The sequence below is a fragment of the Platalea leucorodia genome, assembly GCF_965183815.1.
Source record: "Platalea leucorodia genome assembly, contig: HAP1_HAP1_SCAFFOLD_148, whole genome shotgun sequence".
Taxonomy (NCBI): domain Eukaryota; kingdom Metazoa; phylum Chordata; class Aves; order Pelecaniformes; family Threskiornithidae; genus Platalea; species Platalea leucorodia.
Window position 1 is genome coordinate 36,985 of NW_028121395.1, and position 70,344 is coordinate 107,328.

A 70,344-nucleotide genomic window follows, 5' to 3' on the forward strand; every position below is an offset into this window, starting at 1 on the left:
ATGTTATGGGAATTACTATAGCAGGAACCCCTTGTTGCTAGCCAGGCTAGGAGTAAGGGGAGGAGTTCATTGCAATGTTAAACCTAGCCCAAAGGGGCCAGGGGTGGAGATTGTAATGGAAATACCTTTAAATTGTTGTAACCCATGATCTGAGTTGCATGTTATAGGAACTACCGTAGCAGGAACCACCTGAACCAATGGAGGAGAAGCCTTACAAGAAGCAGTGCAAGTGCAGCAGTGACCTGACCTGAGCTGGCTTTGGTGCCCAATAACTCCACGCAACACACCACCTCACCACCTCTCCTGTCCTGAGTGACCACTATCACAGATGGAGCCCAAAGTCATGGACTAAACGAGTTCAATGGACATTTTTGGGACAACAGGGGTGGTGGTTAAAGAGGATGTACTGGATAATGTGGGACCTAAGCATGATGTAAATGGTATGGAATAAGGGGTGGATACTGTCCTGGTTTCAGCTGGGATAGAGTTAATTTTCGTCTTGGTAGCTGGTATGGGGCTGTGTTTTGGGTTTAGGATGAGAACAATGTCGATGATACACTGATGCTTTGGTTCTTGCTAAGTAGTGCTAAGCTGTTGCTAAATAGGTGCTAAGTGGCGCTCACACTGGTCAAGGACTTTTCAGCTTCCCCTGCTCTGCCGGGTGCACAAGAAGCTGGGAGGGGGCACAGCCAGGGGGAGTGCTGACCCAGACTGGCCCAAGGGCTATTGCATACCATATGACGTCATGCTCAGTATATAAGCTGGGGGAAGAAGAAGGAAGAGGGGACATTTGGTATGATGGTGTTTGTCCTCCCAAGTAACCATTACGCGTGATGGAGCCCTGCTTTCCTGGAGATGGCTGAACACCTGCCTGCTGATGGGAAGTAGTGAATGAATTCCTTGTTTTGCTTGTGTGCACGGTTTTTGCTTTGCCTATTTAAATGTTCTAATTTATTTTACTTCAATTATTAAACTGTTCTTATCTCAACCCACGAGTTTCCTCCCTTTTACCCTTCTGATTCTCTCCCCATCCCACTGGGGGGGAGTGAGCGAGCGGCTGCGTGGTGCTTAGTTGCTGGCTGGGGTTAAACCACGACACAGAAAAATAAAGAAAACTGGAAAAAGAAGAAAAAATGATTTATTCTTCCTTATTATTTAACTCTGCCTTTATTCTTCTCATTCCGTCTTGCTTGACAAGATAGCTGTAACCTAAGAGTATTTAGATTCTGGCATGAAGTGTTTAGAACAGTGCTTTTTCTCTCATTGCTAACCCTTTCTTACCATTTCATGGTAATACCTCTCAGACATTGTTGCCCCTGATTCATTTCTGCTGTCTGTCTTTCATCCTTCTTTCAAGTGTGTGTGTGAGGAGTTTATGGTTTTACCAAAAAATGTCAAGGGGCAGATCCCAAATGGGTGAAAAGCACAAAGCAAGGCAAATTTTTCTGTGGTGGACACTGACACAACACCATTATCTCCATTTTGCATCTCTGAAGACCTAACCCTTCCACAGAGTGCCTGCAACGTCTGGAGTGCCTCCATCTGCCCTGTACGGCAGCACTGAAGGTGAAACTACTCCCGTCAGAGGTGCTGTTTGCATTCCCCTCACAGCCTAAACCACCACATGGGTCAGGAGATATTCCAGGACTTCTCAAGGGCCATCATACTCTTCTGGAGCTAAAAGTGGAATCTCAGGGGTCATGGCATACCAATACTTGTGTTCAGGGACCTGGTCAACTGATCCATCTCCATTTCTGAAACGGTGCTTGAGTTTGCTCAAGGAACCCTTGAGTCAATCCCCATCCACTGCTGGTTGTCGTCCTCCACAGCAGGAGAACACCAGGGGCATCTGCTCAACACAGGGAGCATCCCCAAGACTCATCCTCTCTGCCAGTCTCTCCAGCAGAGCCTGTTTTCCTCCATTGCAGAACCCCACATGAGCAAGCTGTCCCACCACATCTCATTTCATTCCAAACCATCACAGTTGTGTGCCAAGCCACGGGGGTCCAGCTCCTCCTGCCTGCGATCCACCTCCTCCTGACTGTGCACGGTTTGGCCGCAGCAGCTCAGCTGTGGCACCAGGGTGGAGCGCAGACTTCTCACAGGGAAACCTGAGCAGTGATCCTGACCAGAAGACCACAGTACAGCCAGCGGTGCTGTGCTGCAGGTACAGCCTGGCCTTCACGCCTGTGCTGTGCTGCACAGATCCCTTGGCTGCAGGACAACCTCAGCAGCTCTTTGTCCCAAGGGGCCTGCAGGCAGCTTCCACTCAGTACCAGCCCTTACGCCCCCTGCATGGCCTTGCCTGTAACTAACAGTGCAGCAAGGAGTTCTCGTGAGAACATCCTTTCTCTTTGACTGTAGAGATGAGGAAAAGAGGTGGTTTCTTGTAAGCAAAGCTAAGAGCAGCTTGAATGATCAAACCAGGAGACTGTCTTCTATGGGCGGGGTCTGCATGGCATGCTGTGTGGGGGTCAGAGGCCTGTTCAATGCTACACCACCTGGGGTTCCCACCATCTAAAGGCACCTAAGATTATCGGCATGATTCTCTCCTTACAGGGTTAGTGCTAATGAGCAGCATTTTACAAGATCCCTCACAGCGTCCGAGTGCCTTTCTTACTGGAATTAGAATGGACCACTGCCTCCTGGTGAAGGACACACTCTCAGCACCCTTGCGTGCAGCCCCTCTGGTCCCATGGACTGGTAAGGGTGTAGTTTGCTCAAGTAACCCCTGCCTTGATCCTCATCCACTGCTGGTTGTTCTCCTCCAGAGTTCTGCCTCAGAGCACAAAGGTCTGGGAGACCTTGCTGGTGGCAGCTGAGGCAAAGAGTGCGTAGAGTATCTCAGTCTACCTACACCTACTCTTACTACATTTAGCAGTGGTCCCACAGTATTGCTGATTCTTCTGTAGCTGTTCCTGAAGTAGAAACAGCTCATCTCGGTGCCCTTGCATGCCCTTTTCAGTTTCCGTTGAGTTTTGGTAGGACCCATTGCTGTGCTTGGGGGATACTTTCTTTGAAGACAAGATGTATCCAGGCACATGGTGAAAATGGTTTGTCTGTTCCTTGGCTGTATCATCCAGGGTGTGAGTAAAGACCCCAGTGTCATGTGCTTAGTGTTCAGGCAATGCCTGGAGCTCTTGGGAAGAGAAGGGACAGACCTTGCCTCTCTGATGCCATCTGATGACTGATGCCTCTGACTGATGGCATCAGTCAGTGGCACACGGGCACCAAATCGCACTGCTTGCAATGCCTTCTGGGGTGTCTGTCACACACCCACCCTGAATGGGAATTGCTTTCCTGTTGGTAAATAGAACCATCATAGAATCAAAGAATGGTTTGAGTTGGAAATCACTTAAAGATGATCTGGTTCCAACCCCCCTGCCATGGGCAGGGACACCTTCCACTAGACCAGGTTGCTCAAAGCCCCATCCAAGCTGCCCTTGAACACTTCCAGGGAGGGGGCATCCACAACTTCCCTGGGCAACCTCTTCCAGTGCCTCAGCACCCTCATAGAGAAGAATTTCTTCCTTGTATCTAATCTAAACCTACCCTCTCACTTTAAAACCATTACCCCTTGTCCTAGCACGATATACCCTTATAAAAATTCCCTCTCCAGCTTTCTTACAGGCCCCCTTCAGGTACTGGAAAGTCTCCGTGTGGCCTTCCCTTCTCCAAGCTGAACAACCCCAACTCTCTCAGCCTGTCTTCATAGGAGAGCTGCTCCAGCCCTCTGATCACCCTGATGGCCCTCCTCTGGACTCACTCCAACAGCTCCATGTCCTTCTTCTATTGGGAGCCCCAGACCTGAACACCGCACTCCGGGTGGGGTCTCATGAGAGTGAAGTAGAGGGAGAGAATCACCTCCTTCGCCCCACTGGTCATGCTTCTTTTGATGCAGCCCAGGATACGGTTGGCCTTCTGGGCTGCGAGAGCACATTGCTGGGTCATATCGAGTTTCTGATTAACCAACACCCCCAAGTCCTTCTCCTCAGGCTGCTCTCAATCCATTCTCCGCACAGCCTGTATTTGTGCTTGGGATTGCCCTGACCCATGTGCAGGACCTTGCACTTGGCCTTGTTGAACTTACTGAGGTTCACACAGGCCCACATCTCTGGCCTGTCAAGGTCCCTCTGGATGGCATCCCTTCCCACCAGCATGTTGACCACACCCCACAGCTTGGTGTCATCAGCAAACTTGCTGAGGGTGCACTCAATCCCACTGTCCAAGTCACTGACAAAGATGTTAAACAGCGCCAGTCCCAAGACTGACCCCTGAGGAACACCACTCGTCACTGGTCCTGTGCTGTCTCTGCAAGCCTTGGCATCTCATGGAGCTCTGTGAGACTGGATTTATAAATTAAGTTGAGTAGACACCCGGATCTCTGTAAGGCAATGTGGGGATGAACATGAGGCAACTGCCAGTAGAGTGAGTGGAGACCTGGTAAATACGGCTGATGGAGAAGAGAAAGAGAGAGCCTGAGCTCTCCCTGTGGCACATGGCTCCAGTGGTTCAGATGAATAACTCTCACGGCTGCCATGAACATAATGAGTGGGGGCAGGTTCAGGTGCCCTCATTGGGGCATCAGCTGTCATTTCAGTTGGCCAAAGAAAATTCCCAGCAGCCTCTAAGAGGATTCCCCCAGATGCTGGCCTGTCTCTACGAACGGCTCCATTAGAGCTTGCAGTTGCCTGCACAGAACTTTGACCACTCCTGACACCTTCAATATCACCAGGGGTTGTGTCTGAACAGCCCAGTCCTGCCCTCCATCCCCATTAACAGGCATGGGAACTGTGACAAGGAGCTCCCATGCAGGTGCCTATTTTGTGCCCACCTGAACACCTGATGCGAGAGGAATCCCACCTCCTGTTGGTTTGCGTTGTGCATGGGAGGGAGCTAAGTCCCCTTCTAGCCCCAGGACTGCAAACCCACAAATGAGATGTGTCTATTGACTCATCTGCATCCCTTCCCTCAGCAGGGGTAACGCAGATCCCTCCTTGTCACTGTCTAGGTGTCCTGTCTCATGATGGGACAAGGAAAGGTGATTGTCCTGCGCAAATCTTTTCCTGACAGGAGAAATGACAGCGCTAGGAATAACTGTCTCTCCCGAGCTACAGGGAGGGAACATCAGAGATGCCTTCAGCCTGTCTCACAGCAGGTTCCCCTGCAGCCCCAGGGACACCTGGAGGGAGCCCAGAGGGGCAGAGAAAGTGGTGCCTTGGGCTGGGCCTCTGCTGCTGAGCTGGGCTGGACTCCTGGGATGGAGGGAGCTGATGGCAAGTGGGCAGCACTGCAGAGAGCTCTGCCCAGGAGCAGCTCCTCTGCAAAGGGCAGCAGGGCTGAGGGCACTGCCTGCAGGCATCGATGGGAGAGGAGCGAGGCAGAGAGATGTTAAAGGCAGCTTGGGGTGGGAGGATGCTGAGAGCTCACTGGAGGAGAAATCTTCACAGCCCTTGACACGGTAAGTCCCTAGAAGCAGGGCAGTGAAGCTGCAGTTGCTGGAGGGATCTCCAAAAGCTGCTACATCCCACAGCCTGTGGGATCTTTAAGGTTGATTCTCATAGCTTCTCAAGGGTAGAGGAGAAGACATGTTCCAGAGCAGGTTTTCCCTGCTGCACCATCAGAGAAACAGGACATGATGGCTGCGTTCCTCCAGGGATGACTGCAAGGCTGTTAAGCCAGGTGCACAGCCAGGGATGCCCAGGGCCGTCCTTCAGAGCAGGGTCCCTGTGCTCCATCAGTCGGTATGCCAGGGTCAGTGCTCAGCCTGCCCGGGGAGCTCCCAACGGCGCTGTGGGGAGAATCTGTGGTTGGAAGAAGGGACCCCTGGTAGGGCAGAGTCCTTCTGCTGTTGAGAGAGTGCTGCATGGGTCAGGGCTGCTCACAGCTCCAGTTCCCCCCCAGAATATTTCCTAAGGGATGTTTCAAGGAGAAGGTCCTGGCAGGGAGTGCCATAAAGATAATGAAGATATCCTGAATTTCTGTTTTCAGTTTCCTATTTTGGGTGGGGGTGTAGTGGAAAAAGGATGAATGGAAAAGGATCTGCCAACTTTAAAGAAGTCACGGAGACGCCTGACTGAGTGATCATGAACTCCTGATGGGAGCCTCCTAAAGTGCCCTCAGCCACTGCTCTGCCTATGGACAGCACCAGCATCACCTCTGCTGGACCCATCAGGGTTCTTCTGACCTGCCCTTTTCCACCTGCAAACACGAATATGCACCCAGCTATTGCCCTGCAAACAGACAGGTTTCTGGAGGGCCAAGGTGAGTGCACAGAGGTTGGGATGGGGTCTGTGATTGATGACAGGGAAAAGACATGGGGCAGGGAAACACCTTCCAGCAGGAAAATCTCCAGGCAGCAGGGATATGATCTGCGAATGAGAGGAAACTAAAACGAGAAGTACTGTAAGAGGCAGAACACAGAAACCTCCGTATGATCCCCTCCAGTGCAGACCCCTGCCTCTGAGCAAGCCCCCTTGCCTCCTCTCCCACCCACCAAAGCCTCTGCCCTCAGGGCTGGGGGCTCCAAGGCGTGAACCACCTCCTCTGCAGCCAGAGCTCCAGCAGAGCCGTGGTGCAGCTCTGCAGCCACGGGCCCAGTTCCCTCTGCAGAGCACAGGGGCTGAGAGCAGCTGCCCGGCAATGGTGGTGTCTGGGAGGTGGCGTGCACAGCTGGGGAACGGGAACGCTGTCTGAGTGCCCCAATGCCTCTGCCCTGGCCTCTCTCGGCCACACCCTCACTGTGTTTTCCCTTGTTCCTCCACTGGTCTGTGTTATTGCTATTGTTATCTTGTTCTTGCTGTCAGGCTCTCTGGGGATGGGAGTTTCAGCTGCAGAGTCACACACTGATCTTGTGGGTCCTTTCATGCAGGTGTGTCCATGGGAACAAGTGTCCTGGCTTTCATCTCACCTGTGAGGCTGTGGGCAATATGGTCTATGGGGCTGGAGAATAAGCTGGTTTTTCCTTAATCAGATGGTATCGTTAGGACACTTGGCTGTGTCCTTGAGAAGCTGTGCTTGAGAAGCTTGAGAAGGGGGAGACGTTCTTTGTGATGGTGTTTGTCTTCCCAAGTAACCGCTACGCATGATGGAGCCCTGCTTTCCTGGGGATGGCTGAACACCTGCCTGCCCATGGGAAGGAGTCAATCAATTCCTTGCTTTGCTCGTGCGCGCAGCTTTTGCTTTACCTGTTAAACTGTTCTAATTAAGTTTACTTCAATTATTAAACTGTTCTTATCTCAACCCGTGAGTTTTCTCACTTTTCCTCTTCTGATTCTCTCCCCCATCCCACTGGGGGGGAGCGAGTGTGCTAACTGGGGATAAACCACGACAGTCCTTTTTGGCACCCAACGTGGGGCACGAACCCACGACCCTGGGGTTTAGAGTCCCGTGCTCTACCGACTGAGCTCATGGAGATCACACAAGAGAATCTGTTCCTCACTCCAGATACACCCTTTGCCGTTGATACCACTCCAGGGTCTGGCTATTGCTGAACACTGCTCGCAGAGCATCAAGGCTTTCTCTCTCAGACACCCCCCACAGAAGACAGTAGGTTTGTGGGGCGGGGGGGCAAGAAAATGGGAGCGAAGACAGCCAGGACAGCAGACCTGAACTGACCCAAGGGCTGTTCCATACCAAAGGACGTCGTGCTCAGCGATAAAACCTTGGCAAAAGCAGGAGGAAGGGGTGCTGTTCGTTGTTATGGTGTTTGTCTTCCCAAACCAGTGTTGTGTGTGCTGAGGGTCTGCCCCCCAGCAAGTGCCTAAACATCTGCCTGCCCCCAGGAACTGGTGCATGAATTCCTCTTTTTGCTTTGCTTGCACACATAGCTTTTTCTTTTCTTATTAAGGTGTCATTCTCTTGACCCATGAGACTTTTCTCCTTCCTCTATTTTCTCTCCATCCTCTAGGAGAGGGCAGTGAGTGAAAACCAGGGTGGGTCTGGCTGAGGTCAACCCACCACAACAATCATAACCTACGCTCCAAGCGGGGCCTCACCAGGGTTCCCTGGGGCTGTGCAGCCAGGATGTGGGATGCACTGGGGTCCCTGCATGGGCTCAGGGGAGGGCCTGTGGAGACACCCAACACGCAGCGCAGAGGGACTGAGGTGGTGCCTGTGGGCTGACAGTGGGGCGGAGTGTGACAGATGCGCTCGACCCCTTGACCCGACTGTTTCGGTTTCCCAAGTAACCGTTATGCATGATGGAGCCCTGGTTTCCTGGGAATGGCTGAACACCTGCCTGCTGATGGGAGGTAGTGAATGAATTCCTTGCTTTGCTTTGTTTGTGTGCACGGCTTTGGCTTTACCTATTAAACTGTCTTTATCTCAAGCCACAAGTTTTCTCACTTTTACTCTTCCAATTCTCTCCCCCATCCCACCGGGGGGGAGTGAGTGAGCGGCTGTGTGGTGCTTAGTTGCTGGCTGGGGTTAAACCATGACATCGCCACAGGGTGCTGCAGAGCTCTGGGCACTCACCCCACAGCCCCAGCCCCTCTGAAGGGCACAGCAGCTCCTGTCGGGCAGGGAGGAGTCTCAGCCTCCCCATTACCCCAGGGCTGGAGGCTCACCATGGCATGAGGAAATGGAGGTTAGGGAAACTGCAGGAAGCATGGTCTCTGGTCCAGGAGATGCCCACCACAAACTGACTCTGCCCCATCATTGTCACCCCTCACCTCACGCCAGCACAGGAGTCCTGGCCAGGGGACAGAGCAGCCTGCCCCGAGTGGGTGCCTGCAGAAAGAGGTTTCTCTTTCTCATGGATTCCTCCCTGCAGCCACAGAAATGCTCCCTTGCTCTTCTCCACAGTCATCCCTGCTCTCCAGAGAGCCTTCCCCCAGGTCAGCATGTCTGTGCCAGCCTCGCTGGATATTCCTGGCTCCCTGTCTGTGCTACCTGCAAGGCCCCAAGCTGGAGGTGCTGCTCTGCAGAGGGAGGGGGCTGTGGTGCCCTGGGGCCATGGGGTGACTCTGCACTGGCCATGCTGGTCAGGGTCAGAAGCAGACCCAGCTGGAGCAGGATCACTGCTGCTGAGCCCTTTTCCATCATCCCTGATTGCTCAGGAGCCAAGGACAGGGCTGGGCAGGACCATGGGGTGTCTCTAATGGCACACAGGGCAGGGGATGGCTGCACTGGATCCAGCCCATGGGGTTTCCAAGAGGTTGCCCTGAAACACTCTCCAGTCTTATGGCCCTTTGCCTGCTGTCTCCTCACAGCCTCTCCTGCCATTGCAGGACCCTTGTTAGCCTGTGGGCTCCTCACGTTCACCTTTTCCTCCGGGACACTCCTCCTTGGATGGTTACTCATTTTATGAGGTGCCACTCACTGCCCACCCAGACTCACAGACTGTCCCTGGAGATCCCCTGAGCTCTCCTGGCAGCTCTCAGTTCCTCTTCAGGATGGCATCTGCCATCAGCCCCACTGCAGGTGGGACAGCACCAGGCAGGTAAGTCAAAGACCAGTTGCTCTTTCAGTGGACGTATGCAACCAAGAAGGGAGGTCTTCATCCATGCCTTGGTCCCTAACACATCACCGTGGGACTCTCAGATTGTCACCCTGAATCCATCAGAACCCCAGAAGAGCAAAAATCCTTCTGAGGGAGAACCCTATTGGGTGTATTCCTGACACCAGCTTTGGAAGAGGCGCCCAGCCTTCTGGCCCTGTCCTGAGGAGCCCCTTTGGTTATGATGGTGCTTGCATGGAGACCAGCTCTGATAGAGTGGTTCACGTGGCCTGCTCCTGCCCTCAGCCACAGGGATGCCACCGTACAGATAACAGGACTGTCACAAGTTGCACGAGACCTTAGGGGCAGCACAAATAAAAGGGCACAGCAGAACAGCGTGGAACTGAGGAGAGACCAGCACTGAAAAGGCAATGTCCTGCTGCTGTCCTTGGCCATGGCTCCAGGAAAGCAGCAGCTCCAACGCACAGGCAGTAGAGAGATAGTGCCCACCAGGGCTGCTCCTCCGTCAGGCAGCTGGGCATTTGTCCCCTGAACCCCTCCTGCAGGCTGGGGCTGTTCCCCCAGCTCCAGAGCAGATGTGAAGAGATGGGAGCTGAGACAAATAATTTTCTACTGGTTTCTTTATGGAGTTTATCTAAATGGGGAGCCTGGATCCATAGGTACATGAGGACTTTGGGTCAAGAAAAGGCAGGTAGGAGGCCAAGAATAATATTATCACAGGTATCAACAAAAAACCAACCCCCCAAATATCCCACAAAGGAAAAATAAAGACACATACAAAGAAAAGTCAGTCCAGGCTATTCCTGTGATACTGTGGGAGCCCAAGTGGGACAATGGGCACCCTCTTAATATGAAGTAGCTTGCAATCGAATAGTTTCCACACTGCATCCTTCATTTCCTTGTTCCTCATGCTGTAGATGACAGGGTTCACTGCTGGAGGCACCACCGAGTACAGAACTGCCACCACCAGATCCAGGCGTGGGGAGGAGATGGAAGGGGGCTTCAGGTAGGCAAACATGCCAGTGCTGACAAACAGGGAGACCACGGCCAGGTGAGGGAGGCACGTGGAAAAGGCTTTGTGGCGTCCCTGCTCGGAGGGGATCCTCAGCACGGCCCTGAAGATCTGCACATAGGACAGCACAAGGAAAAGAAAACACCCAAAAGCCAACAGAGAACTTAAAATAAGAAGACCGACTTCCCTGAGGTAGGCATCTGAGCAGGAGAGCTTGAGGATCTGTGGAGGTTCACAGAAGAACCGGTCCACAGCATTGCCTTGGAAGAGGGGGAGTGAAAAGGTATTGGCAGTGTGCAGGAGAGCATTGAGAAAAGCACTGCCCCAGGCAGCTGCTGCCATGTGGACACAAGCTCTGCTGCCCAGGAGGGTCCCGTAGTGCAGGGGTTTGCAGATGGCAGCAAAACAGTCATAGGCCATGATGGTGAGAAGGGCACACTCTGCTCCAAGGAAGAAGAAAAGCAGAAAGACTTGGGCAGCACATCCCGTGTAGGAGATGTCCCTGGTGTCCCAGAGGGAATTGTCCATGGTTTTGGGGAGAGTGGTGGAGATGCAGCCCATGTCAAGGAGGGAGAAGTTGAGGAGGAAGAAGTACATGGGGGTGTGGAGGTGGTGGTTGCAGGCTACAGCGGTGATGATGAGGCCGTTGCCCAGGAGGGCAGCCAGGTAGATGCCCAGGAAGAGCCAGAAGTGCAAGAGCTGCAGCTCCCGTGTGTCCGCGAATGCCAGGAGGAGGAACTGGGTGACAGAGCTGCTGTTGGACATTTGCTGTTTCTTGGCATGGGGGCACTACTCAAAAAATGAAAGGACAGGTTAAAATCAGGATAGAATCCTTTGAGCAAAACCACTCCATTTTTGATCGCAATACCCTCCAAGTGAAGTGCATTTCCTTTCTCTGGTCTGCGCTGGCTGAGTGTGGTGTACCGAGCAGGACCGCTGCTCATGTGCTGCTGAGGAGTCAGCTTTGCTCTGCTGCAGTGGCTACATGGGAGCTGGTTTGTGACAGCTCCATTGCTCTCAAGGGATGTCAGTCGTAATCCACCTTTAATGGAAAAGTTCAATATCTGCACTCGTGACTCCGAAGAGTGTGGGCTGCAGAAAAGAGGCTTAGCAAGTCTTTATAATAATTTTGTTTGTGGTTTTTATTTTCCACCATCACAACCACTGGGTATCCTATTTAGGGATAGAAATCCTCATTTTTATGACTGAAAAGGTAAGAGTCTTGAGACAGGACATATAAAAGGGCTCAGATATTTGTAGCTTAGTGCAGAGTCAGGAGAGCTGCAGTGTTACAGAATCATGGAATCATAGAGTAATTTAAGTTGCAAAAGATCTTTAAGATCATCGAGTCCAACCGTTAATGTAGCACTGCCAAGTCCACCACTAAACCATGTTCCTAAGCACCACGTCCACACGTCGTTTAAATACTTCCAGGGATGGGGACTCAACCACTTCCCTGGGCAGCCTGTGCCACTGCTTGACAACCCTTTTGGTGAAGAAATCTTTCCTAATATCCAATCTAAACCATTTCCTCTTGTCCTACTGCTTGTTACCTGGGAGAAGAGACCAACTCCCACCTCACTACAGCCTCCTTTCAGGTAGTTGTAGAGAGCAATAAGGTCTCCCCTCAGCCTCCTCTTCTCCAAACTAAACAACCCCAGCTCCCTCAGCTGCTCCTCAGCAGCCTTGCGCTCCAGACCCTTCACCAGCTTTGTTGCCCTTCTCTGGACACGCTCCAGCATCTCAATGTCCTTCTTGGAGTGAGGGGCCCAAAACTGAACACAGAATTTGAGGTGCAGCCTCACCAGTGCTGAGTACAGGGGAACCATCATTTCCCTGGTCCTGCTGGCCACACTATTGCTGATATAAGCCAGGATGCCACTGGCCCTCTTGGCCACCTGGGCACACTGCTGGCTCATATTCAGTCAGGTGTCAACCAACACCCCCAGGTCCTTTTCTGCCAGGCAGCTCTCCAGCCACTCCTCCCCAAGCCTGTAGCGTTGCATGGGGTTGTTGTGACCCAAGTGCGGGACCTGGTCCTGAGCCTTGATAAACCTCATACAGTTGGCCTCGGCCCATCGATCCAGCCTGTCCAGATCCCTCTGTAGAGCCTTCCTGCCCTCCAGCAGATCAACCCTCCTGCCCAACTTGGTGTTGTCGGCAAATTTACTGATGGCGCACTCAATCCCCTCATCCAGATTATTGATAAAGGTATTAAGCAGAACTAGGCCCAATACTGAGCCCTGGGGAACACCGCTTGTGACCAGCCACCGACTGGATTGAACTCTGTTCACCACCACTCTTTGGGCCTCATCATCCAGCCAGTTTTTTACACAGCAAAGAGTACGTGGGCCCAAGTCATGAGCAGCCAGTTTCTCCAGGAGAATGCTGTGGGAAAAGGTGTCAAAGGCTTTACTGAAGTCCAAGTAGACAACATCCACAGCCTTTCCCTCATCCACTAAGCAGGTCATCTTGTCATAGAAGGAGATCAGGTTAGTCAAGCAGGACCTGCCTTTCATAAACCCATGCTGACTGGGCCTGATCCCCTGGTTGTCCTGTACGTGCCACGTGATGGCACTCAGGATGATCTGGTCCATGACCTTCCCTGGCACCACAGTCAGGCTGACAGGCCTGTAGTTCCCCAGATCCTCCTTCTGGCCCTTGTAAATGGGCCTCATATTTGCTAACCTCCAGTCGACTGGCACCTCCCCACTTAGCCAGGACTGCTCATAAATGATTGGAAGTGGCTTGGTGAGCACTTCTGCCAGCTCCCTCAGTACCCTCGGGTGGATCCCATCTGGCCCCATAGACTTTGTGTGTGTCTACATGGTGCAGCAGGTCGCTGACCATTTCCCCTTCCATTATGGAGGCTTCATTCTGCTCCCCATCCCTGTCTTCCAGCTCAGGGGGCTGGGTACCCCGAGAACAACTGGTCTGACTATTAAAGACGGAGGCAAAGAAGGCATTAAGTACCTCAGCCTTTTCCTCATCCTTTGTCACTATCCAATAAAGGCCCTCCTTTTGTTGCTAATGTATTTATAGGAACTTTTTTTTACTGCCTTTTACGGCAGTAGCCAGATTAAGTTCTAGTTGGGCTTTGGCTCTTCTAATTTTCTCCCTGTGTAACCTCACAACATCCTTGTAGTCCTCCTGAGTTGCCTGCCCCTTCTTCCACAGATCAGAACTCTCCTTTTATTCCTGAGTCCCAGCCAAATCTCTCCGAGCTCTGAGCTCTCTCTGCCCACCAGTCTTTTTTCCCATCTGTGCTGCCCTTTCGCTTGTGCTGCCTTGAAGATGACTTCACACACGAATTTCTCTTTAAAAACCCCAAACAACTGAACTCGTATGGCAGCAGGGGAGCACTGGTTCAATGGGCAGATCTGCAATCTCTTCGCTCTGCCAGCCCAGAGATGGGGTTGCGATGAAGAGAGTAGGACAGGACTCCTCACAGAGCGAAGGAAAGGACCCTGAGAGGAGAGTGCCAACCCCGAAGGAAAGGCTCAGCACTCCCTAGGATCCTACAGGAGAGCTGTGCCCTTCTGGGAGCAGCTCGCAAGCCCAGCAGGACAGGCAAAGCAGAGAGTCAGGGGTCCCGAAGATGACATGTTGCAAAGAGAGAGCCCGAGCACTGCCCAGCAGACAACGCCCAGAAGACATCTACAGTGAAAGACAACAAGAGAGCTGCCGGAGAGCACCTTCCCCCACTGCTTGTTTGCAGTTTCCCCCCACCCCTTGCCCCTGTCTCTGCTGCCTGGAGCTGTCCCTGCCAGGAGCTGTTTCTCTGGCCCCAAGCCTCCTCCCTGTCAGTGCTCACAGAGCCCATCCCACCCGCTGTGTGCTCAGTTCTGCCCTACAGGCACCTCCCAGCAGCAGGGCACTGCCCAGGGGCATCTCTGTGTGTGCAGGCTCTGATGGGAACCTCAGAGCAAACCTGATGGGGCTGGAAAAGCGATACTGATGCTGTCTGTAAGCCACGGTATGTTGACTTCTGATACTGCCTGGTTTATTCACTTTGAAGAGTAAAAGAGTTGCAATTTCAGTGCCTCCTCCAGAACTGAGACATGAATTTCTGTGTCCCATTGCCCACCCAGATAACCCAGAGCAGAAGACTGAAAGAACAGGATCCTTCCCTTTTGGGTAGCCCCTGTCTTGCTCTGCTTCTTGGAAAGTCTTCTCCTGGGAATGCCCTGTAGTGATCTGCTGCTGTGAGCAGCCCTGACCTATGCAGCACCCACTCGAGAGCAGGACCCTGCCCTGCCAGGGGGTCGCTCCTTCTACCCACAGCTTCTCCCCGCAGCTCAGTGGGGAGCTCCCCGGGCAGACTGAGTGCTGACCCTGGCAGGTGGCATTGTCCCTGCCCCAGCACACAGCCCCCTGCGGTGCAGGGACCCTGCTCGGAAGGACAGCCCTGGGCACCCCTGGCTGCACACCCACCTTCACACCCTGCAGCCATCCCTGGGAGAAGGCAGCCATCACAGCCAGTCCTCTGAGGGTGCAGTGAGGAAATCCTTGCTCTGGAGCATGTCTTTCTCCTCTACACTAGAGAAACTCTGAGGGTCCTCCTGACACATTCCATAAGCTGTGGCATGTGCCAGCTTTAGGAGATCTTTCCAGGAACCGCAGCTGCGCTGCCTTACACCCAGAGACTTCCTGTAGTTAGGGCTGTGAAGATTTCTCCCATAGTGAGCTCTCAGCTCTCCTTCCCCTCCAGATTGCCATCTCTCTCTGCCTTGCTCCTCCCCCTCAGTGCCTGCAGGCAGTGCCCTCAGCCCTGCTGTGCTGTGCACAGGAGCTGCTCCTGGGCAGAGCTGTCTCTCTGCAGTGCTGCCCACTTGCCATGAGCTGCCTCCATCCCAGGAGCCCAGCGCAGCTCAGCAGCAGAGGCCCAGCCCAAGGCACCACTTTCTCTGCCCCCTCTGGACTCCTTTGAGATGTCCCTGGGGCTCCAAGGGCTGACAGCTCCTGCAAGGCAGCTTGGTCCTTCCAGGGGAATGTGTTTTGAAGTAAACTCAAGTAATCATGGACAATCCCTCATTAAACCGTGGAGAGAGACTGATTCCAGCAGCATGGTTTGTCCTAGCAGAGTGTGGCTGACTGCAAGAGGTGTAAATGTTCCCCTCTGGACACCCCGATTCCTGTACCATAGCAAAAAGAGACACAGGCAGGGAAAGGGAGGGGTTGGCTTCCCCTGTGCCAGGCAGGGATTCAGCCGAGGCAACACAGGCATCTCATCCCAAGCTGGAAACCCTTGGGCTGAAGTGGCATCCAGCTCCCCCCATGCACCCCACACGCCAAAGGGAATCCTCTGGTTCAGTTCAGGAGGGCATAAAAGAGTGGCCTGCCTGTGAGCTCCTGCTCTGAGCCCCTTGGCTTCATTCAGTGGGGACTCAGGCGCTCACACTCAGACACTTGGTGATGACTGAGGTGCCAGGGGTGGTCCAAGACGTGGGCAAGTGTTTGCCAGCTCTGATGGAAAATCTCTGAGAACACCCACATTCTTCTGAGCATCAGCTGAGGGCCCGAGGGGGAACGGGGATATCCTTTGCCACCCACACTGACACCAGCCACCTCCGTGCCTTTGTCAAGTATCTCCCTGGAGCATGCAGAGCTATTGAGGTAACCAAATGGAGGACTGCCCCAGACAGAGACCCAGGTCTCTTCTATCCACTGTACTCACTGGAGCTCCAGTCACTGCAAAGCTAAGTCGCATCCACATCCCTGCACTGAATACATCAGGGCTCTCATTTTAATGGCATTAAAAAAAAAGGCTCGAGTGCTATGCCTGGTGCCTGGGGTGCCAAACGCAACTGCACTCAGCAGGCAAACACAGTACAGGACCTCCAGAAAAGCTGTGCCCTCTTGGAGCTGCTGTGGGCTGACAGCCCAGGGCCCCCCAGGTGGGTCTGGTGCCTGTGTGCCACCTGAACACCAACACCACAGCACAGATGCAAGGTCTGTCCCGCCTACACCCAGGGGCACTGCAGGACTGGGAGGCAGATCACACCAGGATGCCCTCTCCTCTCCCTGTGCTCTCAGCCCTTGGCCATTCTTTCTCTCAGTCTCTGAGATTCACCTGCCTGATGCTACAAAGAGAAAAGGTGACAACATTGTTCACAGAGTGGCTGGATCAAAGTCTGTTACCCCCAGAGACTTTCTCTGAAGCTCCCTGTCCTCCCTGCAGTTTGTCTTGCAAGCCCCACAGCTCTGCAGAGTTCATGCAGAAACACCAAAGCCCTCTCTGGGCCAGGTGTCATTGCCCAGCCCTGCTCCTCTGCCCTTGGAGACATCAGGGTTTGCTCTCTTTGTGGGCACCTCATCTCCTCCTTACCTTGCCATCTATCAAACACTCCAGCACGTCTGTGCCCTGAAGCAAAGCCTTTCCATACGTTGGGTCTTGGGCCCTTGCTCCCATGTTTTCCTGGAACAAGTTGGTGCCGCAGCCCAAACGTGCGCAGGCAGGAGGAGCAGGGGAACAGATAGGAGAAACTGGACCCTCACAGCCCTGTGAATTTTGTGGATTAAATTAGATGTGGTGGGACAGCTTGCTCACCTGGGGTGCTGCAATGGAGGGAGACAGGCTCTTCCAGAAAGAGTAGCAGGGCGGATGAGGAGGGGAAGATGCCTCCTTTGAGAAGGAGCAGGTCAGATGTCAGGAGCTCCCCTGTGGGACGGACAATGGGTAGGATTAGCTTTGTCACTGAGGATTAGAAGAGCCAGCAAGGGTGTGTGGTGGGTTGACCTTGGCTGTCCGCCAGGTGCCCACCAAGCCGCTCTGTCACTCCCCCTCCTCACCAGGACAAGGCAGAAAATATGACAAAATGCTCATGAGTTGAGATAAGGACAAGGAGATCACTCCCTAGTTACTGTCATGGGCAAAATAGACTCAACGCGGAGAACTGAAATGAATTGATTGCCAATTAAACAGAACAGAATAATGAGAACTAAGGATAAATCTCAAAACCCCTTACGCCCACCCCTCCCTTCTTCCCAGGCTCAGCCTCACTCCTGACTTCTTTCCCTCCTTCCCCCAAGCAGCACAGGGGGATGGTGAATGCAGGCTGCAATCAGCTGATAATGCTTTGTCTCTGCTGCTCCTTCCTCCTCACACTCTTCCCCTGCTCCACCATGGGGTCCTTCCTGCGGGATCCAGTCCTTCATGAACCTCTCCGGCATGGGTCCCTCCTGTGAGCTGCAGTTCTTCACAAACTGCTCCAGCATGGGTCCTTTCCCCCGGGGTGCACTCCTTCACGAACAGACTTGCTCCAGCACGGGTCCCCCAGGGGGTCACAGGTCTTGCCAGAAAACCTGCTTCTGTGTGGGCTCGTCTCCACAGGCCACAGTTCCTCCCAGGAGCCGGCTCCAGCACGGGCAGTCCATGAGGTTAAACCTCCCTTCAGGGCACTTCCACCTGTTACTTACATGGGGAGTTACTTACTTACAGGGAGTTACTTCCATGCTACCCGCCTTGTATTTATAATGTTGGACACCTAAAGGATAGGTGGTTTTTAGTGTCAGAGTAATCTCCTTAGTTTTCCTTGGGTTTGTCAATGAAGTTCAGGCCACAGTTCAACTTATTGCAGAAATGGATTTCTAAAGGTAGAGGAGAGGAGTCGATTCCTCTTCTGCACTTGCAAGGGGAGCCCTGACTGACCAATTGACACCTGGCCTCTCCATTGCAGACCTCTGGGAGATTTGCAGAGATCATTCATTGCTGCCTAAGGGCCACCTGACTGTCTCCTTCCAGTCCAGAAGGAAGCCGATGTCCTGAGGGTTTGGTGCTAAAACTGGCAACATTGTGAAGGCCTCTCTGCCCATCTTAGTGCATCTGAAATAGGACAAGGCATCTCTCTTTGGGTGGAATTGTTCCTCTCAAGCTAAGAGAGAGGGATCTCATTCTTCAAGGCTTTGGGAGTCTCCTCCTTGATGACACTGAAGAAGACTCCCTGAGTACAGATCACCTCTTAGTTCCCCTTTCTCCACAGCGCTCATGGAAATGGGCTTCTATAGGTACATTAACCAGAAAAGGAAGGTTAAGGAAAGCGGACCCCCTCTGATGAGCAGAAGTGGTGAGCTGGTAACAACAGCCAAGGTGAAGGCTGAGGTACTCAACAACTTCTTTGCCTCAGTCTTCACTGGCAACCTCTCTCCTCACACCTCCTGAGTCAATGGGCCATGCGATGGGGATCGGGAGGGCAGAAGTCCTCCCACTGTAAGAGAAGATCAGGTTCGTGACCACCTGAGGAACCTGAAGGTACATAAGTCTATGGGTCCTGATGAGATGCGTCCCAGAGTCCTGAGGGAATTGGCTGATGTACTTGCTAAGCCACTCTCCATGATATTTGAAAAGTCATGGCAGTCAGGTGAAGTCCCTGGGGACTGGAAAAAGGGAAATATTGCAGCATTTTTTAAAAAGGGTTCAAAGGAGGACCCTGGGAATTACCGACCTGTCAGCCTCCCCTCTGTACCTGGGAAGATCCTGGAACAGATCCCTCTAGAAGCTATGCTAAGGCACATGGAGGACAGGGAGGTGATTCGGGACAGCCGGCATGGCTTCACCAAGGGCAAGTCCTGCCTGACCAACCTAGTGGCCTTCTATGAAGGAGTAACTACATCAGTGGACGAGGGAAGAACTATGGATGTCATCTATCTGGACTTCTTTAAGGCCTTTGACATGGTCCCCCGCAATATCCTCCTCTCTAAATTGGAAGGATATGGATTTGATGGGTGGACTGTTCGGTGGATAAGGAACTGGCTGGATGGTCACATCCAGAGGGTAGTGGTCAATGGCTCGATGTCCAGATGGAGAACAGTGATGAGTGGTGTCCCTCAGGGGTCCATTCTGGGGCCAGTGCTGTTCAATATCTTCATCAATGACATAGACAGCGAGATCAAGTGCACCCTCAGCAAGTTTGCAGTTGACGCCAACCTGAGTGGTGCAGTCGACATGCCTGAGGGACAGGATGCCATCCAAAGGGACCTGGACAAGCTGGAGAGGTGGGCCTGTGTGAACCTCATGGGGTTCAACAAGGCCAAGTGCAAGGTCCTGCACCTGGGTCAGGGCAATCCCTGGTATCAGTACAGGCTGGGGGATGAAGGGATTGAGAGCAGCCCTGCCGAGAAGGCCTTGGGGGTACCGACAGACTAAAAGCCGGACGTGAGCCAGCAATGTGCTCTCACAGCCCAGAAAGCCCACTGTAGCCCGGGCTGCATCAAAAGAAGCGTGGCGAGCAGGGTGAGGGAGGGGATTCTGCCCCTCTGCTCTGCTCTGGGGAGACCCCACTGGAATACTGCGTCCAGCTCTGGGGTCCTCAGCACAGGAAGGACATGGACCTGTTGGAGCGGGTCCAGAGGAGGGCCACAAAAATGATCCAAGGGCTGGAACACCTCTGCTATGAGGGAAGGCTGAAAGAGCTGGGGTTGTTCAGCCTGGAGAAGAGAAGGCTGTGGGGAGACCTTATTGCGGCCTTTCAGAACTTAAAGGGGGCTTAGAAGAAAGATGGGGACAGACTTTTTAGCAGGGCCTGTAGCGACAGGACAAGGGGTAATGGTTTTAAACTAAAGGAGGGTAGATTCAGACTAGATATAAGGAAGAACTTTTTTACAATGTGGGTGGTGAAACACTGGCACAGGTTGCCCAGAGAGGTGGGAGATGCCCCATCCTTGGAAACATTCAAGGCCAGGCTGGATGGGGCTCTGAGCAACCTGATCTAGTTGTAGATGTCCCTGCCAATTGCAGGGGGGATGGACTAGATGACCTTCAAAGGTCCCTTCCATCCCAAAGCATTCTAGGATTCTGTGATTCTTCATAGCAGCCGTATGGTGCCATGCTTTGGATTTGTGACCAAAACAATGTTGATCACACAGGGATGTTTTAGCTATTGCTGAGCAGGGCCTGCACATTGTCAAGGCCTTTTCTGCCTCTCACACCACCCCACCAGCAAATTGGCTGGGGGTGCACAAGAAGCTGGGAGGGGACACAGCTGGGACAGCTGACCCCAACTGACCAAAGGGATATCCCATACCATGTGATGTCATGTTCAGCAAAAAAAAGCTGGGGGAAAGAAGGAGGAAGGGGGAACATTCATGGTAACTTGGGAAGACAAATGCTTCCTAACCTAACCCTGAACTAACCCTTTTACCTTAAACCTTACCCTAACCATTACCGAAACTAGCCCTACCACTACTCCAATCATAAACCTCAACTCTAACTCTAGCCCTTACCTAACCCGAAACGAACATCAGCCACAGCGTGAAGTCTAACTCTAAACCAGGTGTAACCATAACTCTTACCCTAACCCTAACCCTAACTCTAACTCAAACCTGAACCCAAACCCTGACTAACCTAACAGGTATCCTAAAGCATCTTGCAAGGCCAACAGCACCTGTGTAACGACATCTGTAATATCGTCTCAGGCAATGATTACTATGGTAACAGCATTAGAAAGAAAAGATAATTTGGGTAGATGGGATGGACAGGCGAGCATCCTGGTATCATCCTGTCAGTGCTGGTTCAAGGCCTGGCGGCATGAGCAGCTGCCCTCTGCTTCTTCATGAACTGGAGGCTGGAGGCACCATGACTGTGGGCACCGCTGTGTGTCACCCAAATCAGACTCAACTCAGATGAACCATTTTGTATTTCTCATATACCATATCCATTGTTTCTCTGTTGAGCTCTAATCAGAGCTTAGTTATGTAGATAAACAGGCTTTGGGTGGGATATTTCTCCTGGAGTAGCTCTGCTGACCCCGGTCTCTCTCCATATTTACAATCCTACAGCTCTGACAGGAGGAAAGCACCCTGCAGTGCCTGGATTTGTCCAAGCCACAGCACTTCATAGCCTTCCTGACCATTGGGTCCTTTGGTCCTGGTGGGAGATGAGCCTCTTGTCTTAATCCTGACTTTGTTGGGTAACCCGAAAGGACAGACTGGAGGCTGTTGAGTCACATGTCGGGTTTCAGAGCAAGGAATCAGGGACTGCATTTACCTCACACAGTGGTGGGAGATCCTTTCCTCTGGAGGGGTTATTTGTGCTATTGGCTATAAAGCCACCAAGTCTACCTAGGTCAGACTCAGTCAACCATTCTTGAGGCACTGGGGCCAAATTATTCTGTACAGAAACAGAGATCTGCAGCGTAGTGCCATGACACGGTCCTTTTTTCCTTCCCATGCAGATGTCCCAAACCCAAGCTTCCTCTCCAAGCTCTTTCTGGATGTGAACCAGCATGCAGACACCACAAGCAGTCAGAGTTCAACCTCTCAGGGCCACCTCCGTCTTGAGGATAACGTGGGCCACAGGCACGGGTTGGGACCCAGAGAGGTGGAGGTACAGAGAAGCCTTTTCTGTTGCTGCACAGTGAAGTTAAGCACAGACTGAAAAGGCTTATGTTCTGCTTCCCTGCTTGCCTTTTTTGTATTTTTTGTTTTTCCTCCCACAAGTTTGGCACTTGTCCTTTGAGCAGCTAAACCTCATGTCTCAGTTTTTCTCTTTCTAAAGACCGATAGTTATGCTGGAAGTTGCTTGTCAGGCTGGCGCCCGTGATTCTGACGGTCTTTCTAAAATAGTTCCTGGTGCCGTGGGTGTCCAGGGAGGAGCAGTGGCAGCACCAGCATCCCCACCTTCTCTCCTGAGGCTGCTTACTAACTGTCTTATAACCAGGTGAGAGTGACAGAGACGTGTCCGGAGAGCCATAGCCAGGTGGTTTTGAGGGGAATGACGGAGAGAAAAAGAGGTCACGACTGCCTCCTGCAGCACCATGGACTGAGGAGGGTGTTCCTGCCTCTTGGCTCCTGGCAACGGTAAATCCCTGTAAATCCCTGGTTAAGCAAAAACTTGGAGACACTGCTGGTATCCTGGTAATCCTGCTGGTAAATCCAGCACAGACACCACCAGAAGCAGCTGCAGGCATCTGTCCAGCTTGGCTGGGCTCACTGGGATGGGCTTCCTTCAGCTTTGAAAAGTGCCATCTGTGAGATAGTCACCATCTCAGAAGTACTCTGGCACTTTCCCATGAGCAAAGCTAGCCTGAACCATGCTGTGCCCATGACCTTGTGAAGCACTGAGTCATCGGAGAGTTAAAAAGAACAGGCTGTATGTTTGAGGACATTTTGAAACAAGCAGGAAATGCTGGTATGTGGGTAACCTGCAGGTAAATGGTTGCTTTGAGTGAAAGCCTTAATTTAAAATAAACGTGGGTATCAGAGAAGTATTTTATTTTTCTGTACATTTATACGAAAAAGTAGGTAGATTGGAAAACAATCATGGTGACTTTTCACTCATGCAAACCTTAATTTTATCTTGGAAATTTTGAATGGCACTTCTATGAGATGGAAAGAAACAGGAAAAAGGCTGGAATACCTTGGGAAAAGGATCTCACCATTAGGACCGTGTGTTTTTGTGAATTTGGATTTTTCTCTTGAGAAAACCACCCTGTGTTTTTCACTTGGCTAGTCTGAATGCTTTTATCACATGTTTTCTGACCGGCTGTTCTCATCTTTAGTACATCCGAGTTTAAGAAGACTCCTCAAAGGGAGGTAGTGATAGACATGGCCAGCATCCTCAGTCCTCTGCCTGGAAGAGGGTATTCTTTCCCCATGTCAAGCTGAGGTTCTAAAACATCGTTCAGCTGAGTCTCTTTGCAGAAAAAGCAACCAGCTCTTGCAGCGCTGCTTGCTTGTAGCTCCCATCCCTCAAGTGTGCCCAGCACGAAGTCTTTGTGCTCTGGGAAGGTGGGGAATGCAAAGGGAAGGCTCAGTTCCCCAGGCAGCAAGAGCATCGCTCTGCTTCTGCGAGGGCTTGCAGGGGAGTGGGAAGCATTGCAGGGTTGGGGTCAGAGCGAATGGGCCCTCGGCTGGATTTGTAAGCTGTCAGAAATCCAAGCGACAGAGCAGCAAGTTTAGGAATGCTGAATTATTCAGGCCTCATTCAGAAGTTATAAAAGCCTGACCTGCCCCGGAAAATTGGGTATCGTAAGGAGATCACCAAATTTTAATCACTTTCTTCTCTGCATAACTGAAAAGTGCATCAAGCAGTTTGATTGCTTGCATAAAAATGTCTTTTAGCACCCTGAAAACTTGAGATTTATGCATAAACTGCTGCTTATCTGTCTTGTTCAAATGTCCCCTGGATGCATCAGTGTCACTCGATTCGTTGGCAGATAGAAGCCTGTTGTACTTCTGATGGGATTCACCCTTCACCATGTAAAAAGTAATGATTCAGGTCTAAAATAGTCTCCCAGATGTTTGTGTGCAGACACGGCGCCAGGGGATGAGCTCTTACATGTGAGGAGAGCTGGGATGAATCTCTCTCGTTGAGATCTAAGAATCAAGTCAGGCCTTGCCTCGCTTTCTTTTGATTGCCTCTCCTTGCCTGGCCTTGCCTTGCTTTGTCTTCCCCTTTTCATCCCTTTCCTCTTTTTCACCCTATTTCTTCTTCGTGTTCTTACATTCAATGCAGCTCTGACAAGATCTGGACAAGGAACGTAAGCAAGACTGTTCTTAAAAGGGTGAGTATTTATCCTTTTTCTTCCTTTTTTTCTCATCTCTCACCAGGTATTCTGTTTAAGAAAATCAACTCTGAAAAAGAAAGTCAAGTTTCTTTTACCCATATTAAAAAAACCCAGCCATTCAGGCTCAAGGATTCTGTTCTTTCCTCTTTTTAACCCTCCCCCTGCAGCAAGCGAACCATGTTAGATTTCCAAACATTCAGGCAGATCTTGGTCCAGCTCGCCTAATCCTGCAATCACGTGCACGCTGATGTTCGTAGTCTTTCTCTAGGCTTGAAGTGTGTGGGATGGTGGACAGGCCATTAGCATCCTCTAAGAGCCTGATGTTTGGATTGCTCTGTCTAGGGAAAATGCCCCAAAGAAAAGGCTTGGAGAATCACACCATTGGATCCGGATTCGTTCTTCTGGGATTTTCTGACCACTCCGGCCCACAGGGCCTGTGCTTCACAGCATTCCTGGCCATATACCTCATGATCCTCACAGGGAACAGCCTGATTGCACTCATCACAGTGGTGGACTCAAGCCTCCACAGCCCCATGTATTTCTTCCTGAGGAACTTGTCCACCCTGGAGATCTGCTACACATCAGCCACTCTGCCAAAAATGCTGGTGGGTTTCCTGCGGGCGGATGGCAGGATCTCCTTCCTGGGCTGTGCTGCCCAGCTGTATTGCCTGGTTTTGCTGGGCAGCATTGAATGCCTTCTCCTGGCTGCCATAGCCTACGACCGCTGCATAGCCATATGTGACCCCCTGCACTACACCCTCGTCATGAGCAGGGGTCTCTGCATCAGACTGGTGGTGGGGTCCTGGGTGGCTGTCGTACCAGTGCAAGTAGGACAGACCTACCAGGTGTTCACTTTGCCCTTCTGTGCATCCCATGACCTCCATCACTTTTTCTGCGATGTCCCCCCTCTGCTGGGACTGGCCTGTGCAGACACGTTCTGGAACCAAGTGATGCTGTACACCATCATCCTGCTCTTCGCAATCCTTCCCTTCTCCTTAATAGTTACTTCTTACATTCAAATTATTAGGGCAATTCTGAAAATGCCTTCAGGTCTGGGCAGACGCAAAGCCTATTCCACCTGCTCGTCACACCTTGGGGTGGTGATGCTCTTCTATGGCTCGGCCACAGTCGTCTACTTAAAGCGACGGTCAAGGGATTCGGTAGACACCGACAAATACCTTGCCCTGTTTTACACAGTTGTGACCCCCATGTTTAACCCTGTCATCTATAGCCTGAGGAATAAGGAAGTGAGAATTGCCTTGAGGAGACTCCTATGGACAAAGTGATGCTACCGAGGATGTAAAATAGTCCCAAGCAGTACCAAAAGTCCCACTGGGTTACGTGGTTGCCTGAACAAAGCATCCCATATTTGCTAAACAAAACCATGTGTCCAGCCTGGCTTTCATCCTCCTCAAGAAGGGGAGAGGTCTCCTGAGGCATTCCTGTTACGCCATGCCCCACCATGATATCTTTGTACTCTAGAGCACCTTCAGTGCCCCTCAAGAGCGTGATGCCAATAGCTACTTCAAGCTGCGTCTGACCAACGTAACGTTCAGGGGAAAGAGTCAAAGCATGGTCAGTAGTCAGTAGGGCCCAGAGGGTGACACAACCGATGAAGAGATGACTGCCCTCAGGCTTGAGAAATCACTTGCTAGATGCCATGGACTATTACAGTGTCCCTGTGTGGAATCAGCTTAAAAAAGTTAAAAGACATGAAGGTCATCTTCCCCTGCTATGATGTCTTGCACTGAGCTGTGTAATGCTTGACTAACTTGACATAAAGAATAAAAAGAAAAAAAAATCACCAGGGGGCCAGTCCAGCACTGGAACAGTGGCCCAGAGACCTCTAGATTTTCTGTTTGTCGTGGTTTAACCCCAGCCAGCAACTAAGCACCACACAGTCGCTCACTCACTACCCCCCTGGTGGGATGGGGGAGAGAATCAGAAGGGTAAAAGTAGAGAAAATCGTGGGTTGAGATAAAGGCAGTTTAACAGGTAAAGCAAAAACCATGTGTGCAAGCAAAGCAAAGCAAGGAATTGTTCCCATGGGCAGGCAGATGTTCAGCCATCTCCAGGAAAGCAGGGCTCCGTCACACGTAATGCTGACTTGGGAAGACAAACCCCATCGCTCCAAACATCACCCTGTTCCTTTTCTTCATGCAGCTTTTTAAAATCATGAGCACAATTGGGAATGGCTGAAACTGTGGGGGATAAATGTGTTTCCTGAGACAGTATTTGATACGCAGACAATCCAAAAAGGTTGTGAAGGTGAATGGGCAGAAGAAACAGGAAAACTGCCCATCCCATGGAGCCCTGCAGAAAGAGGATGGAGCTGTACCCAGCAGGAGGTGATGATACCAGTGGGATGAGCACGTAGAAAAGGCTTTTGTGGGGAAGGCTTTGCAAAGGAATACCCTGACTTCACCCAGATGTAAAATACAGACTGGGCAGTGAAGTGATCGTGAGAAGCGTCCTTTGATGAGAGAAGGTTGGAGACATTTGGGTCGCAGAGATTTGAGGTAGTCCTTTGACAATCTGAGTAGGTTGAGCTTTGGAAATGAGAAAAATAAAGCAGCTCTCAAGGCTGTTTAAGGAATGAGCGGTACTATCACTATAATAACAGGAACAGCACAGTGCTGTAAAGGAGTTCCTTCTTATTCTTCATTATGATTAATTAAAGCACTTTAATTTCATTCCCAACATTAATTTTTACTTGAGAAAATAGCCATAAGTGCTCAGTAGTTAGCTTCGGGCATGAAGTGCTTTTTCTCTCACTGCTAGGTCTCTGTTATCATTTAAATATTACATTTCTTAGACAGTATTGCCCTTAAATTATCCCTGCTTCCTATCTTTTCTCCCTGTTTTGTGGAGGAGGGGGAGGTGGAAGACGGCAGCTGTTTCTTTTTTAGCCAAAGGCAGCTGAGGGACACATCCCAGATTAGTGCAAAGGCACAAAGGAAGCCAACATTTCCGTGTGCTGTACACTGACACAACACCGTTACCTGCATTTCTGGTCTCTGAAGTCCTAACTGGGCAGCAGAGAGCCTGGAAGCTCTGAGCTCCCTTCATCTGCCCTGCATTTCAGCATGAAAAGCGAACCTAACCTGGTCAAAAAGATTCTTTTGATTCTCTCCACAGCCTAAAGCACCGCATTTGCCAGGAGACTGGCCAGGACACCAAAGGAGGACTCACGCCTCTCTGCACACAAAGCTTAGGTGTCCCTGGGAATCTCAGGAGGCATGGCATACCCATTCCTGGATTCAAGGAGCTGGTCAAATGCCTCATCTCCATTTCCGTAATGGTGGCAGACTTTGTACAGGGGTGCTGACATTTATGGAGCAACCTGCTCAGACCTCAGAGCTGGCCCTGCTTGGAGCCAAAGGCAGAACTAGAGACCTCCTGAGTACAAGACCATTCTACCCTGAATTGTCCCATGGCCCTCTGCTGCAGAGACCCCCAGCTCCAGCTGAATCCTTTCTCCTGGGGCACACTGCAAGGCACAGGCTCATGGAAGGGTTGTTGGGAAAGGGAGGGCTGGGATCTCTGGGCCAGCTTCCCAGCATAGAGTGGGGTATCACCAATCCCAGGTTGACTGAAACCTGAAAACCTCCAAAAATGGAGATCACAGAGAGGCTCTGGGGGTCCTGCTGCAGGGTAACATCACCCCCCTAGTCCGTTTTTCCTGAGACCCAGCCTGAAGCCCCCGGGAAGAAACTTATGGCTGTTTTCTCTGCCAGGATTCAGTTGCTTTTAGACCGCCCTGTGCCTCTCCTTCAGCAGACTAAAGAGACCCAGTTCCTTCCACCACTCCACACAGCTCATGTGCTTTAGGTCCCTAACCCCACCGTGACAGACTTCCTCTGGACTTTCTCCAGTTTCTCCATCCACCTTTCAAAATGGGAAACACACTAGCTCCTACGGCATCCATCGTAACTCCCATGCCCTTCTCCTCAGGACACTCCTCAGCCAGTCACGTCACAGCTGCTCCTCGTGCATGGGGTTTATCCCACTCCGTATGCAGACCTTGCCCCCTTCATCTTGAAAAACTCTAAGAGGTTTCTGTTGGCCAAAGCCACAAGGATGTGAAGGTCCCTCAGGACTGAAACTCCAACATGTCAGTGCTTAAGATTTGTGGGCCAATGCCTCCAGCAAGAAAGCAGCATGGGGAATTGCAGGACACCACAGGTAATGAAAGAATGATGTGTTCAACTGAGTTGCAACCCATGGTCAAAAACACTACAGCAACCACCTCAGACGTACCATGAGAGGGTACAAAACAAGAAATGCAGGGCCAATGGGGAAAGGATGAACGTGGTAGGCTGTTCTTTTGGAGGGTAACAGAGAACAACTTGGGCAGGGGGAAATGAAAACAGAAGGATGGGGTCAGGGCTGTTTGGGGACACCTGTGAAGCAGCCCTGAACCTGATGTGCATGACTTCTGGGGTCAGGGAGAACCTGAGAGCTCTCCCGAATTGGAAAACATGAAGGGGAAGGAAGGACAGCATCATTCCATCTGGAAGGGACCTCGGGAGGTGTCTGGGCAAACCCCCTGCTCAAAGCAGGGTCAGACAGAGTACTCAGGGCTTTATCCAAACACATCTTGATAATGTTCCAGGATCCCAGTGCACGCTCCCTGGGAAACAGCTTCCAGCACTTGACTATCCTCATGCTGGAATAATTTCTCCCTCTCTCTAGCCTGACCCTCTCTTGTTTCAGCCCATTGCCTCTTGCCCTTATGTCTTGTACCATGGCCATGAGCCTGACTCAGTCCTCCTGGGAACAGTGCCATGCTGCTGCATGTTCCCCCAGGATCTTCCCTTCTCCCAGCTGGACAAGCCCAGCTTTTTAAGCTTCGTCTCGCAGTCCAAGTGTTCTAACCCTGACTACCTTGGTGGACCTCCGTGGAACTGGCTCCTGTTTAACTATGTCTCTCAGGCATTGCAGGAGGTCAAAACCTAGGGAAGTATTCTGGATCTGTTCGAAAATGTGCTGATCAGAGGGCAGTGATCACTTCCACTGGCTGTATTCCTGCTCATACTGCCCAGGATGCTTTTGGCCTTTGCTGATGGCTTGTGTTTTGCTAATGAAACCAAAGGACCACCAGAGCCTTTCCTGCAGAGCTGGTACCAACCGAGGCAGTCCCTGCCCTCTGTCACTGCGGGGCCTTAGCCAACATCAGGACAGGACTTTAGATCTGTCCTTGTTGGATAACGTGATGTTACTATTGGCCTATCCTTCCAGCCTGTCTAAATCCTTTGGGACGGCAACCCTGCCGTCCAATGTAGTGTCTGCGCTCCTCAATGTGCTGTCATCTACAAATGTTATGAAAAAGCATTTTCTCGACTCTTTTGGGTAATTAAAACCTCTTGAAACATGACAGGACCCTACCAGCTACAGGCCTCTGGGCAGAATACTACGCATTGACCACGTTCCTCCCAGCCCGACTGTCCAGCTGAATTTTTACCCATCTCCTCATCCACCCATGCAGACCATAACATCCTAACTTGGATGCAAGAATATTGTGGGGAATGATGCTGATAGCCTTTCTGCCTGCCAAGTAAAACACAAGCACTGCTCTGCCCACATCCAGCAATCCTGTCCCTTCATCAGAGAAAGCAAAGAGGAGGGTCAGGCACAACCTACCCTGGGTAAATCCAGTCCCCTTCTCTTTTGGACACCCAGAAATGGAAGCTGAGTGGACACGATCTGGGGCACAGCCTTTCGTTCCCCTGCACATGAGGCATTTTTGCAAAATTTGCATTTTGACAGTCATCAGGGAGTTCCCTCAGTCTCCATGACCTCTCAAAAATGATGGAGAGTGGCTTTGCTGTGCCCTTGGCCTGCTCTCTCAGCTCCCTGGGATGCCGACCCTCCTGTCCTGTACGCTCGGAAGGATTGCGTTCGTCCAAGTGACCCCTGAATTGATCCACATCCACCGCTAGTTCTTCTCCTCCAGAGTCCTGCCTCAAGTAACAGCAGCCTGGGAGAGGTTGCTGGGGAAGACAGAGGACAACATGACATAGAGAATCTGAGATCTGTCTCTCAACTAAATTCAGCACTGGCCACACAGAAGCTTTCTTTTTTCTTTAACTGTTCCTGAAGCAGTAACAGCTCGTTATGATGTCCTTGAATTGCCTTTCAGGTTTAGGCTGAATCTCAATCTGGACTATTGCTGTGCTTAGAGGATGCAGTTCTTGAAGACCAGCTGTCCTGAGCTCTGCCACCACACCTTGGCAGTTTATTTTACCAGTGTCACAGCTCCGCCTCCAACAGTAATGGCTCCAGCTCACCCTGGCTGTGCCCCTGGCTGAGGGCATTGCTGCGCATTTGGGCTGAAGCACCTCAGCGGTGGCACCAGGCAAATTTAGACTTGCCAGAGGGAAACCTGGTACCAAGTGTCCAAGACTTCATGTGTGCAAAGGCTTTGCTTCAAAGCGAAAACATGGTATGGACAAAAGAGAGCTGCATGTCTTTCCAGCCCTAGCGTATTATCTGTGATAATTCTGTTTCTCCAGGAATGTCTGCATGCTCTCCGCTTCTCCAGAAGCATGAACCCAGTCTGTCTGACCCAGAGGTCTTTGCACATGCCTGGCACGATGGTACAGCTGGCCTCCCGTGCCACTTCTCTGTAATAAAATGGATTTCCTCCGTGCCGGTGTCTGGAGGTTGGGCTCTTCTTCCAAAGCTGAGGTCAGCAACAGGCTGAAGAAATCGCCCCCACAAGGCCGTGCTGCTGTGCTTGGGTTCTCCATGGGCTGAGGGCAGCAGGGCATGTGGCGATGTGTTAGGGCATGGGCTTGAGCTGAGCCTTCACCTGTGGGTGCCCAGCGCCCCTGGAGATGGTGAGCGATCCACAGGGATCTGCCTGGGATTGTCTCTCTGTGGCTTTTGGGCACCACAGCCCGCTTGCTCTGCAGAGCAGCGTTGCCAGATCTGGGCCCTGTGAGAAGCACAGGGAAGGGGCAGGAGTGGCCGCATGGACACAGTCCCCTGGGGAAAGGCTCTCTAGGGTCAGGGATGTCCCTGGAGAAGAGCAATGGAGCAACTCTGTGCTTTCCTGGGGGAATAAGTGACCTAAAGAAACCTATGTCTGCACACACCAGCTCAGGGCAGGCTGCTCTTTCACTGGGGCAGCAGGAGCACCCTGGGGAGCCCCTGGGCCAGGAGCCTTGTGCTGGGGAGAGGGGCTGGCTCAGAGGGGCTGTCGGCAGTGGGCAACAGGGATCTCCTGGAGACAGTGGCAGGGGACACAGGCAAACACTGACCTCCATCTCCTAGTGCCATGGATGGCCCCAGCCCAGGGACTGATGGGGAGGCTGACACTCTGTTGTGAGTCCTGGTTTAGGATCCTGCTGCCTACGCCAATTTGTCACAAATGGGTGATTTAGGTCGCTTAAGGAATCACCAACAATGGTATTAGCAAAAGCGGGTTTAATATGATGTTGTAAAAGTGCAACTTAACAAAGTTCGGTGGCAAGGTTCACTCTGTTAATGACTGCATGGAAGAACCGTACAAAGGAAAACTGAGTTAGACTTGCGTTAAAATGATTTACAGAGAGTCCGGGGATGCAAAAGATTAAGGAGGACCCACCCATTGAGTCATGAGGTTCAGAGTAGACCCCCTTGCTTTCTAAATTCCTGATGGAGCTTAGGTGTGGCTAGGTCCAGTCTCAGTCTCAGACTTGGAGAACAGTTTATGTCTAAGGGATTATACATGCAAAGTTTATGTAACGTTTCATTAGCATCAATTCAGCATGCAATCAAAGTCACCAAGACAAAATCAAAGTTACCATACTACAAGGTTATGTGCAGTATCAGTTGCTTACCAAAGATCTGCCGTTGGTAGAGGTCTCTCTGCCTCGAGGAGCAACCTTGAGAGGTGTCCCAGCTCCAGGGGAGATCACCGCCGTGCCGCCACGCTGCCGAGCAGGGAGAGCTCGAAGGCGGCTCACTGAGGCTGCCGTATTTATAGGATAAAATGGTTGGCTTGCAGTCAAATTACAGGCAATGGAAAAGGTCTGCAGGAGGCTCCTTGTACCCACAACTTTCTTTGTCCCTTGATAAATGAGTCTTGGAAAAGCCACCCGCTATTCATGTGTCAACCGCATGGTCGGTGTTCCAAGCTCATATGCATCGACGCTCACTGTGCCACTCTGCTCTTTTGTGGGTTTTCAGAGAACAGATTGAAACATGAGGAGTTCATGGCCCTGCTATGGCTCAGGACTTAACGTCTTCTGGATCCTGCACCAACCCACTGCCAGTCTGGTCAAGGGGCTGAGCGCACCCATCACAGGCCACAGAGGAACCAAGAGGTTCCCCTCCTTATCAGGGTACAGAGCGTCATTTTTAGCATCTAGCCCATCAGTTTTAGTACCCAAATTCTCATTTTGAGGGCCAAAATCCTCATTTCTAGGGTCCCAACCTGTCTTTTATTATCCATAGCCTTTTTGTAGGGCCCACAGTTTAATTTTTAGGGTCTAAGCCCTCATTTTTAGGGCAGAAAGGGTCCTGCACTTGAGTCACGACGACCGCGTGCAAGACTACAGGCTTGGGGAAGAGCGGCTGAGAAGCTCCCAGTGGAAAAGGACCTGGGGATGTTGGTCAACAGCCAGCTGAATACGAGCCAGCAGTGTGCCCAGGTGGCCAAGAAGGCCAATAGCATCCTGGCTTGCATCAGGAATAGTGTGGCCAGCAGGACCAGGGAACTGATCATCCCCCTGTACTGAGCACTGGTGAGGCCACACCTCGAATCTTGTGTTCAGTGTTGGGCCCCTCACTCCAAGAAGGACATTGAGGTGCTGCGGCATGGCCAGAGCAGGGCAGCAAGGCTGGGGAAGGGTCTGGAGCACAAGGCTGGGGAGGAGCAGCTGAGGGAGCTGGGGTTGTTTGGTCTGGAGAAGAGGAGGCTGAGGGGAGACCTTATTGCTCTCTACCATTACCTGAAAGGAGGTTGTAGTGAGGTGGGGGTCGGTCTCTTCTCCCAAGTAACAAGTGACAGGACCAGAGCAAACGGCCTCACATTGCGCCAAGGGAGGTTTAGATTGCATATTAGGAAAAATGTCTTCCCTGAAAGGGCTGTCAGGCACTGGAACAGGCTGCCCAGGGAAGCGGTTGAGTCCCCATCCTTGGCAGTGCTTAAAGACATGTAGATGTAATGCTTAGGGACATGGTTTAGTGGTGGACTTGGCAGTGCTAGGTTAACGGTTGGACTTGATAATCTTAACAGTCTTTTCCAACCTAAATGATTCTATGATTCTATGACTCTATGATTCTATGGTGACAGTTGTTAATTGGGGAGCGGACTGGGGCAGAGAAGGGGTAGATTGGGAAGAAGAAGAATGGGTATGGGGAGAGGAGGGGTATGCAAGGGGCTGGCTGCATGTGGGCAGGGGGCTGACCAGTGCTGGTCTGGCCAAATCTGTGCCTAATCACCATGGCCTTCTTATTAAACTCTGCTTCTGGCTGTTTGATGCGTGAGTGTGCTCACTGTTGGATGTGTGTTTGGGGTGAATTTATGGACATGCTATGCTGGCCAAATCCAAGTGGGGATGGCTTCAGAAAGACGACACCAGCATGTGGAGACACCTAGGGTTCCAGCTGCCAAGTGGGTAATGGCCCCAAGACTGGGCAGGGATCTGAGCAGACCCAAAGCCCAGGCCCACACTGGAGGGATGGCAGGCGTGTGTGCCCATGGGTAAGGGGATGCACAGACCACTTGTGACCTTCACAGCAGATCGGCCCGAGAGGGGGAACGGGCTAGAGATGTTTGTGTCGCTCATGGTTGTGTGAGTGCTGCTGGTGGTGTGGTGACTGTAAAAGTGCTGTTCCCTGTTGGAGCTGGTCTGTGTATGGTTGGGTGTGGCCATCTTTGTTTCTTTGCAGACCCCTGGATTTTGCACCTTCCATTTTGGTGACTCCACCTCGTGCAATCTCCCACTTTGTGGGGCTCCAGCCACTGCCTACCCCAAGCACACGCTCTCCCTGTAGAAACCCCAGGCTCTCCAGGAAGCTCCAGATCCCCTCCTGGAGAGTGTCTTCTTCCCTGTCATATGTGGGGCAACCCTGAGTATGCACCTCAATGAGCATTCACCACCTCCATGGGCACCACACACCAATGGGTGAGTTCAAATTCCAACCCTTGGTCTCCAACAGCTATCAAAGTGACAATGAGCTTTCCTCTTCCAGTTCCAAGGAGAAAAAGGCCCTTTCTGAGTGAAGTTCCTTGGGCCTGTTGTTGACATTAGCTTTGGAAGAAGATCCCAACTTTATGTTAGTGCACTAGGGAGATCCCATTTTACTACAGAGATGCTATGAGAGTGTCAGCTCTGTCCTAGGAAGACACACTTTTATATCAAATCCAGGAGAGACGGAGCAGATTTGTTCCTCAGGAGGAGTAGGATGAATCCGAACATTTATGGAGAAACACAATAAACACTTATAACCATACAGATAACGATAATAAAAAGGCTTAAAGACAAACGAAAAGAAAGGGCTACAATGGGTAACCCTGGGAATCATTTCTGAACAGTGATGGAAAATTTATCATAGTTGAAAAACATTCCTGAAATCACTTTCCTAATGGCCACCTTGAGCTCCTGGTTCCTCATGCTGTAGATGAGGGGGTTCACTGCTGGAGGCACCACTGAGTACAGCACTGTGACCACCAGATCCAGGGATGGGGAGGAGATGGAGGGGGGCTTCAGGTAAGCAAATGTGCCACTACTAACAAACAGGGAGACCACAGCCAAGTGAGGGAGGCATGTGGAAAAGGCTTTGTGCCTTCCTTGCTCAGAGGGGATCCTCAGCACGGCCCTGAAGATCTGCACATAGGACAGAACAATGAAAAGAAAACACCCAAATGCTAATGGGAAAGTAACAATAGTAGAACAAATTCCTTGAAGTAGGAGTGTGAGCAGGAGAGCTTGAGGATCTGAGGGATTTCACAAAAGAACTGCTCCAAAGCATTGCCTTGGCAGAGGGGTAAAGAAAATGTATAGGCCGTGTGCAGCACAGCATCGAGAAACCCAGTGCCCCAGGCAGCTGCTGCCATGTGGACACAAGCTCTGCTGCCCAGGAGGGTCCCGTAGTGCAGGGGTTTGCAGATGGCAACATAGCGGTCATAGGCCATGATGGTGAGAAGACACAATTCTGCTGACATCAAAAAGACAAACAGAAAGAGCTGGGCAGCACATCCTGTGTAGGAGATGGCCCTGGTGTTCCAGAGGGAATTAGCCATGGATTTGGGGAGAGTGGTGGAGATGGAGCCCAGGTCAAGAATGGAGAGATTAAGGAGGAAGAAGTACATGGGGGTGTGGAGGCGGTGGTCGCAGGCTACAGTGGTGATGATGAGGCTGTTGCCCAGGAGGGCAGCCAGGTAGATGCCCAGGAAGAGCCAGAAGTGCAAGAGTTGCAGCTCCCATGTGTCTGCAAATGCCAGGAGAAGGAAGTGGGTGATGGAGCTGCTGTTGGACATCTGCTGCCCGTGGAGATGGGGCATTGTCATCGAAGAAAAAGTCAGTGACCAGTTAGTTAGATAATTTTCTGAGCAATATCAAAGCCATTTTTCCTACAACCCCCCCAAACTGTCTCTCTTCATTCAGGAAGACCATTGGCAGGTCCATTTCACAAACTCTGGTTGGTACTGACTGCGCCCCAATGGGCAGCAGGCTCTGCTGGGGGCTCTGCAGGGGTCAGTCCTGCTCTACACCAGTAGGTAAACAGGAAATCAGGGTGATCTCAGATTAAATCCAATCCTGATATCTAAGAGCTTTTCAGCATTGTCACTCCCAATTCACCTGAGTGCAGAGCAGAGCTGTGGGGAGCTTGGGTTGTGCCTTCTCTTCTAGTTGCCCCAGCACAGCTGAGGAGTGGTTTGAATGCACCAATGCCTGGCATTTCTGCTGCACTGCAAGGGAAACCTTGTCGGTGCAGAGACTGGGCACAGGGACTGTCCCTTAGTGCAGAGTGAGGACAGCCACTCTGTCCATCAGCCTTGCTCTCAGCTGCCCTGTGCTGGCAGCTCTTCCAGCTGGAGGACTATCGCACTCGGGTGTTCCCCCCAAAAGAAAGAGGCCAGTGGTGGGAGCAGAGGAATCCCGTTTCCAAATGCAGATCTCCAACCCCCTGACCCCATCCCATCGTACCTGAGGAGGATCTCAGCTCTGCCCTCCCAACCAGGGACACAGAGGCCTCATTACAGCTGCCCACATGCAGCCACCCAGCAGCATCTCAATGGCCTTAGCACCGAGGTGTCTTCTCCAGGGTGCTCCTGCAAAGCACAGAGATGCCCTGGGAGAGCTGTGCCCCACGGGAGGGCAGCCTGCAGCCCAGCAGGACCTCCCAAGGACAGAGTCAACTGTCCTACATTTGTTACGTCCTAAAGGGAGGGTGAGATCAGTGCCAGCCGCACAGACTGCAGTACCCAGAGCCCCACAGGTGAACAGGGTGCGAGCTGGGTGCTTTTCCTCCATGGCCATATGTGCATGACAGTACACGCAGCGTTGGTGTCTAAGCTGCACTTGAATCCTCACCCCCCCACACCAGTGAGTGTAACAGTGAGAAAAAGGGTGTCAGGGAAAAGAGGAGAACATGCCAAAGGAGCCCTGCCAAGGGAGGCAGGAGAGGGAGACACAGTCAGACATTTGATTTTTTGCCCTCTGTGGTGGTCAAGCTGCTGGAATGGCAACTCATGGCCACATCCCCATGCTATTAAGGGCAGAGGCTGTGCTGTGTGAGTGAGGAGACCAGGGGGTTGCTCCAGGGAAAGCATCGGCACTGCAGGGGATGGCAGGGAGATGCCTGAATCCCCACATCTCCTCCCTCTCCATGCTCACAGAGCCCATCCGTCTTGTTCTGTGTTCAGCTCTGCCCTGCAGGCACCTCCTGGCAGCAGGGCACTGCCCAGGGGCATCTCTGTGTGTGTAGGGGCTAAGCAACAGCTCAGACAAGTCCTAGCGAGAACTGGGGTCTCATTGCCTACTCCAGAGCAGAGAAATAAATTTCCATCTCCCACTTCCCACCCAGCCAGCCAAGAGGAGAAAATCCAAAGCACAGATTTCTATGTTTTCAGGTAATCCCCTACCTTATATCCGTCTTTAAAATGACCCTCTGCAAATGTCTGGGTCATGTAGAAGTCTGAGCAACCCTGACCCACGCTGCACCCTCTGGACAGCAGAAGGATCCTGCCCTGCTAGGGGTCACTGCTTTCACCCACAGCTTCTCCCCACTGCTCTGAAGGACAGCCCTGGGCACCCTTGGCTGCACCCCTATCTTCAAAATCCCGGAGTGGTACCCAGAAGAAGGCAGCCATTCTGCCCTGTCCTGATGGTGCAGCAGGGAAGCCCTGGTCTGTAGCCCATCCCCCTCCTCTACCTTAGAGAAACTGTGAGAGTCCTCCTGAAAGATCCTATGTGCTGTCGGATGTACCAGCTTTAGGAGATCCCTCCAGGAACACCAGCTATATTGTCCTGCAGCCAGAGACTTACCATGTAGAAGGCTGTGAAGATCCCTCCTTGCAGTGAACTTTCAGCATCTTACAGCTCCAGAGTGCCTTTAACCTCTCTCTGCCTCACTCCTCTCCCCTCGCTGCCTGCAGGCAGTGCCCTCAGCCCTGCTGCCCTTTGCAGAGGAGCTGCTCCTGGGCAGAGCTGTCTCTCTGCAGTGCTGCCCACTTGCCAGCAGCTCCCTCCATCCCAGGAGCCCAGCCCAGCTCAGCAGCAGAGGCCCAGCCCACAGCAGCACTTTCTCTGCCCCTCTGGGCTCCCTCCAGGTGTCCCTGGGGCTGCAGGGGAACCTGCTGGGAAACAGGCTGAAGGCATCACTCATGTTCCCTCCCTCAGCTGGGGGGAGAGAGACTTAATCTCCAGCAGAGTCATTACTCCTATTAGAAAAATAGTTGGGCACGAGAATCACTTTTTTGTGCCATCCTTAGACAGGACACCCAGGAAGGTGACAGGGAAGGATCTCTTTTCTCCAAGCTGGGAGGATGTGTTCTGTTGAGTGAATTTAGGCATTTCATCCTGGGTCCTTGGACCTGGGGCTAGAAAGACATGCAGCTCTCTTTTGTCTGTGTCTTGTCTCTGCTCTGAAGCAAAGCCTTTGGACCCACGGGGTCTTGGAGACTTGGTACCAGGGTTCCTTATGGCAAATATGAGTTCCACTGGTTTGACAGCTGTGTTGCTTCAGCCAAAATATGCAGCAGTGCTTTCAGTGAGGGGCATAGACAGGATGAGCGGAATGTTAACGTCGGAGACGGAGCTGTGATGCTGATGGAATAAAATGCCAAGGCGTGGTGGCAGAGCTCAGGACAGCTGCTCTTCAAGGACAGCATCCTCCAAGCTCCGCAAGGGTCCAGATCAAAACTCAGTCTAAACTTGAAAGGCAGTTGAAGGGCACCATAAGGAGTGTTCACTGCTTCAGGAACAGTTAAAGAAGAAACAAAGATCCTGTGTGGCCAGTGCTGAATTTAGGAAGAGCAGGTGTAGACAGATCTGAGAATCTCTGTGTCCTCTTTGCCTCAGACTTCCCCAGCAAGGTCTCCCAGGCCTTTCTGCCTTGAGATAGAACCCTGGAGGAGACCAGGCTGCAGTGGATGGGGACCAAGTCTGGGGTCCCTTGAACAAACCATCTTTTACCAGTCTATGGGACAGGAGGGGCAGCATCCCAGGGTGCTGAGTGAGCAGGCCAATGGCACAGCAAGGCCACTCTCCAGCATCTTTGATAGGTCACGGAGACTCGGAACTCCCTGATCACTGGCAGCACCTCTACAATGCATACACCTTTCCAGAATGCCCAAATGATGAGCAGGGAAATGAAAGGCTGTGCCCCAGCTCGTGTCCACTCGAATCCCATTTCTGGGTGTCTGAAAGAGAAGGGGACTGGGTTTACCCAGGGGAGCTTGTCTCTCACCATCCTCTTTGCTTTCTGTGATGAAAGGACAGGATTGCTGGATGCAGGGAGAGCAGAGATGGTCTTTTACCTCGAAGTCATCAAGGCTTTCAGCATCATCCCTCCAGAAATTTCTGGTGTCCATGTTAGGACAGTATGGGCTGCATGGGTCGATAAGTCGTTGAGTAAAAAACCTGCTGGAGAGTAGTTGGGCTTGGAGGAGTGTGGTACATGCGTGGTGCTCTGCCTGGAGCCATCTAGCTAGTAGGGTCCTGCAGAGATCTAGCTTGCAACCTGCCCTGTTTAACATCTTTTGAGTGACCTGGAGGATAGGAGAGAGTACTTTTTGATAACATTTGTAGAAGACATCCCAGTGAGGAGAGCCGGGCAGGGCTGGAGGGCAGGGCTGCCATCCCAAGGGACATAGAAACCTCATGATATCCAGTAAAGATGCAACCAAAGTCCTGCTCCTGAAGTGGACATGTCCTAGGACAGGGACTGGCTAGGCAGGTAGCAGCTCCACAGGAAAGGGTCTGCTGGTCTTTGGGTTCCTTTAAGCAAAAGATGAGCCATCAGCAAAATGGCCAACAACATCCTGGGCTGTGTGAGCAGGAGCACAGCCAGGGCAAGTGATTGTCTCCCTCTGCTCAGCACTTGTGACACCACATCCAGAATACTTGCTCTGGTTTTAGTTCCCTGCAATGCCAGAGGGACATTGGAGAGCTGGAGGGCCACAAAATTTCAGTGGAGGGCCACAGAGATGGTCAAGGTTGGAGCACTTGTCCTGTTAGGAGAGGCTGAGGGAGCTGGGCTTGTTCACCCTGGAGAATGGAGGCTTTACGGGGAGGATGGAACAGACTATGCCTATGGTGAGGTTCCCAAGAAGACACTGTGGTGCAAGGCAGGAGCACATGAGGCAATGAGCTGGAACACGAAGGGGTCAGGCTCAATATAGGGAGAAACTTTTGCAAGGTGAGGACAGCCAGACATGGGAAGCCGTTTCCCAAAGAGTATGCACTGCCTTGATCCCTGGAAGTTTCTCAAACCCATCTGGATAAAACCATAAGCAACCTGGTGTGACCCTGCTTTGAGCAGGATGTTTTCTACAGATATCTAGCACGGTCCCTTCCAAACTGAATGACACTCTCATTCCTCACCCTTCATGTCCTCAACACTACGGAAAGCACTCAGGGTCCCTCTGACTGTGGAAATAATTCACATCAGGTACAAGGCAGTGGCACAGGCACCCCAGACAGTCCCAATGCCATCCCTGGCCTCATCTTTAATTTACTGCTTCCCTTCTTCCCCCTCTCAAATTCTTCACTGTTCTCATTCTCACACCTTCCAAAAAGGCCAGTGTGCCCTGGCTGGCTGGGGTGGAGTTCATTGTCTTCATAGCAGCCCGTAGGGTTCCATGTTTCAGATTTCTGACCAAAACTATTTTAGCTATTGCTGAACAGTGCTTAAACATTATGAAGGCCTTCTCTGTTTCTCACGCTGCCCTTCTAAGAACTGGGCTGGGGTTTTGGCTAGAAGTTAGGAGGGGAAACAGCCAGGACAGCTGACCCCAACTGACCAAAGGGATGTCCCACACCATTTGACATCATGCTCAGCAATAAAAGCTGGGGGAAGAAGGAGGAAGACATTTGGAGTTTTGGCATTTCTCTTCCCAGGTAATCGTTATTCGTGACAGAGCCCTGCTTTCCCTGAAATGACTAAACACCTGCCTGCCGATGGGAAGGAGCGAATGTATTCCTGATTTTGTTTTGCTTGTGGGCACAGCTTTTGCTTTACCTGTTCAAGTCTCCTCATCTTGAACCATGAGTTCTTCTCACTTTGCCATTCCGATTCTCTCCCAACCCCTCAGGAAAGGAGAGTGAGTGAGTGGCTGGATGGGGGCCTAGTGCCACATTACGGACTTATTTCTGTTTTCATTAAGAGCAGTAACAGTACCATGCTCTAAAATTTCCTCTTCTTCTTCATGATGATAAATTTAATTTCGTTAATTTTATTTTTGTCATTCATTCTGAATTCACAAGATAGCTATACCTTAAGAGTATTTAGATTCTGGCATGAAGTTTTTAGAACAGCGCTTTTTCTCTCATTGCTAACCCTTTCTTACCATTTCAAGGTAATACCTCTCAGACATTGTTGCCCTTAATTCACTTCTGCTGTCTGTCTTTCATAGAATCATAGAATCATAGAATCGTCAAGGTTGAAAAAGACCCTTAAGATCATCGAGTCCAACCGTTAACCTAACACTGCCAAGTCCATCTATACCATGTCTTCAAGCACCGTGTCTATCCGTTCTTTAAATACCTCCAGGGATGGAGACTCAACCACTTCCCTGGGCAGCCTGTTCCAGTGCTTGACCACCCTCTCAGTGAAGAAGTTTTTCCTAATATCTAACCTAAACCTCCCCTGGCGTAGCTTGAGGCCGTTTCCTCTCGTTCTATGACTCGTTACTAGGGAAAAGAGACCGACCCCCACCTCGCTACAACCTCCTTTCAGGTAGTTGTAGAGAGCAATAAGGTCTCCCCTCAGCCTCCTTTTCTCCAGGCTAAACAACCCCAGTTCCCTCAGCCACTCCTCATAAGACTTGTGCTCTAGACACTTCACCAACTTCATTGCCCTTCTCTGGACACTCTCCAGCACCTCGATGTCCCTCTTGTAGTGAGGGGCCCAAAACTGAACACAGGATTCAAGGTGCGGCCTCACCAGTGTCGAGTACAGAGGCACCATCACCTCCCTGCTCCTGCTGGCCACACTATTTTTGATACAGGCCAGGATGCCATTGGCCCTCTTGGCCACCTGAGCACACTGCTGGCTCATGTTCAGGCGGCTGTTGACCAACACCCCCAGGTCCTTTTCTGCCAGGCAGCTCTCCAGCCACTCCTCCCCAAGCCTGTAGCATTGCATGGGGTTGTTGTGACCGAAGTGCAGGACCCAGCACTGAGCCTTGTTGAATCTCATGCAGTTGGCCCTGGCCCATCGATCCAGCCTGTCCAGGTCCCTCTGCAGGGCCTTCCTACCCTCCAGCAGATCGACACTTCCACCCAACTTGGTGTCATCTGCAAACTTACTGAGGGTGCACTCAATCCCCTCATCCAGATCATCAATGAAGATGTTGAACCGGACCGGCCCCAGTACTGAGCCCTTGGGAACACCACTCGTGACCAGCCGCCAACTGGATTTGACACCATTCACCACCACCGCTCTCTGGGCTCGGCCGTCCAGCCAGTTTTTAACCCAGTGTAGAGTGCACCCATCCAAGCCGTGTGCAGCCAGCTTCTCCAGGAGAATGCTGTGGGAGACTGAGTCAAAGGCCTTACTAAAGTCCAAGTAGACAACATCCACAGCCTTCCCCTCATCCACTAAGCGGGTCACCTTGTCATAGAAGGAGACCAGGTTAGTGAAACAGGATCTCCCTTTCATAAACCCATGCTGGCTGGGCCTGGTCCCTCGGTTGTCCTGCACTTGCTGCATAATGGCATTCAAGATGACCTGCTCCATGACCTTCCCCGGCACCGAGGTCAGGCTGCCAGGCCTGTAGTTCCCGGGATCCTCCTTCCGACCCTTCTTGTACAAAGGCATCACATTTGCTAGTTTCCAGTCATCCGGGACCTCCCCGGTTGACCAGGACTGCTGCTAAATAATGGAGACAGGCTTGGCCAGCTCCTCTGCCAGCTCCCTCAGTATCCTCGGGTGGATCCCATCTGGGCCCATGGACTTGTGCACATCCAGGTGGAGGAGCAGGTCAGTGACTGCCACCTCTTCAACAACTGGGACTTCACTCTGCGTCCTATCTCGGTCTCCCAGCTCAGGGGCCTGAAAAACCCAAGGATGACTAGCTTGACTATTAAAGACTGAGGCAAAGAAGGCATTAAGTACCTCTGCCTTCTCCTCATCCTTCGTGGCAAGGTTACCTTCTGCATCCAACAAGGGAGGGAGATTCTCCCTGGCCCTCCTTTTGTCACTAACATATTTATAAAAACTTTTTTTGTTGTCTTTAACGGCGGTGGCCAGTTTAAGTTCCAGCTGCGCCTTCGCCTTTCTGATCTTCTCCCTGCATATCCTCACAACATCCTTGTAGTGCCCCTGAGTCACCTGCCCCTTCATCCAAAGGCGGTAGGCTCTCCTTTTTTTCCTGAGTTCTAGCCAAAGCTCCCTGTTCAGCCAGGCTGGTCTTCTCCCCCGCCTGCTCGACTTGCGGCACACGGGGACTGCCTGCTCCTGCGCCTTTAAGATTTCCTCCTTGAATAACGTCCAGCCTTCCTGGACTCCTTTGCCCTTCAGGACTGCCTCCCAAGGGACTCTGTTAACCAGACTCCCGAACAGCCCAAAGTCCACCCTTCTAAAGTTCAGGGTAGCAGTCTTGCTGACCCCCTTCCTTACCTCTCCTAGAATTGAAAACTCTATCATTTCATGGTCGCTGAGCCCAAGACAGCCTCCAACCACCACATCGCCCACCAGGCCTTCTCTGTTTGTGAACAGCAGGTCAAGAGGGGCACCTCACCTGGTTTGCTCACTTACCAGCTGCATCAGGAAGTTATCTCCCACACACTCCAGGAACCTCCGAGACTGCTTCCTCTCTGCTGTGTTGTATTTCCAGCAGATATCTGGTAAGTTGAAGTCTCCCACGAGAACAAGGGCTAGAGATTGTGAGACTTCAGCCAACCGCTTGTAGAATACTTCATCTGTTTCCTCGTCCTGGTTGGGTCTGTAACAGACTCCCACCACGACCCTTCTTTCAAGTGTATGTGTGTGTGAGGAGTTTATGGTTTTACCAAAAAATGTCAAGGGGCAGATCCCAAATGGGTGAAAAGCACAAAGCAAGGCAAATTTTTCTGTGGTGGACACTGACACAACACCATTATCTCCATTTTGCATCTCTGAAGACCTAACCCTTCCACAGAGTGCCTGCAACGTCTGGAGTGCCTCCATCTGCCCTGTACGGCAGCACTGAAGGTGAAACTACTCCCGTCAGAGGTGCTGTTTGCATTCCCCTCACAGCCTAAACCACCACATGGGTCAGGAGATATTCCAGGACTTCTCAAGGGCCATCATACTCTTCTGGAGCTAAAAGTGGAATCTCAGGGGTCATGGCATACCAATACTTGTGTTCAGGGACCTGGTCAACTGATCCATCTCCATTTCTGAAACGGTGCTTGAGTTTGCTCAAGGAACCCTTGAGTCAATCCCCATCCACTGCTGGTTGTCGTCCTCCACAGCAGGAGAACACCAGGGGCATCTGCTCAACACAGGGAGCATCCCCCAGACTCATCCTCTCTGCCAGTCTCTCCAGCAGAGCCTGTTTTCCTCCACTGCAGAACCTCATGTGAGCAAGCTGTCCCACCACATCTCATTTCATTCCAAACCATCACAGTTGTGTGCCAAGCCACAGGGGTCCAGCTCCTCCTGCCTGCGATCCACCTCCTCTTGGCTGTGCACGGTTTGGCCGCAGCAGCTCAGCTGTGGCACCAGGGTGGAGCACAGACTTCTCAGAGGGAAACCTGAGCAGTGATCCTGACCAGAAGACCACAGTACAGCCAGCGGTGCTGTGCTGCAGGTACAGCCTGGCCTTCACGCCTGTGCTGTGCTGCACAGATCCCTTGGCTGCAGGACAACCTCAGCAGCTCATTGTCCCAAGGGGCCTGCAGGCAGCTCCCACTCAGTACCAGCCCTTACGCCCCCTGCATGGCCTTGCCTGTACCTAACAGTGCAGCAAGGAGTTCTCATGAGAACATCCTTTCTCTTTGACTGTAGAGATGAGGAAAAGAGGTGGTTTCTTGTAAGCAAAGCTAAGAGCAGCTTGAATGATCAAACCAGGAGACAGTCTTCTATGGGCGGGGTCTGCATGGCATGCTGTGTGGGGGTCAGAGGCCTGTTCAATGCTACACCACCTGGGGTTCCCACCATCTAAAGGCACCTAAGATTATCGGCATGATTCTCTCCTTACAAGGTTAGTGCTAATGAGCAGCATTTTACAAGATCCCTCACAGCGTCCGAGTGCCTTTCTTACTGGAATTAGAATGGACCACTGCCTCCTGGTGAAGGACACACTCTCAGCACCCTTGCGTGCAGCCCCTCTGGTCCCATGGACTGATAAGGGTGTAGTTTGCTCAAGTAACCCCTGCCTTGATCCTCATCCACTGCTGGTTGTTCTCCTCCAGAGTTCTGCCTCAGAGCACAAAGGTCTGGGAGACCTTGCTGGTGGCAGCTGAGGCAAAGAGTGCGTAGAGTATCTCAGTCTACCTACACCTACTCTTACTACATTTAGCAGTGGTCCCACAGTATTGCTGATTCTTCTGTAGCTGTTCCTGAAGTAGAAACAGCTCATCTCGGTGCCCTTGCATGCCCTTTTCAGTTTCCGTTGAGTTTTGGTAGGACCCATTGCTGTGCTTGGGGGACACTTTCTTTGGAGACAAGATGTATCCAGGCACATGGTGAAAATGGTTTGTCTGTTCCTTGCCTGTACCATCAAGGGTGTGAGTAAAGACCCCAGTGTGATGTGCTTTGTGTTCAGGCAATGCCTGGAGCTCTTGGGAAGAGAAGGGACAGACCTTGCCTCTCTGATGCCATCTGATGACTGATGCCTCTGACTGATGGCATCAGTCAGTGGCACACGGGCACCAAATCGCACTGCTTGCAATGCCTTCTGGGGTGTCTGTCACACACCAACCCTGAATGGGAATTGCTTTCCTATTGGTCATAGAATCATGATAGATTCATAGAATGGTTTGGGTTGGAAGGGACCTTAAAGATCACTTGGTTCCAACCCCCCTGCCATGGGCAGGGGCACCTTCCACTAGACCAGGTTGCTCAAGGCCCCATCCAAGCTGTCCTTGAACACTTCCAGGGAGGGGGCATCCACAACTTCTCTGGGTGCAAACTTGCTGAGGGTGCACTCAATCCCTCTGTCCATGTCGCCAACAAAAATGTTAAAAAAAATGATGGGACAAAAAACTGATTCTCATGCCCAACTATTTTTCTAATAGGAGTAATGACTCTGCTGGAGATTAAGTCTCTCTGCCCACAGCTGAGGGAGGGAACATGAGTGATGCCTTCAGCCTGTTTCCCAGCAGGTTCCCCTGCAGCCCCAGGGACACCTGGAGGGAGCCCAGAGGGGCAGAGAAAGTGGTGCCTTGGGCTGGGCCTCTGCTGCTGAGCTGGGCTGGGCTCCTGGGATGGAGGGAGCTGCTGGCAAGTGGGCAGCACTGCAGAGAGACAGCTCTGCCCAGGAGCAGCTCCTCTGCAAAGAGCAGCAGGGCTGAGGGCACTGCCTGCAGGCACTGAGGGGAGAGGAGTGAGGTAGAGAGAGGTTAAAGGCAGCTTGGGGTGGGAGGATGCTGAGAGCTCACTGGAGGAGAAATCTTCACAGCCCTTGACACGGTAAGTCCCTGGAAGCAGGACAGTGAAGCTGCAGTTGCTGGAGGGATCTCCAAAAGCTGCTACATCCCACAGCCTGTGGGATCTTTAAGGTTGATTCTCACAGCTTCTCTAGTACAGAGGAGGAAGGCACATTCCAGAGCAGGTTTTCCCTGCTGCACCATCAGAGGAACAGGGCATGATGGCTGCATTCCTCCGGGGATGACTGCAAGGCTGTTAAGCCAGAGGCACAGCCAGGGATGCCCAGGGCCGTCCTTCAGAGCAGAGTCCCTGTGCCCCATCAGTCGGTATGCCAGGGTCAGTGCTCAGCCTGCCCAGGGAGCTCCCAACAGCTCTGTGGGGAGAATCTGTGGGTGGAAGAAGGGACCCCTGGTAGGGCAGGGCCCTGCTGCTGTTGAGAGAGTGCTGCGTGGGTCAGGGCTGCTCACAGCTCCACATCACCCCCAGAATATTTCCTAAGGGTTGTTTCAAGAAGAAGTTCCTGGCAGGGAGTGCCATAAAGATAATGAAGATTTCCCAAGTTTGAGTTTTCAGTTTCCTATTTTGGGTGGGGGTGTAGTGGAAAAAGGATGAATGGAAAAGGACCTGCCAACTTTAAAGAAGTCACGGAGACGCCTGACTGAGTGATCATGAACTCCTGATAGGAGCCTCCTAAAGTGCCCTCAGCCACTGCTCTGCCAAATGACAGCACCAGCATCACCTCTGCTGGACCCATCAGGGTTCTTCTGACCTGCCCTTTTCCACCTGCAAACAGGAACACACACCCAGCCAGTGCCCTGCAAACAGGCAGCTTTCTGTGGGGCCAAGGTGAGTGCACAGAGGTTGGGATGGGGTCTGTGAGCACTGAGAGGGAAAAGACATGGGACAGGGAAACACCTCCCAGCAGGAAAATCTCCAGGCAGCAGGGAGATGATGAGGGAATGAGAGGAAAGTAAAACCAGAAATGTTGTGGGAGGGAGAATTCAGAAACCTCCGTACGATCCCCTCCAATGCAGACCCCTGCCTCTGAGCAAGCCCCCTTGCCTCCTCTCCCACCCACCAAAGCCTCTGCCCTCAGGGCTGGGGGCTCCAAGCCATGAACCACCTCCTCTGCAGCCAGAGCTCCAGCAGAGCCGTGGTGCAGCTCTCCAGCCACAGGCCCAGTTCCCTCTGCAGAGCACAGGGGCTGAGAGCAGCTGCCCGGCAACGGTGGTGTCTGGGAGGTGGCGTGCACAGCTGGGGAAGGGGGACGCTGTCTGAGTGCCCCAATGCCTCTGCCCTGGCCTCTCTCAGCCACACCCTCACTGTGTTTTCCCTTGTTTCTCCACTGGTCTGTGTTATAGCTATTGTTATCTTGTTCTTGCTGACAGGCTGTCTGGGGAGGTGGAGTTTCAGCTGCAGAGTCACACACTGATTCTGTGGGTCCTTACATGCAGGTGTGTGTACATGGGAACAGATGTCCCAGCTTTGATGCTGTGGACATTGAAGCCTGTGGGGCTGGCAAGTGAGATGAATCTCCCTTACTCAAATGCCATCGTTAGCACACTTGGCTATCTCCTTGAAGATTCCTTCCAAGTTGTGAGCTTCCCTCCAGGATGCAAACCTGCCCTTAACAACTTTGTGTTATCTGAAAGCCCCATGGAGAAACTCAGAGATGCTATGACAAGGAAAATGGTGATGGGTTTGTGAAATGAGCCATGTGTTGAGTGTTGAGACCTTGAGAAAGGGTAAGACGTTTAGTGGTCAAAGATGGATCCCTCTGCTCACAGCAGCGCTTGGTGGCTTTTCAGGGTTATATGACAATGTGATCACCCTCCAGCTCAGAAAGGTGCAAGCCCAGGGAAACTGGGAGCCAAGACGGAGGGACAAACCAGCACCCCTCACTCTGCACTAAGCCACAGGCACTCCTCTTGCCTCGCAGGACTCCCTGAGTGCAGCACAAATGCTGAGGCTTTCTGACATCCAAGAACACTCCCCAGGGTGTGAGGGGAGGAGGAGATGTAAAAAACCCCAACCTCTTAACCTGCCTTCTGCCCCCTCAGTTCCTTATCACTGGGAGTGCAGATGCTGACAGCCCCTCCTGCACTAGGAGCAGTTTCATGAGACAAGGTCGAACACCAGGACTGGCCCCTGCCCCCACTCTTCCCATGAACCCACTGCTGCAGAGCAGGGCTGACCTCTCGGCAGCCAGCGGGCAGAGGCCCTGCTCCTCATGGCACATTCAGCCAGCACCAACCAGGGCGGCAGCCACACAGCTGAAGGAAGGTCTCCTTGAAAAGGAAAAGGGTGTCTGTGTGTAGTTGGGGAAGGCTGTATGAGAAATGGCTTTGATTTTGCTTGCAGAAGTCTCCCCTGACTTGTCACTCTCTTTTCCTTCTCTGACAGTGTCCCATGCCCAGCGTTAGCAAATGTCCAACGGCAGCTCCATCACCCAGTTTCTTCTCCTGGCCTTCATGGACACATGGGAGCTGCAGCTCTTGCACTTCTGGCTCTTCCTGGGCATCTACCTGGCTGCCCTCCTGGGCAACGGCCTCATCATCACCGCCGTAGTCTGCAACCACCACCTCCACACCCCCATGTACTTCTTCCTCCTCAACCTCTCTGTTCTCGACCTGGGCTGCATCTCCACCACTGTCCCCAAAGCCATGGCCAATTCCTTCTGGAACACCAGAGACATCTCCTACACAGGATGTGCTGCCCAGGTCTTCTGTGTATTTTTCTTGTTTACTGCAGAGTATTGTCTTCTCACTGTCATGGCCTACGACCGTTACATTGCCATCTGCAAACCCCTACACTACAGGACCCTCCTGGGCAGCAGAGCTTGTGTCCACATGGCAGCAGCTGCCTGGGGCAGTGGGTTTCTTTATGCTCTCCTGCACGCTGCCAATACATTGTCACTACCCCTCTGCCAAGGCAATGCTGTGGACCAGTTCTTCTGTGAAATCCCCCAGATCCTCAAGCTCTCCTGCTCACACTCCTACCTCAGGGAGACTGGGCTTCTTGTGGCTAGTGGTTTTCTTTTTTTGGGATGTTTTGTTTTCATCGTGTTGTCCTATGTGCAGATCTTCAGGGCCGTGCTGAGGATCCCCTCAGAGCAGGGACGGCACAAAGCCTTTTCCATGTGCCTCCCTCACCTGGCCATGGTCTCCCTCTTTCTCAGCACTGGCATATTTGCCTACCTGAAGCCCTCTTCCATCTCCTCCCCACCCCTGGACTTTATGATGGCAGTTCTGTACTCGGTGGTGCCTCCAGCTGTGAACCCCCTCATCTACAGCATGAGGAACCAGGACCTCAAGGGTGCAGTATGGAAACTGATAACTAGATGTTGGTTTGGAGCAATAAACTGCTTCTGCATAGCAGTTATACTGTAGGTCACTACAGGCCCAGCCTGTCTTCTGTATTTTTTGTTGTTGGCGGTGGCTTTTTTGTTGTGATAATGTTTTCATGTCCTTTCTAATTCACTGTCTGCTTTGCTTTTCTGACTAAGTGGCTGTGTAAATGAGGAGCCATGCTCCCTGTGTTTTTAAACAAAATAAAGGACCCTGCCACAACAATTTTTTTCCTGACATCCTTTTTCCAAGGCCTTTTTGGAGCTGCAGGGACAGTTCCTGGGTGCATGGGTGGAGGGGAAAAGAGTCCCAGCATGGCAGAACTGCCAGGGAGCACCAGCGCTTGGTCTTCCAGGGCTGTTCTCTTGCCACTTCCACACTCTCTTTCTGATCCCTTGTGTTGGTGTAAGACCTGAGTGCTCTGGCAGCTTGGACACAGTCATGCTGCATGGCAGTCCTGTGACCGCAGGCAGGGACAGGCAATGGCCACTTCTGTGACAGAGCTGGCTCCCATAAGAGCATTTCCAAAAACAATGGTGATCATCTCAGGGCAGTGCCTGAAGGCTTAGGTGTTTTCCAAAGATTGTCTCAGGAACATGCCCAGGAAAGCAGCCCACAGATGAAAACACCAGTATACAGCTAAAGAATGTGAGTGTGCAGGGTTGAGGACTGCAGCAGCATCCTCGCACAGCCAGGCCTCCTATGAGAGACCTGAAGGACCAGCAGAGCTGGGTCTGGTCTGTGCCTGTGTTTGCTGTGCACCCTGGGGAAGCTGCCCCAGGGCAATCATCCTGGACTAGCCCCTCACAACCACCAGTGCCAGCACTGGACTCTCACCCCAGCCTGAAGAGGTTCTTTGTCCCTCCATGGAAGGTCACCAAAGGAGTAGGTCAGAAGTCCATGTTTGCGCTTTACGGAGGGGATGTAAGCATGCACATCACGTATGTGAGCTGAGATGAACCTGAGTGAGCACAAATGCCATCAGCTATTCCTTGGGGTTCCATGAAGGCCTGTGGGACAGACACTGCTTCGAGGTCACTTCATGTTGCGAGTAACATCCCATGGGAAACCACCTGAATGTAGCAGTAGGATGTTCTTCCTTGAGCCGAGGTCCCCATGTCCACTCCTCATGACAAGGGGCATCTCAGGTGAGTGCAGAGCAGGGCGATATACCACAAAGCTGAGGTGCCTCCCAGCCTCTGGCAGTGGCAGCAGGAGGCCAGAGAGACACCATGACTCCTGCAGTACCTTGCCTCTGTGTGTAAAAGGGAAAGACTGTGTCTCTGACATGCACCCCTAGGTGCATAGGGAGTCCACAAGGCCAGCTCAGATGTGGACGCCTGACAGAACTCTGCCCTTTCTGTGTGTTACTCCAGGAACAAACCCTACTGGCCCAGTGAGATTCATCTCAGCTGCCTGGGACAAGCTCCTTGCAAGGGCTCTGTCTGCCAAGTCACCCTTGCCCATGATTCTGGATTGTGCCCTCAAAAGTGCCAGAGCCATCAGAGAGGTTCTGAGGTCCCTGGAAAAGGCAGACATCAATCCCATCTTGAGGAAGGGCAGGAATGGGAACTGGGAGAATTACAGGCTGCTCAGCCTACCTCTGTCCCTGGGAAGGGGGTGGGACACGTCCTCCTGCAGCCATTTCCAGGCACTTGAAGGACAAGAAAGGGATTGCTGAACCAAAAAGGGCAGGGGAAAGAAAGGCGTGTTATGTACATGGAATTTTGCAAGGCCTTGGTCTCCCGTGGTGTCCTTATAGCCAGATTAGTGCTATCTGGGCTGAAGAAGTGGACACTGGGTGGGAAGCTGGCTGGATGATCAAGCCCAAATGTCACCAGTGGTACAAAGTCCTCTGTGCAGCCAGCTACTGATGGCATCCCTCAGTGACCAGCACTTGGGCCAATGCTGTGGAACATCTTTATTATCGCCCTGGATGATGTGATGGAGCGCACTTTCAGCTCCTTTCTGGATGATGCAAAGCTGGGCGGAGGCCTTGAATAACCTCATCTGATTCACCCTGCCTTGAGCAGGAGAGTGAGGCAAGATGATGTTCAGGGCTCTCTTCAGACACGATTTCTTCTATGACCCACTGAATCTTTCCCTTGGAGAGGTTTTTGAAGACAGAATAGGTGGAGGTCTGTGATGATTGCCCTGGGGCAGCTTGCTCGTGGTGTGCAGGGACTATGGCACAGAGCAGGTCCTGCTCTGCTGGCCCTTCAGGTCTCTGCCAGGCCTGGCTGTGTGAGGACACTGCTGCGTGCCCCCACCCTCCACACTCACACAGCTGAGCTGTACGCTGGTGTTTTCATTTCCTGGGAACTTTCCAGCCCAGCCCCTCCCCAGCTCTCCCCACCTCCTCTGCCCTCTCCCCATCCCATCCCAGGAGAGCAGCCCAGCCTGGGCTGGCCCCATGGCAATGCCAGCCACAGGGTGCTGCAGAGCTCTGGGCACTCACCCCACAGCCCCAGCCCCTCTGAAGGCCACAGCAGGTTTTACAGGGCAGAGAGGTGTCTCAGCCTCCCCAGCAGCCCCAGGCCTGGAGGCTGGCCATGACAGCAGGAAACAGAGGGCTGTGACAGTGTCCCTCCTGCCGTCATGCTCAGGAGATCCCCACCACCAGCAGCCTGCTTCCCCCCTGTGCAGTCCTGCTCCCCAAGACAGTGTGAGGGTCCTGTCCCTGGGGCTCCTCTGGTAGCTCCTGCTGCCCCAGCAGCACAGCAGCCTGCCCCAGCTGGACACACAGGAACGGGGTGCTCTTTTTATTTCTCCCCTCCACAGCCATGGTGCCCTGCTCTTCTCCCTGGACACCACTTCTCCCCAGGGAGCCTTTCCCCAGGTGAGTGTGTCCATACTGGCCTGGCCAGCCGTTCCTGCACCCCTGGCCACGTTCCCCACAGGGCCCTGAGCTGGCGGTGCTGCTCTGCAGAGCGAGGGGATTGTGGTGCCCTGGGGCCATGGGGTGGCCCTGCACTGGCCATGCTGGTCAGGGTGAGAAGCAGACCCAGCCAGACAGGGATCACTGCTGCTGAGCCCCTTTCCCTCTTCCACCTCCCAACTGGCCTGTGACCAAGGAAGGTGCTCAGTAGGACCCTGACACATTTCCATATGCCTCTGCATTTGGCTGCTGCACTAAACCTGACATGGGGTGTTTCAGCTAGGGTGTCATGGATCACTCTCCAGCGTCATGTCACTTGGCCTTCTGCTTGCTAACAGCCCCATCCTGGGACTGCAGAGAAAGAGCGCCCTTGGATGCAGCCCATCCGCTCAGTAGACTCCAAAGGGGTGAGTTTGCTTAAGGAGCCCCTGACCTGATCCTCATCCACTGCTGGTTGTTCTCCTCCTCCTTGAGTCCTGCCTGAGGGCACAAAGACCTGGGAGAGCTTGCTGGTGAAGACAGAGGAAAAGAAGACATCGTGTACTTCAGACCGAGCTGCATCTACTCTTCCTAAATTCAGCAGTGGCCCACTTCACCTTTCTGTGGTTTTGTCATGGTTAAGGAAGATGTAGCAGCTTACCTTGTTGCCCTCTGACATCCCTTGCAAGCTTGACCTTTTGGGGAGCTTTGACTCTCCTAACACAATCCTTATTTCTCCAGACAACGTTTCTAAACTCCTCCTTTGGAGCCTCTCCCTGCTTCCACCTCCTGCATGCTGGCTTTGGCACTGGAGCTCAGCCATGAGGTTCCTGTTCAGCTCAGTGGGTTTCCTGAGGTGAAGGGTTGTTTCCCTGCGTATCAGGACAGACCCTTCCTGTGCCCAGAGGAAGGTGTCCTTAAAGGTCTCTCAGCTTTCGTAGATTTTTCCCTTTCAGAGCTTCCTCTCCATGGGATGTCCTACTACCAGAGCCCTGAGCAGGACAGTGTCTGCTTCTCTGAGATCCCAAACCTGCGCTCTGCTGGTCTCCTGCCTTACATCCCTTGGGAACTGGGACGCAACAATTTCACGGTCACCACAGCCAAGGCTGACACTTCAACACCCCTGACCAGCCCTGACTCACCCTCTTGGCCAGCTTGGCAGCTGGGAAAAGAAGTTGACCCTGAGACTCTCCAGGACCCAATGGGACTGTTTGCACCCAAGCATTTTGCCTGTCCAGTGAGTGCAAATGTCGCTGATCTGGAGACTTCCCTGGGCTGCCTACAGAAGACTTTGTCCACTTCCTCACCCTGACTGAGTGGTTCTAACTCCCACCTTCATGTCACCTTCACTGGTTTCTCCTCTGTTCCTCACCCACAAATGCTCACGTAGCCTGTCTTCTGCCCCACCATACATTCGACCTGCCCCATCCTTCATAGCGGGCATGCCTCAGTCTCATTCTCCCACCTTCACCAACCACCCCCAGTGTCCCCTAAAGAGCTTGTGTCCAGCCATGACAGTACCCAACGCTGTGCAAACTGTCCCACCACGTCACTGCATTGCTTCCCTCATAAGCTCAGTGATGGAATAAGGGGCTCCAGATGCTCCTGCCTGTGACCGAGGCTGAGGGCATTGATGCACACTCAGGTTGCAGCAGCTCAGCAAAGGCTTCTCATGGAGAAAACTGGAACCAAGCACCCAGGACCCCGTATATCCAAAGGCTTTGCTTCAGAGCAAAGATGTGCTGGGAAGGATGGTGTCCCGATCCAATGTCGGGAGAGGTTTCGATACGATCCCAAGGATGAGATTAAGACGCAAACGAGGTCAAATGCTGTACAACCTTTTGACTTTATTTTGGCGAACGAAGGGGTGAGGACCGGGTAGGGAGACGGGGGGGAAAAAAAGAAAGAAAAAGAGAGAAAAAGAGAAAGAGCGTGCTCAGGCGGGTGAGAAAAGAGCCACGTAGGGGAACTAGCTACCGCCACTCCAAGTCCGGCGTTGTCCCGTCGATCAAAGGTCCAGTCGGTTCAGTCTCTGTGTCCGCAGGAGCAGCTTCCGAGGAGGTGCACAGTGTAGGACGAGTAGAGAAAGAGAGGGAGCAGAGGGCGAAGAGAGCCTCAAAAGGCGCATGCAGTCCTTTTATAGGGCCATGCACATGCGCAGAACAGGTCTGCGTACATGCAGTTTGCACTTCTGCTTTTCGCGCCCTGGTCTCTGCGCACGTGTGCGTGCAGTCCATGGCCCCGCCTTTCACGTCCCGGCCTCTGCCTTTCGCACCCTGGTCTCTGCGCAGGTGTGCGTGCAGTTCATGGTCCCGGCCTTTCGTGTCCTGGTCTCTGCATGGGCATCCATCCTGTGGTGGTTTCGTCGGGGGCTGGATGATGAAACCATAAGGTGGCGGTAGAACGGCAATGTCGAGACAATTCTGGTTCCATAACAGTCCTCGACACCACCCCGTGGCTCGACATTGCAGTCTTCACAGTGGTAGGAGACCTGGGAAGGGAGGGAGGGAGAGAGAGAGAGAGAGAGAGGACAGAGCAGAGGTAGAGACAGAAGCAGAGAAAAAGGGGAGGTATGGAGGAGAAAGGTGACATGGGACATGGTAAGAGAGTGCTCAATTGCAAACAAACAAACAGGAACATTGTCCAATGTAAACACTCTTTTTCCTTAATCTTTCTAAAAGTTTAACAATGTTCAACTTTATAGAACAACCCTGAGAAATCCATTGCGCGAGGTAGTTCACCATTATAAGAAGTACAGAACAACTGGTGTCTATGACATGGGTAGGAACATGCAATTTTTTTTTTTTTTATTTTTTTTTTTTAGGTCTTAGCAATGGTTATTGTGGTGGGTTCTACCCAGCAAACGGCACGGATTTGTTTTATGCCATCAGGTGAGGTGGTAGGTACGAACTGCATATTAGATACCACATGTACTGTTAGCTGAACAAAACAGGGTATTATACAGGGTAAAAACATTAAAGTGGCAAACGCACATAGCAAATATAACAGCAACTGTTTCACCCAGGGCGCCCCCGGCAGCCAGGACCATAAATTACCATTCCAACCGTTCCAGGTCTGGACGGGGACGTGGGCTATTTTCCTAATGTCTTTGGTTAATTGGAGGACTACTTCGCCTACATCGTCTATTTCTAAACAACAGTTAGAGACATTTAATTTCCCACAGACCCCTCCTTCTTCAGCCAGTAAATAATCTAAAACCATACGGTGTTGAAGGATTGCCGTGCGCATTTGTTGAGACTGTTGAGTTAAAAGATCTATAGCATTGGCGGTTTTATTGGTAACCATTTCTAAAACCGCTTGTAATCGGATTATACGGTTCAAATTATAGATTGGTTCCCTTGCCCCTGATATCGGTTCATTGGGGTTCCAGGTGGCAGGCCCATAATGTTGGATTATTCTTTCAGGAGGCCACTCATTTTCCCCCCATTTTTGTGTTCCACCTATGTTCACCTCAACAGCTCGCTTGCGGCGGGCAATCTTTCCATCTTCCAGATTATCGTACAATCTTATCCCCAACTGAGAGCCACCCGTTTGTGGAAGAAGGAAGAATAAAGGCCGGATAATTCCTACATAACAGACCCCTGACCAATGCGCTGGCAGTCGTTTATAGGCGGTATGTCCACAAATCCAATAATGGCCCCTTTTAGCTGTGGCCCCATTGGCAAATGGTCCCGCTGCATCCTCGGGGAACTGGAAATACATTGTTTTATCATTGTCCATGGGGCTAAAAAAGACAGTTGGGTTATTATTCATCCGGCCGGTGCAATACCAGGCCCTGGAGTTGTTTTTCCATTTGCAGGTTTCCTTGTAGACATGGTCCCTAGATTGTTGGAGAATTAACATCTTGTTTTTATTTGCCCAGTACCCTTTGAACCCTCGACTGCGTCCAGCATTATCAAGCCATGCCCATACAGAGATACCCCTATTTGCATTTGCCAACTTGTTCGTAAGTGTCCATTGGCACTTGCTTTCTCCCACACAGACCCCTCCCTTTTGAGTACGATTTAAACAATATTGCCCCACGGCAGGAAATTGAACTGGCCATGTTCCACTATCACCCCAAGTGTCATTCGTGGTCTCACTATAACTACTCACAGTTTGGGCTGGGGTGAGGGATGTGGACGTCCACGGCCAACTTGACAGCCCCAGAGGTCCCCCGCAAACCCAGCAATGACTTAAATTAAAAGCTCGGCTTACAGCTTTGGCTAATAATACCGATTCATTGTCCTTAAAGGGATCAAATGGGTCGGGGGAGGGTGAAGGAATTAGTCCTCCACTGCTTTTATAGGTACATTCGCAAACTAGTACAACCATGAATAACACGCGCATCTTGATCTTCGGGTGGTGTGTGTCCGGATCAGCTGCTCCCTCCTGAAAAACAAAAATAGAAGCAAACCCGCTTCTCGGGTCAGAAGGAAGGAACAGTCCATTTAGCGTGAATTTTGCTATGCATTGGTAAATCTTCGCCCCTGCCCTTATGGGAATTGCTTCCAGCTCTCTGGGTCAACGACCATGGGGCTCGGAGATTGCCTGTAGTTAAAAACACACCCGGACCCCAATACCCTTCCGCCTCCTTTTCTGACAGCAAGATCCCATCCCCCCCCAACAAAGACACTCTCCACACGTATTCAATCTCCGATTCCTTTGTATTCCTCGCAAAGTCCTTTCTCAGCTTTGCCAATTCAGTTGCTGTAAACGGGACCTCTTTAGTAATAACTTGGGGATGATTATCACCCTCGTCCTCATACACATACTCCGTTTTAACCAGCGGGTACATGTGGGGGAGGCTCTCCATGGCCTCTTTGGCTTTTTGCAAATCGCCCGGAGGGTAAATCTGCCATACCCCCTTCTCCGCGGGCATTGTTTCTGCCCCTGGCAGTGTATCCGCCTCCATTAAAAGCTGATTTTTCAACTCATTTTTTAGTATCGCATTTTGGCGCCTCTCCTCCTCCAATTGTTCCTGCAGGGTTTTTATTACTGTCTGCAGGGAGTTCACCAACATATCTGTCCGACAGGACCTCTGCTTTTTCTCCTCCACCGTGGCGGCCAAACTCGCTCCCAACACCACATAAATTATAGCCTTTCCTTTGCCCCTCTTAACCTTAGCCTCCTTCTGCAATATAGTTATTCTATCCACCACACTCTGTAACTGAAACCAGTGCTTCCTTGCCCAGTTTTGTCCCTGGGGTGAGGGGCGAGACTGGTGCGCCTCCAAGAGGCCATACAATTTCTTTGTCCCTTCATCCAGCGAAAGCACATGGTCACAAACATCGACTGCCTTGCAGGCGGCCATCACTTACAAAGGGGATATCGTCCTGAGAGGGTCATGCTTCAGTATCCAAGTTCCCCCTATACGCTCCCAGGAGGCCAAACCGTACACTAATATGTAAGTTATGCACAAAGAACCAACATTCACTCCCTCCTCACGCTTCGTTCGTCTCCGGCTGCTTCCCTCGTGGGAGAGCAGAACCGCGGATCAGAACTCCGCACTCGCTTCGTACTTGCTCGTACGTCTCGTTCACCCACAATCACACAGCACACCACAACAAGGTAGTATGGCACTCTCGTCTCAGGGGATCCTGTCCATGACGCCAGTTAAAATGTCCTGATCCAATGTCAGGAGAGGTTTTGATACGATCCCAAGGACGAGATTAAGACGCAAACGAGGTCAAATGCCATACAACCTTTTGACTTTATTTTGGCGAACGAAGGGGTGAGGACCGGGTAGGGAGACGGGGGGGAAAAAAAGAAAGAAAAAGAGAGAAAAAGAGAAAGAGCGTGCTCAGGCGGGTGAGAAAAGAGCCACGTAGGGGAACTAGCTACCGCCACTCCAAGTCCGGCGTTGTCCCGTCGATCAAAGGTCCAGTCGGTTCAGTCTCTGTGTCCGCAGGAGCAGCTTCCAAGGAGGTGCGCGGGGAAGGACGAGAAGAGAAAGAGAGGGAAGAGGGCGAAGAGAGCCTCAAAAGGCGCATGCAGTCCTTTTATAGGGCCATGCACATGCGCAGAACGGGTCTGCGTACATGCAGTTTGCGCTTCTGCTTTTTGCGCCCTGGTCTCTGCGCAGGCATGCGTGCAGTCCATGGCCCTGCCTTTCGTGTCCTGGTCTCTGCATGGGCATCCATCCTGTGGTGGTTTCGTCGGGGGCTGGATGTCGAAACCATAAGATAGCGGTAGAACGGCAATGTCGAGACAATTCTGGTTCCGTAACAGTCCTCGACAGATGGCAGGTGGCAATGTAATGATGAAATGAGGTGCTCATGAAGACAACAAACCCTGCAGTCCCTGAGGCAGAGAAACGCAGGCCTGGGCCATGATGGCCTTGCAAGAGAGAAGTTTGCTGCCTGAGCTGACTTGGCAGCACCTTGTGCCAATCTCCAGGAACACAAGGTACCCCTGAGAAAGTCCCTAGGTGAGGTAAGCCTGCACTCCAGCCCGTTACTGCATCTGCAATGGACATCAGTGGCATGGGGTTTTTTTCAATATCATCAGGTAGGCGGGTAGAGGAGAGGAAAGAAGAGAACTGTCAGGGGTTGAGAGTACAGGGACATGAGTGGAGCCCCTGGTGTGATGTGCCTCCCAATCATGCAGCACATGTGGGTGTAGACGAGATGGACCTTGCCTCCTTGCTGGGGTGTTGGCATTCAGGTGCTGGCACAAAGGCACCAGACTCCTTTGGGAGGCCCTGCTCTGTCTGCCCAGACCCCCCTCCAGTGGGACATGGCTTTCCTGGAGGTCCTGTGCCTTGTTTGCCAGCCACAGGCAGTTTCACTGGGCACCCAGCCTCCCCTGGCATGGCACTAGAGGCCTTTCCGATGCCATTTAAAACAGAGCCTTGAAACAAGGTAGGTGCCTTCACTGAAGGGATGTGCACACGCCTGAATTTTACAGTGAGCTGAGCTCTAGGGAGTGCAGAGGATGGTGCTGCAAGACAGATCTGACCCTCCTTCTCATGCGCTCCTGCTCTTGGTCAGCTGAAAGTCCAGCAGCTGCCATGGCAATGTGGGTCTGACAGACATTCAGATGCCCTAAACATTGGGTATAATCTGAGGTGGCCAAGGGACCCTCCCCACCAGCCCCACAGCTGATGCTCAGGCAGGTGTGGGTGTCCCAGCTATGCTCCATCAGAGCTTGCAGACACATCCACAAGTCTTGGACCACCCCTGGCACCTCAAATGCCACCAGGAGTTTGTGTGAGAGCAGCTGCCACCCCCCATCCCCATGCATCCCAGTGGGTGCTCAGGGCAGGGGCTGGTCTGCAGGCACCTATTTTGTGCACCCTGAACTGAAGCAAGAGGAATCCCAGCGGCTGTGGGTCTGTGGGGTGCATGGGGGAGAGCTGAACCCCACTGCAGTCTCTGGCCTCCTCACCAGAGAGGAGACACCTTATGGGCTCCGCTGAATCCCTGCCCTGCACTGGGGGGGAAATGACTCTGCCTGTCACTGCCGAGGTGTCCCGCCTGGCAATGTGATGGGGAGAGGGGTAAAGGGACGGGAACATTTCCACCTCTTGTAGACCACCATGCCATGTTTGGGAAAATGCCACTTCTGAAATGCATCTCTCCAGCATTCAGAGAGGGACAGTCAGTGATGACATCAGTCTGTGTCAGCCCCCACTCCCCAGGAGAGACCCTGCTGCCTCTCAGGAGCTGTCAGCCCTTAGAGCCCCAGGGACACCTGGAGGGAGCCCAGAGGGGCAGAGAAAGTGGTGCCTTGGGCTGGGCCTCTGCTGCTGAGCTGGGCTGGGCTCCTGGGGTGGAGGGAGCTGCTGGCAAGTGGGCAGCACTGCAGAGAGACAGCTCTGCCCAGGGGCAGCTCCTCTGCCAAGGGCAGCAGGGCTGAGGGCACTGCCTGCAGGCAGTGAGGGGAGAGGAGAGAGGCAGAGAGAGGTTAAAGGCAGTGTGGAGTGGGAGGATGCTGAGAGCTCACTGGAGGAGAAATCTTCACAGCCCTGGACACGGTAAGTCTCTGGCAGCGGGGCAATGCACATCTTTGTCTTGGAGGGATCTCCTAGAGATGGCACATCATCCTTCAGATAGGAATTGGCAGGATGGTTCTCAGGGTTTCTTTACTGTGGAGAAGGACATGCTCTATCCTGCCACACTGTCAGAGGACAGAACATGATGGCTGCCTTCTCCAAAGGATTGCTGCAAGGGTATGCAGCCAGGGGTGCCCAGGGCTGTCCTTCTGAGCAGGGTCCCTGCACCTCAGGGGGCTGTGTGCTGGGGCAGGGACTCTGCCACCTGCCAGGGTCGGCACTCAGCCCTCCCAGGGAGCTCCACACAGCTCTATGAGAAGAAGCTGTGGGTGGAAGGAGGCACCGCTGGCAGGGCAGTGTAGGATCCTTATGATGTTGAGAGGGTGGTACATGGGACATTGCAGCTCACAGATTGAGCTCATGCCCAAGTAATTTCTGAGGGAACTTTTCATGAGTCCATTCAGGGCAGGGCTTTCCTGCTTCAGTCTGTGCTTTCCTCAATTTGTGCTTCCACTTTTCTCTGGCTCGGCTTGGTGGGAATGGAAACACAGTTGTGTTCATTAGAGAAAGGGCTGAGACTCCTAAGCCATCACACTGAGGTTTACTGGGAACTTCACCAACTGCCTTCACCCCCACCAGCCTACAGATAACACCAGCATCACCTTTCCAGGTTCATCAGGGTTTGTGCGACCTGTTCTTTAGCACCTGCACACACAGAGCAGCTGCAGGGTGTGCTGTGCCCTGAGGGTGACTGCCCTGCACTGTCACCGTCCGGGAGGGGGTGTGCAGTGCTGGGTAAGCGAAAGGCTTTCCTGAGTGCCCCTCTGTCTCTCTCCTTGCCTCCCTCATCTGCTCTTGGTCTTGCTGTCAGGCTCTTTGGGAATGGGAGTTTCAGCTGCAGAGTCAGGCACTGGTCTTGTGGGTCCTCCCATTTGGGTGTGTTTATGGCAATGAGGTGTCCCAGCTGTCCTCTAACCTGTGATGCTCTGGGCAATGCAGTCTGTGAGGCTCGGGAATGAGCTGACCCTCCCTTAACCAGATGCCAACATTAGCACAGCTGGCTACCTCCTTGGGGTGTCCTTCCAAGCTGTGAGCTGCCTTCCAGGATGCAAACCTGCCCTATAGCACCTTTATGTTATCTGAAGGCCCTATGGAGAAGTGCAGAGATGCTACAACAGAGAAAATGCTGATGGGTTTGTGAAATGAGCCATGTGTGTCCTCGGCTAAATGTGGGGTGCTGAAACCTTGAGAAAGGGTGAGACATTTAGTGGTCTGCAGTGGATCCCTCTGCTCTCAGCAGTGTCTGGTGGCTTTTCAGGGTAATGTGGGAATGTGATCGCCCTACAGCTCAGAAAGATGTAAGCCCAGGGCAGCTGGGAACAAGACAGAGGGACAGACCAGCTCCCCTCCCTCTGTACTAAGCCACAGGCACTCCTCTTGCCTCGCAGGACTCCCTCTGTTCTCCCTGAGTGCAGCACAAATGCTGAGGGTTTCTGACATCCAAACACACTCCCCAGGGGAGATGGACGGAAGCTGTAAAACTAACCTCTCCAACTGCCTTCTGCCATCCCTGTTCCTTAGCACTGGGAGTGCAGATGCTGACAGGCCCTTCTGGGGTGGGAGCAGTTTCATCTGACAAAGTCAAAAACCAGCACTAGACCCTGTACCCACCATTTTCATGAACTGTTTCCTGCAGAGCAGGGCTGACTCCTCGGCAGCCAGCAGGCAGAGACCCTGCTCCTCATGGCACACTCAGCCAGCGCCAACCAGCGCTCCAGGCACAGAGCTGAAGGAAGCTCTCCTTGAAAAGGAAGAAGGTGGGTGCATGTAGCAGGGAGAGGGTCCAGGGAAAATGGCTTTGATTTTGCTCAGAGAAGTCTCCCCTGACTTCCCATTCCATTTTCTTCCTTGGACAGTGTCCCATGCTCAGAGGAAGGACATGTCCAACAGCAGCTCCATCACCCACTTCCTCCTCCTGGCATTCACAGACACACAGGAGCTGCAGCTCTTGCACTTCTTGATATTCCTGGGCATCTACGTGGCTGCCCTCCTGGGCAACGGACTCATCATCACTTCTATCACCTTTGACCACCGCCTCCACACCCCCATGTACTTCTTCCTCCTCAACCTCTCTGTTCTTGACCTGGGCTCCATCTCCACCACTCTCCCCAAATCCATGGCCAATTCCCTCTGGAACACCAGGGCCATCTCCTACACGGGATGTGCTGCCCAAGTCTTTCTGATTGTATTTTTTGTTCCAGCAGAGTATTCTCTTCTCACCATCATGGCCTACGACCGCTACGCTGCCATCTGCAAACCCCTGCACTATGGGACCCTCCTGGGCAGCAGAGCTTGCGTCCACATGGCAGCAGCTGCCTGGGGCAGTGGCTTTCTCAATGCTCTTCTTCACACTGTGAATATATTTTCACTACTGCTTTGCGAGGGCAATGCTGTGGAGCAGTTCCTCTGTGAAATCCTCCAGATCCTCAAGCTCTCCTCCTCACACTCCTACCTCAGGGAAGATGGGTTTCTTATTTTAAGTTATTTGTTAGCTTTTGGATGTTTTGTTTTCATCATGCTGTCCTAGGCGGAGATCTTCAGGGCTGTGCTGAGGATCCCCTCTGAGCAGGGACGCCACAAAGCCTTTTCCACGTGCCTCCCTCACCTGGCTGTGGTCTCCCTGTTTATCACCACTGGCGTGTTTGCTTAATTGAAGCCCCCCTTCATCTCCTCCCCATCCCTGGATCTGGTGGTGGCAGTGCTGTACTCAGTGGTGCCTCCAGCAGCGAACCCCCTCATCTACAGCATGAGGAACCAGGAGCTCAAAGATGCAGTGTGGAAAATGATGATTGGATGTTTTTCTGAAGCAATAAACTGTCCATTTTCTTATGCATATCACTCATAATGTGTCTCATTACAGGTTCAGCCTGTCTTTTGGAGGTTTGGTGGTTGTGGTCGCTGTCTTTTTCCTCGGTTTTACTTGTGATAATATTATGCACAAAGAAATGACATTATTCATACCATGTCTAATTCACTATCTACCTTTCTAATGTTATGCAGAGCCTTGAAAGGAGAGCCATGTTCTCTATGCATTTAAAAATAAAGGACCTTGCAGCAACTTTGTATCTGAGACTTGTTTTTCTGAGACTTTCTCTGGAGCTGCATGGAACGGCCTGTGTGATGATATGGAGGGGAAAAGAGTCCCAGCACAGCAGCACGGCCAGGCAGCACCAGCTCTTGGTCTTTCCCGAGCTGCTCTCTTTTAAATTCCACACTCTCTTTCTGAGCCCCTCTCTTGGTGTAAGGAAGGATTGCTCTGGCAGCTTGGTCAGAGTCCTTTTGTGTGGCAGTCCTGTGACTGCAGGCAGGGACAGGCAATGGGCACTTCTGTGACAGAGCTGACCTCCAGAACAGAGTTTCTGTCATACAAGGGGATCTCCTGGTGGCAGTGCCTGAAATCATAGGTCTTCTACTTTTTCTCTCAAGAACAAGCCCAAGAAAGTGCCCTCAAGAGGAAAACACAGCTAAACTGTTTGAATATTCAGTGTGGGAGCACGTGGCAGTGTCCTTGCACAGCCAGGCCTCCTGGGGGAGATAGGAAGGACCAGCAGAGCAGGCTCTGGGCTGAGCCCGTGGTCGCTGGACACCCCAGGGAAGCTGCCCCAAGGCAACCGTCACAGAGCAGCCCATAACAATCACCGTTTCCAGCACTGGACTGTCACCCCGCCTTGTACAGGTTGTTTATTCCCCCCACAGTGGCACACCAAATGACTAGGTCAGAAGCCCATGTTTGTGTTGTACAGAGGTAAGATCACAGAGGAGATATTCCTGGAAGATATATCAAAGTGTGATGAAGAGAGGGAGGTGATTACAGAAAGCCAATATGGCTTCACAAAGGACAACTTGTGCCTGACTACTCTAGTGGCCTTCTACCATGGAGTAACTGCATTAATGGACAACGGAAGAGCTACAGACGTCACCTGTCTAGCCTTCTGTAAGTCCTCTGATATGGTCCCCCACAACATTCTTGCTGCTGCTAAGTTGGAGAGATACAGGTGTGACAAATGGACTCTTAGATGGATAAGGAACTGGCTGGATGGGTGCATCCAAAGAGTTATAGGCAATGGCTCCATGTCTGAGTACTAGTACTAGTGCTAGTACTCACCGAGTGGTGTCTCTCAAGGGTGCATACTGGGACCAGTACTGTTTAATATCTTCATCAGTGACATAGTCAGTGGGATTGAGTGCACCCTCAGCTAGTTTGCAGATGACACCAAGCTGAGTGGGGCGGTTGATTCGCTTGAGGGGAGGGACGACATCCCGAGGGACCTTGACAGGCTGAGTTGTAGGTCTGTGCAAATCTTATTAAGTTAACAAAGGCCAAGTGCAAGGTCCTGCACCTGGGTCGGGGCAATCCCCACTGTCAGTAGCAACTGGGAGATGAATGGATTTAGAGCAGCCCTGCAGAAAAATGCTTGGGGATATTGGTGGGCAGAAACTTGGACATGGGCCAGCAATGTGTGCTTGCAGCCCAGAAAGCCAACCATATCCTGGGCTGCCAAAAAAATCATATCCAGCAGGTGGAGGGAGGTGATTCTCCCCTCTACACAAGTAATGAGAAAGGGGAGACAATCACTTCAACTCACTCTTTTGGCAAGGCTCCTCTTTATACGTTCTAGGACACTGCTGGCCACCTTTGCTACCAGGTCTCACTGCTGGGTCATGTTTTGCCTTCTGTCCCCCAGCATCACCAGGGCCTTTTCCGCAGAGCTGCTCCCCAGCCAGGCAGTCCCCAGCCCCTGCAACTGCAGGCTGTTAGGCTGTCCCAGGTGCAAGACCTGGTGTCCTGATTTAACCCCAGCTGGCAACTAATCACCACACAGCCGCTCACTCACTCCCTGCCTCCAGTGGGATGGGGGAAGAATTGGAAGGGTAAAAGTGAGAAAGAAACTCATGGCTTGAGATATAAACAGTTTCATAATTAAAAAGAAATAATAATAATAATAATAACAACAACAACAACAACAAAGAAATGAAAGGAAAAGAGGAGAAAAAAAAAGGAAAGTGAGAGGAAAATAAAACCCAAGAAAAACAAGTGATTCAAATGAAAACAGTTGGTCAAATACAACTGACTGATGTGTAGCCAGTCCTCAGTCAGAGCCCCCCCTGCCAACCTCCCCTCCCCACCCTGTTTTATTGTTGAGCATGACATCATACGGTCTGGAAGATCCCTTTGGTCAGTTGGGGTCAGCTGTCCCAGCCGTGTCCCCTCCCAACTTCTTGTGCACCTCCACCGTACTCACTGGTGGGGTGGAGTGAGGAGCAGAAAAGGCCTTGACACTGTGTAAGCACTGCTCAGCAGTAACTAAAACATCTGTTTGTTTTCAACACTATTTACATCACAAATCCAAAACATAGCCCCATACAAGCTACTATGAAGAAGTTAAACTCTATCCCAGCCAAAACCAGTACATCTGGCCTTTGTCCTTCATCTATCTCGTGAAGTTCCTGACAGCACAGTCCTCCCACCTGTCATGTTTCCCCTGAATGGCATCCCTAGGGCACAGGAATGGTCCTCCCAATTTAGAGCCATCAACAAATGTGGTGACAGTTGCCTCCTCTGCGTCATGGATACAGGTGTTAAACTGCACAGGGCTCAGGAGAGTCCCCTGTGCTGCCCCACAATGCCCCAGTATGTCCCACTGCCCTCCAGGTAGGGCATGAACCCTTCTCCACTGCTCTCTCAACCTCATCCTCCAACTGGTGTTTCACCCGTCTCTTTGTCGACCCATCCAGACTGTAATGGCTTAACGTGGATACAAGGCTACCGAGGGAGACCATGCCAAAAGCCTTGCTGAAGTGGAGGTAAAGGACATCCACTGTTCTCCCCTCGTGCATAAAAGCAGTTCCTTCATCAGGAAGGCCGTCAGGTTGGTGAGGCATGATTTACCCTTGGCTAATCCATGCTGACTGCATTTGGACACCTTCTGCTCTTTGAGGTGCCCAGCAATGTCCCCCAAGAGCACTCATGGGAAGGCTCACTCCTCCCCCAAGTGAGCTTCTACAGCCTGGGGTTCCCGGGGTTGCACTTTTGGCCTCTTTCAACGATGGGTGCAACATTGGTTTGTCCTCACTCCCAAGAGACCTCTACCAATCCCGTGACCTTTCAAAAGGGATATTCCAAAGTAATATCAATGTTCCAGTGTCACTTCATTACCACTATTCTGCCTGTTATACTGTGTATTGAATTTATATTCAAATTAAGTTTAAATTTAAATTATTAAAATAAATTAAAATGATTTATATTAATTTAATTTTTATCTTTCATATGTTTTCACCTGTCTTCATAGAAGAACCATTTCTAACGTCATCTTTTCACATGCAGACTGCCTAGACAAAAGCCCTTTCCCTTATTCTCCAGTTTTCTCCTCCCCTTACTCTTTCTTCATTCAGATTCCTCTCTCCCATCCAGTTGCGGCTTTGACATCAGGGACTTAAAAGTTTGCCTGTCTTGCAGCAGTCTAATTGTCTCCTTAGCCAACTCTTTAATTATGTTTATATCTCTCTTCTTTGGATCTGCCTACCTGAAATAGTTCTCCTAAGATTATCCCCTGTAGAAAGGCAACCTCATTAGAGGCAGCTTGGACTTAGCATATGCTGGCAGAGTCTGTTTTCTTTATGGAACTGGACCATGCTTGACTTTTCCTTTGCTTGCAAATAGGAGAAACCCTTCTGTGCCTGTGTGCAGCCAGGTCTCTAAGGAGAGCAGCGGGGAGATGGTGCAAAGGAGCTGAACCATCCAGCTGCAGAGATCAGTGGAGAAGTCTGCTGTAAGGAAAAGTCCCAGGTGGGCAAGGAGAGAAATGGTGGGGTTGGGGAGGTGAGGTGGGAGGTTGTCAGAGCTCAAGGGACAGCTTCTCCTACCAGTCCAGACCTCCTGAGGAGACACCCTGCAGCAATATCTATTGGGGAATGCTGCTGTCAACCCTTCTCTAAAATGAAAAGTAATAAACTACACCCTTGAAAATAAAACCTCATTTTTATTAGAAGCTCTTTGAAATCTTTCCCCATAGCTACACTAGGAAACAGCTCCAATTATCTGTACACCTCTTGAAGACTTGATGAAAATTACAGGAAGAGACATGGCTCGTTAGGGCTTGCTTTATTTTAATGAGCCCCATGGAGTATTTGTGCTGAGTCCTTCAGCTGCAGGCACTGAGAGGAGATTGCACAAACATCCCCAAGAGTCAGCATCAAAAGCAAAACCCAAAGTAACTTGAGGTATTAATGAGTCCCATTACTGGCAAAGCCTCCCCAGGGACTCGTTAGAGCAGAGAATTGGAGGCCATGATTGCAGGCAGGCAAAGGGAATGTGCAGGCAGCTCAGCTGCTGAGAAAACCCTGGTTTTGTTTTATGAAGCAGCAAGGCCAAGCTCTGACCCCCAGCCCCGGGGAAGGCAGGTCCTGTCCCTCACGCATTGCTCAGGGCTCTTCCTGGGGCAGTGGGATGTGTGTGGGGGGGGTGATGCTGAGTGCAGGACAAGGCTATGACAGCTCCCAGCCTTACTGGGGGTGTGCAAGGAGGCAATGAGGACCCCCCACTGCCTCAGGACAACATGTCTCCTCACAGGCCTTGGTGGCAGAGATGATTGCTACAGCCAGGGAGACAAAGCCTTGGGTTCTCTTGGCGACTTCCAGCCTTGCCAGTGCTTTTTGCCATCTCCACCACAGCTTGTCCTACGCTGTCCCACAGCTGCTTCTTTTGCCCTGCAGGCTGCAGACACCCATCTCGCTTCCTCACCTTGCTTTCACCGTGGCATTTCCATACACTCACCGACGGCTGTCCACCCTCACACTCTGTTCCTTCAAACACAAGGAGATGGACTGACCTCATACTCCTTCTGGAGGACTTCATGTACCACAGCACTACCCTCTGAGTGACATTTCTTCCTCCTCATGTCCAATCTCCACCATCCCAGCTGCACTGTGTGGCACTGTTTCTCTCTCCTGCTCTTTCCTACAACCACCCGGGAAACAACCTTTCAGGCAGGCACCCCAACCCATCACCCTTCTTGTGGCCCTTCACCTGACCAGACAGAAGTAACCTCACCATGATCTTCCAAGGCTGCGAGCCTTTCTGCTTATCAGATAGACACGACCAAGCTGCGTGCCTACTGCTGTCCCATCCTGTACTCAGGCAGAAGAGACAGGACAGCCAAAATACAAGGCCCCTTCATGGAGTGAGCCTAGGTCCTTCAGCAGAGGGGGTCTCACAGCCAGTGTGCCAACCAGGTGCCTTCTGATGGCAGATGTGAGTTTAGAAGCACATATCCCAGCCATGAGTCAAGGGCTGACCTATCGGCTGTTTCAGGAAGAAGTGACCTCACAGTGTGTTTCCCAGACACATTCCTGCTGTTGGCCTCTCACCTCCAGAGGCAGAAGTGACCTCACAGCCCCCTTCACAGCCATAGGCTTCCTAATGGATCATGAGTTCCCGAGACAAAATTGACCACATGATACCGTACCCAGCATTCACCCTCCTTCTGGCCCAGTACGTGAGCAGATAAAAGTAAGGTTGTTTCATCAAATTTAATAGATTTCCTACCAACAGTTTGAGTAGAGAAATGTTCCTCAGAGGACCTGCTGTATTTATACTGGTGCATTTAATATCTCTACTTCTGCCTCTCTTTTTTTTCCTTCCTCTTCTGTCTCTTCTGTCTTCAAAAAGCTCTCCAAGGAAAAGAGTCATTGAATCCTAGAATAACTCAGCTTGGAAGAGACGCCTGAGCATCACCTTGTCCAGCTATCCTGCTCAAGGCATGGTGAACAAGATGAGATTGCGGAACGGGCCTGCCCAGTTTGGCATCATCCACAAAGGAGCTGAAAAGGCACTCGGGCACATGATCCAGGCAGTTAATGAAGACACTCAAGAGTGTTGGCCCCAGTGCTTGCACTGAGGGATGCCACTAGGAAGTGGCCACCAGCAGGACTCTACCACGGCTGACATTTGGGGTGGATCCACCAGCCACCTTCCCACCCACTACATTACTCACTTCTTCAATCCAGATACCACCAATCTGGCTATAATGAGACCATGGGAAACCATGTCAAAACCCTTGCTAAGCTCCAGGAACAAAACATCCCCTTCTTTCCCCTACCCACACACGTTCAGCAATGCCTTTCTTGTCCTACAAGTACCTGGAAATGGCTGCAGCAGTATTTGGCCCATCCCCTTCCCAGGGACTGAGGTGACGTTGACCAGCCTGTAACTCTCCCAATCCTCCTTCTTGCACTTCTGGAAGAAGGGTTTGGTGTCTGCCTTTTCCAAGGACCCCAGAACCTCTCTGATGGCTCTGACACGTTTGAGGGCACAATCCAGAAAGGGTGACGTGGCAGACAGGAGCATTTGCAATGAGCCTGTCCGAGGCGGGGGAGATGAATCTCCCTGGGCCAGTGGGGTTTGTTCCTGGAGTCACAGACAGAAAGGGCAGGGCCCTGTGAGGTGCCCCTATCTGAGCTGGCCTCATGCACTCCTCCTACACACAGGGGTGTTCAGAGGCACGAGTCCTTCCCTTGCACGTGCGGAGGCAGGGCACTGCAGCAGGCACAATGACTCTCTGGCCTCCTGCTGCCACTGCCAGAGGCTGGGAGGCACCTCAGCCCTGCAGTGCATCGCCCTGCTCCATGCATGTCTGAGATGCCCCTCGTCATGAGGAATGGACACAGGGGCCTCGGTTCACAGAAGCACATCCCAGTGCTGCATTCAGGTGGTTTCCCAGGGAACGTTACTCTCAAAGTGAAGTGACCTCGAGGCACTGTCTGTCCCGCTGGCCTTCATGGCACCTCTGGGAACAGCTGATGGCATTTGGGCTCCCTCGGGTTCATCTCCCTACAGGCACACGGTGTGCATGCTGAAGCCGCCTCCGTACAG

The 70,344-nt window shown here is 52.0% G+C and overlaps 3 protein-coding genes and 1 pseudogene across 4 annotated transcripts; 2 read left to right on the forward strand and 2 right to left on the reverse strand.

Annotated features, from left to right (window-relative positions):
• Positions 1-8,056: 8,056 nt before the first annotated feature.
• On the reverse strand, positions 8,057-11,237 carry LOC309603614 (olfactory receptor 14A16-like; the record flags this gene model as incomplete). The annotated part of the gene is made up of 2 exons (XM_082338414.1): positions 8,057-8,068; positions 10,344-11,237. 2 exons carry the CDS (start codon positions 11,235-11,237, stop codon positions 8,057-8,059), a joined length of 906 nt encoding a protein of 301 aa, XP_082194540.1.
• Positions 11,238-24,324: 13,087 nt separating this feature from the next.
• LOC309603611 (olfactory receptor 10AG1-like) lies at positions 24,325-25,263 on the forward strand (the record flags this gene model as incomplete). The annotated part of the gene is made up of 1 exon (XM_082338411.1): positions 24,325-25,263. One exon carries the CDS (start codon positions 24,325-24,327, stop codon positions 25,261-25,263), a length of 939 nt encoding a protein of 312 aa, XP_082194537.1.
• A 9,228-nt stretch (positions 25,264-34,491) lies between these two features.
• On the reverse strand, positions 34,492-35,450 carry LOC309603615 (olfactory receptor 14C36-like; annotated as a pseudogene). The gene has a single exon. The product of its transcript is annotated as an olfactory receptor 14C36-like (transcript).
• A 13,189-nt stretch (positions 35,451-48,639) lies between these two features.
• LOC309603616 (olfactory receptor 14A16-like) lies at positions 48,640-49,602 on the forward strand (the record flags this gene model as incomplete). Its single annotated transcript, XM_082338415.1, has 1 exon — positions 48,640-49,602. The coding sequence occupies one exon, from the start codon at positions 48,640-48,642 to the stop codon at positions 49,600-49,602; it is 963 nt and encodes a 320-aa protein (XP_082194541.1).
• Between the last annotated feature and the right edge of the window lie 20,742 nt (positions 49,603-70,344).